The sequence below is a fragment of the Conger conger genome, chromosome 15, assembly GCF_963514075.1.
Source record: "Conger conger chromosome 15, fConCon1.1, whole genome shotgun sequence".
Classification (NCBI taxonomy): domain Eukaryota; kingdom Metazoa; phylum Chordata; class Actinopteri; order Anguilliformes; family Congridae; genus Conger; species Conger conger.
In genome coordinates, this window is record NC_083774.1 from 18,517,860 (window position 1) to 18,589,948 (window position 72,089).

Below are 72,089 nucleotides of genomic sequence, written 5' to 3' on the forward strand. Positions count from 1 at the left end.
GCCCATTATGTAAACAGAATAAGTGTTTAAAAGTGTAAAATTGTTAAAAGATTAGAAGTATATTTAAAGCAGGCCTAAAGTACAGTTATTTTGAATAGCTACTTTGGGCCAAATAGCATGCAATGAATGCCATAATCCCTCATTCAAGTGAAACGTAATAGATATTGTAAAGGTATATACTACTTCCAGTTTCTGGCTCTGTTGTTTACAAATACGTTGCCTAGTTTTGGATGAAGGCTTTTCTATTTTTCTGACCTATCCAGAGTCTGTGGAGTACCACACATGTGGCCCTAAAGCTGTCCGTCTCATGAGTGCTGTGGCCTTTGATTCACCATTTTGAGGTCCTCCAACCACATTAAGCAATCTAAAGTTCAGTGAGTCAGAGGCTCAGCTGCAAAGAAAATGACCTCCATCGCAGTGTCAGATGTTATATCTGGTCTCATTAAGAAAAGGTTCAAGACCCTCACCCATGTCATACCAAAATAAGTGATCCGGTGCCATCTCAACGAGTGGGCCCTACTCCCTCCCTGTCTTTCAGTGCTGTAGCCGGGAATGTTCTGAATCAGTGGTTAGCACTAACGCCTCACAGCAAGGAGGTCCTGGGTTCGAATCCCTGTCGGCCGGGGCCTCTCTGTGTGGAGTTTGCATGTTCTCCCCGTGTTCGCATGGGTTTCCTCCGGGTATTCCGGTTACCTCCCACAGTCCAAAGACATGCAGGTTAGGCTGATTGGAGAGTCTAAATTGCCCATGGGTATGAGTGTGTGAGTGACTGGTGTGTGTGCCCTGCGATGGACTGGCGACCTGTCCAGGGTGTATTCCGGCCTTTCACCCAATGTATGATGGGATAGGCTCCAGCCCCCCTGCGACCCTGTTCAGGATAAGCGGGTTAAGATAATGAATGGATGGATGGAATAAAAAAATATAGGTCTATGATTGAATGAAATTCCATTACAACCAGGGCTTGAATTGTTGTTGAATGCAAGGAGTACCATTCTCTATGTTAACAGAAATTGGAAAAGCCGTCCACCATGGTATGATAAGCAGTTCTAAAATTAAACGCATTGATTCACTATGCATGTGAACTGTGCTGAAGCAAATGAGTGTATCGTTGTGATGTCACAACTTTAAGGAAGTCCAAACATTTCCTTCATACAGATTGTGTGGATTTATTTGGGGACTGTGCATTTTTATACATTCATAGTGTTTTTATAGCACCTTCAACTCCTTTATAATCCACATAAGGGAAATGTAATTTTCCACAATATTGGACCTTCAAGGTGTTTTATGCAACTAGCCACTGGTACCTAGAGCAGAACCAATGGATGGTGCTGTTGCAGAACAGATTGCTTTTTATTTGTTACACAGTTGGATGTTTGCTGATAAGATGCCATTGCATATTGGATATTGATCCACTGTGGTAAGAAAACAATGTTGCCCAAGTTATATTCTACTCTGCGATATCTCAGGATAATCATTTTAAATAATGATAATTATGCATTATGCGGTTTGTTTCTCATTCCTTTAATCATCCTCCATATATTGCAAGACTCTTTGAAATGCCCTGTGTACAGTATTTGCATCTCTGGCTGTGCATTACAAAATTAAGATGAAAGAACATTGGAGGGCAAGGGCCTGCAAAACAAGCTATGTCTGTGAGGCCTAGTCGCTGTGGGGAGTTTGGCCCATGTCCGAGCAGGAAGGCGAGACGGAGTTGGAGAGGGAGTCCAAAGAGAACGGCAAAAGAGATTGGTGAAGAGACAAAGATCCAAGAGGCCAAGGGAGTGGACAATGGGAGATTGCAAGGTTTATTGCTTCCAGCGTTACAGTCTTGGTTTAACTGTAACTAGCCGTCACGCCGGGGCAGTGCTGTAAGCGTCACGGAAGTTCCCTGTGGAATCCTGGGAAATGTGGTCCCTGCTCAGGATGTTACTGTTGACGTATTGCTCATTAGAGTCATTTCATTTAACTACCCTTTCTTTGGAAGAGTACTTGGAATACATGTTAAAATCCCAGCTGCACAGGAGCTGGGTTTTTATCTGAATCATCCAAATATTCCTATAGCACCGCCTACAATACTGAGACCAGGAGCCCCTCTGTGCTGCTCTTTGTTTCCATCATAACTCTTAACTTGTAATGAGCTGCTAATTGTTGTTAATTAGACACTTTTAATGTCTACTCCCGGATGATTTAACCTCTTAAGACCACATTATGTTTGAAACAGTGGTGTCTCATGAAACAGCACTGTCCCTTACGGCAACTAATTTAAAACTTCTGCACAATTTACAACGAAACCATTATATGTTCACCGCAATGGCAGTTTTCAGGCCAAGTAATGTAATGACAGCCAAATGTATCTGATCAACTTCCAGTATTTGAACTAAAGGTCCCCAAGTACTATCGCTTCACAGAACTGCCCCAGCCCAATCTGATGGAATATGATGAACTGTACTTTAAGTTTTTCCTTCCAATACATCTAGAATAAAAATGTCAAATGCATTGGTTTGCTTTCGCAGAAAAAGAAAAAAAGAAAAGTAAAATGAAAGCTACAAGAACTGAGCATAATCTCAATTATGCTTGTCATTACAGTTCTTCTGTTCGGCTAACAGTTGGCAAATGTGAATTGTTTATATGTAACAGTGACATGACCACTGATGTTAGACATTTTTTTCCCCATCATAGACCACTTGCCATACTGGAAATGATGGTGCTTTTTTTCTGACACATGTAATTGTGTTATAAATGACTGCATATGTCTGATATATGTTGTATGATTCATTATTATCAAAGATGAAAAACTCAGAGCGTGCACACACTAATACTAACTAATACTGCACTAACACTAATACCCCACTTTTGGATCTACTCCGGCATAAACAATAGGATCTGCCATCTGCAGATGGGCTGGTGTGCTGAAACCATAGCCAGGGATCCCGTACACCTCAAAGACCTCAGCTCAGTCATTTCCATCTGCTATCTGCATAGCAACAGCTCGGGGGCAGCCAAGAACCCGCAGAATAAAATTCACCTACAGCCATTGCCATCTCCAACTCTATGGATCCCCACTTTCACAATTCACCCATTCTCAGGATTTCACCTCAAGTATGCCACATCTGAGGACAATGAGGCCCTCGTGTAAAATATACAGTACACAAACCATTACCAGTAGTACTGGTGCATTTCCCTTTGGTGACCTCAGTCCACGGTTAACCAATCTTTTCCATGTCTATTGGTATTTTATTAATTTTACTCTTAATGATAATTTTCTTGGAATGAGCAGGTTAGGTAAACTGATAAAAAAAATAAAAATAGTTCAGCTATGGAAACAAAAAGGTAAATTCCACATACATTTACAAGCCATGCTCTGGGAGTAATTAAAATGGTAATGTGGATCAATAGCAAAGTCATGAGAGAACTCTGAATTTACAGTATCAGTTCTCACTCTGGTCTGATAAGACCTATATACAAGAGTAGCACTCAGTCATTCATTATCTGGAAGTACAAGTTGGACCTTTTGATCTTGAATTTTGATGTGGTTTCATGGAATTAAATAATGGTCTGTGTAATATAAAGCATAGTGGTATCTGCATAAAACAATTAAATGTACTAAGGGAACATACAAGGTATTTAAATGATAATTTCTGTGAGCAGATGATGGTGAATTTAATTTAGCCCCCCCATTTTTTAACGATAACCCTACAGCAAAGCAACAAAGAAGATCTGAGGTAATGCCTTTATTCAGGTGGTCTAAATGGGTTGTTCAGATTTGCTCTTGGCTGTGGAACAATTTGACTTGGCATTCATTAGCATATCCATCTGTACAACATTAAAATGATGACAAAGGAAGCATTTTGTGAAATTAAAACCTTTGCAGTGATATGGTAATGAAATGTAAAATGTATCATTAGTAATCATTTGATAAAATACTTCATTTTCCCAATACAGTAAGCATTTTGAGATCAAGAGAACACACAAAACCCTGCAGCTTAAAGAATTCCATAAAAACCTCCCACTCAGTGGCAGTGTAGTTTAGCAGCAAGCATCAAAACAAAATCTGTGTGAAAGCACTTGATGACTCATGCTGCATTCGCTAGATCTCCATCTCATACCTTTCAACCACAAAGTCAGGAGCGGGTTGATTCCAATAAGGAGAAATACTGCATTGCTAAATTAAATCAATTTCACTGATACATTGTGCCGTACAAACTTTCTGCATTCTGAATTCAAACAAAAAAAAGTATGCTAGGATTTGATGACCAATGGTACAAACATGAATTTAAAATGTAAAAATCTGTTATTAGATGTCCCGCAATAGGAGACAATTAAGTTAATCTATTCTCATCTCAGCAACCAAAGTGCTTATTCTAGGAATTAAATCATTTCCAATGCTATTCCTTAATGTTATGTTGCAAATGGTTCCATGATAAGACTGACACAGAAAGACTGCATGCTTGACAAAACCAAAAGGAACATCATTATCGGTTTTGATATCCAATAATATATATATATATATCTATATCCCCCAAAATAAAGCTATTGCTCTCCAAGGCTGTCAGTTGATCCAGGTTGTCAGTTACTAATGATGAGCTGCATACACATTTGTGCATCTGCAAAATTTTTCAGTTAGGCCAGCTGGAGAATATATTTATCTACCAAAAAGCAGAGAAAGTTCTGAGCAAGAGAGATATCTATTGGGAATAGATTCAGGGGAAAATGAGGATCCAATTAATTGGAAACATATTTTGCAAAAGTTCTCGTAAATAAGTCAAACCAATGGGGACTGTGCTTCCAATTACATGTGCATATAATTCCATTAAAAACCATTGTTTGCACAATTTGGAATATCTACTGCAAGATTGTGCATATATTTTCTTTGAAGTACTCGCCAGGGTAGATGCAGTTTCGGTTGAAGCAGTCTTGCCATTTTAAAATCTTTGAAGCACATTCCACATGCCCCTCTGCAGTGTTCTGACAGACACCTGAGGAAGCTGCATCAGTACATTACAGTCCATGGGAATAGCCTTTGAAGAGATTACATCTGATAGAAGTTTTCAATGAGGCTCAGAGTGACAGCCATGAATCTGTTTGCAGACAAACTGGAAACAAAATGCTGCCACTCAGCTTCTGATTTTAGATTCCCCATCTTAAACATTTTAAAGGAAGCAGTTTCATGAAAAGCCAAGGGAACCACAGTATCTGCCATACCTCAATTGTTGGGATGCAATTGGGAATCATCTTTAAATGCTGACTGAATGAATATAAAAAATTAAAAGAAAACTGACATTGACTTCCTGCTTAATGCTGTCTTGGTGATTAAACTAAAGTTTGTTTTTTCTTGCGGCAAATGAGAAGCCCCTTTAGATGGGATGGAATGCTTATAGCTAATCTTAGCATTATTATTCCAATGAATGAAAAAAAAAGTTATACTTACATTAGTATAAATTCAGTTTTAAATTACATGCAATAAACAATGTCTCTGTCTTTGTCACATTGTAGATGGTAACATGGGTATCAAATAAAACTAATAGGGTACTAATGAAGATGCATTATTTATCAAAAGGAAATGCTGCAATATACACAACATCCCAGTAATGTTTGCAACACAAACCCCATTCAAGAAGTTTTTAACATTCATTTAATCATCACAAATATAAGCCAGCAAAGATATTTGGTAGGTCAGCACTTTTCTATTTTTATTAATGTATTTATTCTGAAACTAAAATACAACTAAAAGTACAAAAGTCAAGTCAAGAATCCTTCATTGCCAAATATGGTCTAAGCAAATGACATTTCAGATGCAATCCCCCAGAGATGCACTAGCCAAAGGCAGGTAAATTAAGTGGGCACTGACTGAGACTTCAGTGGACCTGGGACACAAGGCCACTGGCTTCTTTGGCAATTGTGGTCTGAACTGTCCTGATCAGGGGCCAAGTGAGTCTCCCAAGACCAGCCAGTGCTTCAAACATCACTTTGTGGATGAAAGAAGGAAAATAAGTGTGAGGACAGAATGGGCACAACACAATCACCATGCAACAGAACAGCCAGGCAGTGTTTTCCCCAGGCAGAACAGGAGGGGGAACATGCTGTTTCTGATCTGCTTGCACTGGTTTTCGTCAAAGCCTCAGGGGGAACCACCAGCTCTTAGTAACCATAGTTTCAGAAGTCATTCACACAGCATTGGATCGAATTGTAACGCATACACACTGTTAGTAGAGGTTAATATACTACTATCAAATGATTTTGAATACCAAATCCCACTTTTTTTGTGAATTGCCTGCAGTAAACCTTTAGGTTGTTGCAATTCTTCTTTTCAATTTTCAGAAATGAGAACATTGCCAACTAATAATGAACCAAATTATAATTTTGCCATGAGCCAGCATATACAATACCGCCATGACTGGTTGAATTTGTTGATGGATGGGAGATCTGGGAAAGAAAATCACATCTAGAAGTGGTTCTGGTACTGGTAGCAGTTGTAGATCTACATTTATTATGAGATGTTGCAGAGGTCCTGACTTCCCATAGTCATTAAAGTCCCCGCAGCATTTATAGTAATATGTAGATTGTTCCCATGTGTCCTTGAAAAAAATAAAAATAAAAATAAAGAACATTCATCAATAATTTGGCTGAATCATTGACCAGCCCTGGGGTCAACACAATGTTACCATTTTCTTCCCAATGTATAACGTTCACATGCATCACCCTTGAATTTGATGGTGACATATTAAATAATTAAAACTGGAGAACGGTGAAATTAAACTGGTGAAATCAGATGCTATCCAGAAGAAGGAACATCAGTCAAATGTATTGATCCAATTTTGCAAAGCATTTTGTTTATCATTTCTCAAAGATCTTGCTGGATTCCGCTCATCACTCTACATCTCCATTTTCAATGTTCCTGAAATAACTTTAGTTTTCAAGGGACTGTGGTCGTTTCCATGAACTTGATATTTACACGCTTGACATTTTGGCAGTATGGCACAATTCATCATGCCGCGAATAGCAGTAAGCTTACAGTTTGCAGTATTGATTTGGACACATCCCAGTTGAGAGGGTCTAGATCATGGTCTAATTTCACTTGGAAAATAATTTCACAAAATGATCAGAATTGCCCTTGATGTAGGATTCAATATGCTATAGTATGTATACTGATAGTAGTCTATGACAGATGACCAATGGACCTTCAGCAAAATCTGATGATTTAGCTCAACTCATTGATCAGACGATTAGCCTCCTAGAACTACTCAACTAAATAAACAGTTACCCACCAATTTTTTATGATATATTATGATAAACATATTGAAATATCTTTGGAGGCTTCGTGGATTCCATCATGTGAACCTTATATTAAAAGTACCATAGACATTTAATTTTAGTGAGGAAGAAAATGTATCAGGTAAACATTAAACAATTGTGACCTTTTTATGTTCATCCCCCACATTTACAACTGCTTCATCAGCAAGATCAGTCGCCATTGGCATGCAGCTATTTTTAATGTTTAACATGAGAAGGGATAAGAGGCTACAGTTTCAAGGAGAAACTTCACAATCCATCTGTCATTCTATTTCCTTAGATCACTTCTCACTTAGGCCCTTGTGACATGCAAAAACCCATGCATATTGGATAACAAAGACCCATTAGATGGCCATTTAAAGCTCTCAGCTACCAATGCCCCTTGTAAAGAAGAGCAGACTCTTAATTAACCTCCATCTTTCTGACATAAAATCTCCAAACATGTGTGTGTGTGTGTGTGTGTGTGTGCGCGCAAATCTTCAAGCACAACTACTTCCCTGTCTGCAATCTGGGTAAATACCTAGACCCAAATGATTTTCAAAAATGACTAAAACTGATTTCACTGAAATGTAACAATTTCTTGCATTTCATTCCAATACTGTTGTGTAATGGATATAATTAGTCAAATTGAATAATTTAAATTAGTTTAATTACAACTGAGAAAACGATCAAATTTTAGTATTCAAACCTAAAGAGAATAGATGTTTTTTCTTAGACTTGTTTATGGTACAGCATGTATTTTTCAAATCTTGTACACGCTACAGGGTGCAATGCGATGGTAACCCAAGTGCAAGTGTCATCACAAGTTTCTGAGAGATGCAATGACCCTTTTCCCTCTAGCACTTTGACTGTTGAAATAGCAAACGGCTACATATTTGGGTGGGTTGGTCTTTAACTGAGGTGTGGTGAATGCATGAGCAAATGGTTATAATCTTCCGGATAAAGAAATGGAGAATTGAGAGATTGAGATGAGACTGTGCACCATGGTATGATTACATATGATACCACAATATCCCAAAACAAATATCTTCAGAATGAAGGAATTAAGTCATCAGAATGAAGGGTGAAATAGGGAAAAATCACTATGCTCATCAAATTGATTGAGCCATGAGTACAAAGCATTAAGATTCCCACATTGAGAACTGAACATGCCTTTGCAAAGTGGGTTCATTTTTCCTCTCTCGGGGTTCTGGGGATTGGACAATGAATCCTGCGGGCCGATTGATTGGAGCCGTATTGAATGATCCGAGTTGTGCTTGCAGCCATGATGGCTGCCTTTCACCCATCCCTATCACAGACTGTAGACTGCTCTACACAGCTCCCCCAAATCCCGATGACACTGTCTCCCTATGCTGAAGGTCAACTACAAATGCATTAGGAGTGTCTGAAGCAAAGCTGCTTTCACAAAGCAAGCCACCCCTTGTACTCGGTGGTACCTGTCAGTGTCCGTTTACTGTAAGAATGACCCCCTTTCTGGCTTGTCGAAACCTCTTTGTAGCAGGTAGCAGGGTAGGGAACATGGGAAAAAAGCCCCGGAGCAGGATTCAGAACAGTTTGAGAATTGTGGTTGGCATTCTGTACATCCTAGCACAAAATACATAAAATACTTTCCAAGTGCCCTCTTGCAGATTCTTTTTTTTACCCCCTCACCATAATGATGAAACCAATTTATGATGAAATGTGCATACCCTTAAGAATCATGTGTTACCTCAGTCAGGGAATGGATTTTCTACTGTAGGTAGCTTGGAATCTGTATATATTATACATGGTACTGTATTATTATAAAATGATAAATTCAATGATTTCCATATGATTAATTTACTGAAATAAATAATGAATACTTCTTCAAAATCACTATTTTACCAAGTATTTTACCACACCAATGCTCAAGTTTAATCCAATAAATAATCAGCAAGCACTCATCTGATTTTATTGATCTGTGGCTTTGGATGGAAAAAGCCATACAAACTGATGTCATGGGAATGCAGTAACCTTAGCTATTAATTTAAGATTATAGGTATTTTTAAATCAGTCAGCTCCAATTTAATCTATTCAATCTGTTTTACAGCTAAGCTAAGCATCTGATTTCGCTAGCTAATTTGGTAGAAAGTTCTCCAGGTTAGCATGATACACATTTAAAACAGAACACTGTTTAACAACCTAGGAGAAAAAAGTATTAAAGTATTAAAGTATTATAACCCTTATTCAAGTATTAAACCCAATATGTAGCCAGGTACCTTTTGAGGCAAGTAATAATGGATGTAAAATAACATTTTAGCTTACAATAAGCATTGGTCTATGTTGAATCAAGAAACACCTTTCAGCAGTTTCAGTGTAGGCCAACCAACAGAGTACACAAACATAAACCCATGGTTAATGGCCAGCGAAAAGGCTTAGAATAGTCTCATCTCAAAAATATCTGGATGGTAAGGCAAAGCACACTGGGGCAAGGGACAGCAGGTAGAAGACATAATGGCAAAGAGAAAAGCGTGCAGGCTGGGGGATGTAGTGAGGCAGGTTTGTGCAGAAAAGGTGGATGTTGATGTATGTGGAGAGATTGTCAAATATTTTAAATAAAGCCACATATGGCAGATACTGCCATAGCTCTCTCCCTTCAGAAGCTTCTCAAAATGATGCACAGATAATATACTACTTGCATCCCAGATTTTTACCTGTTTGGATTTATTCACCTTTTGTATACAAATGTCATTGTTTGTAGTTGTAAACTCATTAAGGCCTGCTTGTATGTCTTCCCTTTTTCTGAGGGATTTTTTTTTTTTTTTCAATTTCAAGGCTTGCAGTTTAGAAAATAGTTACACGGTTATACTTCATTATATACTTAGTTATACTGTATTACAGTATAAAATAATTATCCATCTCACATGGCCCCCATCACACTCAATTTACCCATAACCACATCGTGAAAGTCTACTGGTGCTTGACTGCCATTGTAGCTTTATAGTGATGCATACGTGTTCCCCATCACAGAACTCCCTGGAGGGTATAACATTGTACGGTCTTATAAGCTAAATGTTTTAAAATGTTTAACAAACGCCATCTGAAAATGAAATCACCAAGTTTTCTTGATATAGCGATTCTCAGAAGATATTGCTTTTATTAGGTTTCACAACTGACCCGCCGTGTACATTGTTGGCACCCTTTCAGTTTTGGGGAGGTGAAATTAATTTAAAGTAGTTTTATTTGAAACAGTGCTGGCCAGCATTGTGCAACATTCATATGAAAGGACATGTTTTCAGAAACTGCAGTTTAAAGTGACTGCCCTCCCACGGCTAGTGATCTATGCACACGTGCATGCAGCACACCTCAATGCAAGACAATGCTGAGGGAATTCTGTAATGAAGTAAACATTCACAAGAAATTAAGACTTTTGATCAGAGCAGTCAGACTCTTGCCTGAAGATGGAGCGATGCATTTTGCTGACGATAGGTTCTCCCGTTCTTGTCACTGACAGGTGCACCACTCAGGAGAATCCTAAGAGCTGAGAGAAGGACTGGGCATGGTCCCCATGGGGCACTGAAGCTCTTAAGCATCCGCGCAGAGGCATTGGGTCACTAATGCATGACCGGAAAATCCAGTCCGGGAGGGAGGGGCAAGGCTTAAGAGCGGAGAGTTTCATCAAGATTTGGGAGGGGACAGTTGTTTTAAGGAACCTCCTGATGATATACGCCTGTATGCATGTTTGGAAAAAAGTTGTTTGATTTGTTTCCAAAGTCACAATCCTGAGGTTTAATAATTAAAATATAATGACAGTTTTAAAAATAAATAGTCTGGTGAAGAGAGGCATCACTTGATGGAATCTCACTTTATTCATGGAACATATGGTACAGCATGTATAAATAACCTACACCAAACATTAAGTCACAAGTTCAGAGTGCAAGCTGTCAATGGAAATGTTATTGGGTTACATTATCCCAAACAATAGATATTTGGTGGTATCCCGTGGTAAACCTTTTACCAGACATATGGTGCATATAAATGGTTGGCATTTATATAGCACCTTTATCTAGAGCGCTGTACAATTGATGCTTCTCATTCACTGGATGCTTTTTAGCGCAGAGGGTAGCACAGTTGCCTCACAGCAAGACCGGCCAGACCGTGGCTCAAACCCAGGTTTGCATGTTCGCCTCGTGTCCGGGTTTCCTCCGGGTACTGCAGTTTCCTCCCACAGTCCAAAGACATGCAGGTTAGGGACTAAAGATGAAAATTAGCCAACTCTGGTGCACAGTCCACAGTCAAAGTCACTTAGATCATATTTCTTCCCTATTCTGACATTTGGTCTGAAGAACAGCTGAACCTCTTGACCACATGTGCATGCTTTTATGCATTTAGTTCCTGCCACATGATTGGCTGAATAAATAGTTGAATTAACAAGCTGGTGTACAGGTCAACCTAATAAAGTGATCAGTGTATACTGTGGCATGCACCAGGTTAAAAATTGATACTTCATTTAAAATGTGCACTGAAGTTTCTTTCATCCGGTTAAACCTTTCTTTCATGCTGCATGGCGCTGCATAACCATTAGTGAATACAAGTCGCTTGCCTCATTTTTAAATAGCATTAAAACAGTAAGCCTCAAGTCAATGAAGTTGATGCAATTTAACATTAGTTTCTGTATAATGCTGCAATGATAGGACATGGATAGTGTAATAAAACTATTTATAGCGCTGCACAAAGTACTTTACAGAACATAAAGTAATGAGACATACATGCTCTTAAATGGCAGTGATGAAATGCTCAAATTAAGAAAAGCCAGATAGTAAAATTGTATCAATCATTAACATTGCAGAACTCAGTAGCAAATGCTTAGACAGACAAAAGCAATTTTGTAAAATGCAATTCTGCATTATGTGCTCCTCTGATGCAATCCTTAAGCAGCTCAGCTGGAGGACTACATCGTGAAGTGGGAACAGTGGCAGACAGAATATACTTAGCCTTGGCAAGCACTTTTCCTGCTTTTAAAGTTTTCCTTTAAGTCAAGACAAATGCAATGCATGCTTTTACTTGATTATGGATAGAAATAGAATTCCATCTTAATGTAAAATGTCATTAATAAGTACCAGTGCTAGAGGTGTGACATGGGTTTTAGGTCTGCATTGACATTCACTTCAAGTCATCTTTTCATTGGCAGCCCACCAAACAGTCCCACTGCCTGCTAATTTGGCAATAATTACAGTCTCCACATGACCAATGTGGAGAAAAGTCCAATCCTCCAATAATGGGTAATTTAAATGATTTTGATCACATTGTCTTTAAGACAATTGTAAAAGCTGACAGCAGAGATTGCCAAGATGACTGCCTGCAATAGGGCATTCCAACTCGGCAAAAACGAGACAAATTTGTTAAAAGGCCATCTTGATAATGCTTATCATGGAGTATTAACCTTGAATGACCGTTCCCATCTGATCGTTTTTCTCTGCTCTACATATCTGAATTTTTCTCGCTTTTCATGACGAGCTGTTTCTCATCCCCTAAGGTTGCACTCCGGTATTGAAGACAAACATTTATCACCCGCAATGCTTTGACAGTCCCCTGAGCATTTTGCAAGTGCAGGATCAACCATCCAATGCTGTATCCACATCTAATGAATACATAAAACTGTGCTCTTCCCCGCGGTGCAGTAGTCAGGTGTGACTCCAATCACAAAAGTTAGTGTGATCATGCTTCAGTTTTACTGTTTAAACATTTCATTTGACAACACGTGAAAGATGAAAGTTGTGTATTCAAACATCTTAAGTGATTTGATTAATAAAAGCATGCAGAGTTCAGGAGAAGGTCAGAGTCAAGCAAATTAATGGTACTGGCACTTGGCTTACCTGTAATATGACATTTGTGCCAAATACCCCGCCAATTTAAAAATAAAATTGTTGGGTACTTGCCAAATATTAAATTTTACCAATGTGGGTGCTCAGTGATTATGGAGCAAACAAGTCCTGGCTACAACAGGTTCTGTTCCCATTGTGGCGACCCGCTGGTAGAGAGAGAGGGAGAGAGAGTAAAATGGGTGAAAATACGTCTTTATTTTCCCCACGTGCCTTCAGGGCACTTCACAAGTCCAGCACCGACACGTGCTTTCTTTTCATGCACAAAACCATAAAAGAAAAGAAACTAAAAAAATATAAGTGTCCAAAAAATTAGGACCTCCACTGTTGGGAAAACTTCTAAAGAAACCGGTATTCAATTAGCCGTGTTCGTCCGCCTTGAATCCGCCGGTGGTTCGCTCTGTCCCGGCGGTGCCCTGGCCGCTGAAGCCGTCCTTCCTCGCCTAGTCGCCCGCCTTTGATGCCGTCTAGGCTCCGAGAGAGAGAGAGAGAGAGAGAGAGAGGTTAGCGAGCGCGTTGTTTTAATTGTCGGCTCACGTGAATCCGCGACTTTTGAGGGTTCGTCCGTGGGGGTTTCCTCCGCGTGCATGGGCTCTCTCGCCGTAAGTTAGCTCCGTCCAGGTTTCGTCAACCTATGCGTGTGCTCTGGCTCCGGATCTCTCCTCCTCCGTCATGAGCCCCGGGTTGCGTTTTTCGGCCCCTTTTGTAGACGCCGCCTCTCCTTTCCGCACTCGTGTCAGCTGTTCCTGCTTAATGCAAATTGTTCATTCACGTGCGGAATGCGGCCGCACCCGTCTCGCCCCGGGGGTTGCTGGCCATGGTGCTGATTCTCCTCCCGGTCTCTCTCCAAGGTGCCGTTCCCTTAGATAGGACAGGGGAAAATATTCAGAGTGAATCAGCATCCCCAACTCTTGGCGCCGGCGCACGGGCCGTTCCACCCCAGTGGTGTACCGATCCCTGGTCGGGCCACCACACCATGTCAACTCAATTCTTAGGCAAACCCTCACTTCATCTGCAGTCCCCAGAATTAGCCCACAATTACTTTAGGGGTGCTGATGTTTGCACTTGCCCTTGGAGACTAAAGCTCTCAAAACACTTGTGACACTATCCATGCCTACACAGCAAGCTGGTGGAATTTGGCTCAGTACAGATGGGGAGCTCACATATGGCACGACATTACATATCCACAGGCAGACAAGCATACAGGGCAAATCAACAAGTAGAAAAAAAACTAACTAAAAAAACTAAAAAAAGTAACTGGGGTACAGCCATCATGGGCTTCAGAAGAGGAGAGGGAGAGGGAGAGGACGCTGGCGTTGACTGTTCGCCGCTTCTCCGCCTGAGCTAGATCTAACTTTCTATAGTTGATTTTACGGACCTTTTTTTTTACAGATTATTAGTTGTTTTTAAGCGTGGTTTATTGAGCATTTTGTGCACTGAGCTTTTTGTGCGGATTTTCCTACCTGCTGCCGCCCGTCTAAACCCGCCGTTTCAGTCATCCATATTCGGATCACCTGCACTCCTGGTTTACTTCAACGTCCACCACGCTCCAGCTCATGTCTCGACCAGCGCTGTTGTGAGGTATTTCCCTGGGCAGTTTTTCAGCTGTCCCCGGTGCGGGTTGGCCTCGTTGCCTGGGACCGCTACCTCCACAGTAGCCAGCCCTCCGCCAGCCGCCCTCCGCACTGGATTGCCTGGCTGGCTAACGGGTAACCCAACCATGCTGAAATATTTCCCCTCTCAGCTGCTGGAATTTAACAACTGCACGACCCCCTCGTGCATTTCAGTTATCAAACAACTTGGACTTCTACGCCGACTTCTTTACATGCATAGAAGCTCCCGGCAAAAGTTTGTCATTCAATTCCTTCCATCTGCTCTGCTGCACGCTCTGTCGCACCTCGGAAACGTCATCAGAACTTCGTCGCACCTGGATTTAGTAGCAGCACTGGAAACATAGTGAGGCTGCCTCACTCCAGGCTGCATAGAAAACGTGGAGAGGATTTCACACTGCACAGGCTGCACAGAAAAAGAGGAGTGGATTTCACAGTTCTTCGCCCCATACAGAGATTAATTTCTCCTCCTACCGTCAAAATGGAATTATTGAACATTCAATCCCTCAACCTCAAATCCACTTTCATTCATGACCACATACTGGACAAAGGGTTGGACCTCATGTGCCTCACGGAGACGTGGCAACAGCCAGGGGTCTATACCACTTTAAACAAAGCTTGTCCCCCTGGTTACAAGTACATAGAAAAATCCCGTAGCACTGGCCGCGGTGGTGGCCTGGCCGTATTCCACCGTTTCGATCTGGATTTGTCCCCCCTCTCTCTGCCTAACCACTCGTCATTCGAATGCCTTGCATTTAAATGTAAACCCCCCTCCCCCACGACAATTCTACTCATCTACCGCCCACCCAAACAAAACTCTGCCTTTATCCCAGAAATGCATGACCTTCTCACAACCCTCTGTACAACATCTGCCAATATCATCATTCTCGGAGATATAAACATTCATGTCGACACCCCCTCCTGCCACTCTGCATCTGCCTTTCTACAATTACTGGACTGCCTAAACCTCATTCAACATGTCAACGTCCCAACACACAACAGGGGGCACACATTGGATCTGGTCATCACTGACTCTGCCCCCATCAGCAATCTCCTTGTGTACGACCTGGGTGTGTCTGATCACAGGGTCATTGCACTGGAGCTGCCATTTCCACCCCCTCACACCAAGCCCAAGCGCCAAATCTCTTTCAGGAACATCAAAAACATTAACACAGACGCCTTAATTTTGGACCTCCAGCACCTCTCCTCTACAAATTCTTCATCAGCCAGCGATTCAGTGGCTTTTTACAATAATACCCTGACCAGTCTCTTGGACCTCCATGCCCCAGTTAAAACAAGAATGGTTTCTTTCTCACGCTCAGCTCCTTGGTTCACCCGCGAGCTGCGAAAAATGAAGGCAACTGGGCGTGTCCTCAAGGCCACAGGCCTCACCGTCCACAAAATGGCCTACAAAGACCATCAAAAGGCCTCGAAATCCCTCAGAGACGCACAGTCACAGTTTTATTCCAACTTAATTAACAATAGCCCTGGCAACTCCAAGCAGCTTTTTTCCACTATAAACCAACTACTCAAACCGCAACTTTCCACACACACAGACATCACAGAGGAACAGTGCAATAACTTCATTACCTTTTTCAGAAACAAAGTCGACACCATCAGGTCCCATCTCATCAGCCCCTCCACTCCACCTGCCCCCGCTGCCATCCCACAGCCAGGGATCTCCCAGCCTCTCTGCTGTTTCTCCAACATCACACAGCGAGAGGTTGAGGACATCATCAATACGATGAAATCCTCCACCTGTGCCCTGGACCCCGTTCCCACCGCTCTGGTTAAATCAAGCATTTGTGCCATAAGTCCCCTGATCACCAAAACCATAAACCTTTCCCTCCAGTCTGGCCACGTTCCCTCTGTTCTAAAAACTGCCATCATTACACCCCTCCTCAAAAAACCCACCTTGGACCCATCGGTCCCATCCTGTCACCTGTGGTGTCCCCCAAGGATCCGTCCTCTTCACCCTCTACTTGCTCCCCCTCGGCCGTGTCATCAGCCAGTATGGAATTTCCTTCCATTGCTATGCTGATGACACACAACTGTACCTTAAGACTGACTCACCCCCCTCTGCAGCTCCGCCGTCACCATCTCCATCATCCACGCTCACTACCTGCCTGGAGGAGATAAAGGCGTGGATGAAATCAAACTTCCAGCTCAACAGCTCCAAAACCGAGGCCATCCTAATTGGCACCCCCCATCAGATTCATTCATCCTCCATTACCAGCATCTCTTTCTCCGGTCAAGTCCTTCCCCTCTCATCCATAGTCACCAACCTGGGTGTGAAAATTGACCCCCACCTAAACTTTGAGGCCCACATTAAACACCTGTGCAAAACCTCCTTTTTCCACCTCTGGAACATTGCTAAACTCCGTCCCACACTCACCCTCCCAGATGCAGAAAAACTTGTCCACGCCTTTGTCTCCTCCAGGCTGGATTACTGTAACGCACTTCTCATCGGGATCCCTAGCAAGAGCCTCCTGAGGCTCCAATATATCCAGAACAGCTCTGCTAGGATCCTGATGAGAGTGCGTAAGTACGACCACATCACGCCGATCCTCCACTCACTTCACTGGCTCCCCATCACCTCCCGGACTGAATACAAAATATCCCTTCTGACCCATCAGTGCATCTATGGAAATGCCCCCCCCTATCTCAAAGAACTACTCACCCCAGAACCCTCCACTCGAAACCTTCGCTCTGCCAACACCAACCGCCTCCGTCCTCACAAGACCAAGCTCTGCACCATGGGCGACCGAGCCTTCTGCTCGGCTGCTCCCCGCCTGTGGAATGCCCTCCCTGACTACCTGAGAGCACCGCAGACCACTGATGCTTTTAAAAGAGGGCTAAAAACCTACCTCTTTACTAAAGCCTTTTCTTAGTTTTTATATTTTATACATGCCATTGGGTGTTTTATTCCCTGTTTTTACCCTGTAGCACTTTGAGATTTGGTCTCCAAATGTAAAGTGCACTATAAATAAAATGCATTATTATTATTATTATTATTAAGTGCAGTGCAGTAGAGCATAGTGCATGGATGTGGTGTAGTGATTGGGAGAGAGTCCAGCAGATAGATAGTGGAAATGTCTGTTGTACTGTACAGGTGCGTATAGTGCAGTGTTGGATTATGGTGTATTAGAGTCCAGAGTTCAGGGTGAGTATGGCTTGGGGGGGTAAGAAGCTGCAGTTTAATCCATCTGTTCTCCCCGCTACTGACCTCTGTGAGCTGGGTCAGGTTGATGGTGTTGAATTGAACTGAAATCTATTAAAATAATCTGTTAAAGGTGTACGTGTTTTTTCCAGGTGTTGCAGGGTGTAGTGAAATGCGAGGCTGACTGCGTCATCAGTGGATCTGTTCGGTCTGTAAGCGAACTGGAGTGGGCCTAGTATGGATGAAGTGCAGGGTTTGAAGTGATGCTTCGTTCAAAGGATTTCACTCTATCCTGTGAGAAATGTACATTTCTATTTGAATCCTGGAATTGCAAATACTTGGTATCCAAACACTTGAATTGATAAGTGCACAGCATTTTTGGTACGCAAAACCCAGATAATATTTTGATGTTGCCAGACATGAAGCAACCAATGACACTGCACAATTTTGAGAAGCAGGCAGGAGTGCTGGGGTGTCCCCCCTCCTCCCACCCCCCACATTCCCCACGTCAATGTCAATACCAAATCCTATACAGCAGTGCTCATGGTGCAGTCACCACAGCCAATGCAGGGGAGACAAGTACGCACTCTCCTCCGAAGCATGCAGTGCTGCCAACTGCTTCTTTTCACACCACAGCCCAAAGGCCAAGCTTTCCATAGATTTCAGTTTGAGGAAGATGCTTCATGTGCGTTTTTAGCAAGCGGACCACAGCTGCCCAATCGATCAGTGAGTATGGATTCCAGTCAGCTGAACCCTACCTAACTGTGGGTGACGCGATTGCCGATTATGCATCGCACTGCCAGGCTATTATTCACAGTTAGCAGAGTCATGGTTGATATTTAATCCTGGACCATTGGGCCCCTCCATGCACTAGAAGACTGTTGTCTTGACAGGATGAACCACCCAGCTCCCCCCTTGATTTTCAGCATTGTGAACTATAGCTGGAAGTGTTTAGAATATCTTCATTCCTCAGAAAATAGGAGGTGGAGACTGTCTAAAATCACTTCCATAAAAGTACAGAAATGTAAACAAAGCTGCTTCAAGTTGTAAACACAAATAATTGAATGTCTCCTATCTGACATTGATGAGATTCAATAGCTTTGTATTGTATTCCTCTTCACATTACAACACAACACCTCTGGAGTCTGATTTTCAATTTCCAATGATGGAAGAAATGCAGATTCGTCTTACAATTTTGCACAATTATCTAACAACTCTGCCTTCTCGATTAAAAAGCTCTATTCATTCAGCCAGACTGCTGACTTGTTTGCAATCTGATTTATGTGCATGCCTAGTGCAATTAGTTGCCCTCCGATAACTAGGGCATGCTGCCAGTCTTCAAAATAACATTTTCTGAATGCTGAGAATTTATGTAGCAACATTGGAAGCATAGACCTTAAATAATTAAGTTTATTTGTGTCAAAAGCTAGGTGTGTCACTTTATACAAGAATATGAAGTTGAAGGCCTTTTTCTTTTTTTGTGTTAGTCTGCTTGGCTTCAGACCTATTTATTGTACTAAAGTAATTACTACTGGGAAGAACCTCATCAACTGCAGAATTTTAAATGGTTTCCCAATATTCAGGGAGAGTGAACCATGGAATATAGAAAATTAAGACCATATTGACTTGAAAACTGGTGAGGAAGGTAAAAATGATTAGTCTCAATTGTAGCCTTGGTCAGAGTAATCCATGGATTCTCATGTGTTAGCATCTCTGCATTAAATGTATAAAATTACATCACCCAACCTCATCATTTTCTACATCTCAAATGTCCTTACGTCACACTTCAGAATTATTGTATTTCTCATCCAAGAACCTTTATCACCATGCGCTCAAATATGAGAAAGACATTCACTTTGGAAAAAAACAAGCACAGTCGGGCATTAGGCAGTAACTGTGTCTACAGGTAGCTCATGTTGTTCCGTGCCATTCCACAGGGAGTATTCAAAAGGCTCTGTTCAGCGAGTAGCCTATTGCTGAATATCTTGGGATTGATGTTTAGAGTTACCATTTTCAAGAAATCAACCCTTATCAGGGTCATGTCTTTGGCATATTTGGAGTCTGGTGATAGTATACTCTGTAGTACATATATAGTCTTTTGTGCAACCATAAAGTCATGAAAGAATTTTTTTTGCCCAAGTTATTCTTGAAATGACACCCCTGTTGTGCAGTAACATATCTAATTGTACTTATGCTTATACAGAAATGTACAAACCATTTATGATCACATTTGTTCGGCTCATGTTTGATAAATGTGTGCCAATTGATCCCAAGCCCAACACAACAATGCTGTTTATTCCCAGTTTGTGTTGTAAAAATTAAACAAGATCATATTTCCTGCGGTTGTAGAACTTCATTTTTCACACAAGCATTCCTCACAAATTATGAAACTCAAAACTGTTTTCTGATAACAGAAACAATAATGTTTGCTCAGGAGTGCAATGGCAATGGTGTGCATCAAACAGGGATATGGGCAGATTTTTGGTGGTGTCAGACAATGGTGACTAGGCTAACATCATCCAGGTTGCAGTCCTGATTCCCAAGCGGGGCACTGCTGTACAATAGAGCAATGTCTGCAACCAAAATGTATTCAGTAAACATTCAGCTGTATAAATGGACTATAGAATGTGAGCATAGCGAGCATCTGGATTGGCTAAATTCTGAAGATATAAACATCAATATTTGCAATTCTATACTGCCTTATCCAAAGTGTTTCCAGATGTGTGGCAAGGGATCTAACACATTGTACATCCATTAGCCATATGCCTATTCTAAAAGGTCTCAGTTCCTTTTCATTATTTTATTTGTATGCCTTGGTTGTTAAATGCTATAAACTCACTATTGCCTCTATAGCAGATAGATGATTTCAATTGATTCAAAAGCTTGTTTGGTTTCAATAAATTAGCCTGAATAGGATTTGAAAGACTAAGGCTAAAGTTAAACCCATTGACCCATTGACCACTGTGCATGCAAATCTGAAATGTTTCTTTGAAGAAACTTCTTAGGATTTTTGGAGCTAGATAGCAATCAGATGTCTGTATTAAACTGCAGCACGTTTGCTTCATGGAACCTTACAGGAGTAGCAAACCATACTGCTGCTCCTGCACTGAATGTTATGTACGGCACTGAGGACCCAGACGCAGACCAGCGGATAATCCAAAAACGTAGTTTATTTAGTCCGTATTCGTAGCCAGGAGATCCAATACAAAGAGCTTGGAAAGCTTGGAAAGCTTGGAAATCAAAGGCGAAGGGGTGTCTTTTGGAATCTCAAGAAATAGGCTTACAGGTAATTTGGCACTATGACTGATCAACGTTCTGATACTGGTTGAAACAGAGACTGCGGTTTAAATACACAAGGGAAGGTAACAATCTAGGCGGGGCTGGGGAAAAAGGTGGGCTAAACAAATAGACAACAGGTGGGGAAACATCAAAGGGTAATAACATAATAACGGTAGGGAGACGAAAATGCAGACTGGATGCACCTAACCAAACATGTAAAACATACGGCTCCGGATTAGGGAGTAGACATTTGCATAGATTGAAGACTTGGTGATAGTCAGAGACAGGTGCGAACACTTCGCTGAGTTATAGAACAGTGCAGAAACACTAAGAGATTGTGTTAGTGAATTAGTTACGTGAATATTTCTAAACTACCCAATAAAAGTGACTGTTAGTTAGTTAGTTAGACAGACAGTAAGTGTATTAATCGGATTAGTACTGTACAATATCTAGATTAGTAGTAGTTAGTAAGAATAGTGCTTTACAACATTTAACTACCAAGAGAAGCAGGAAGTAAGAATCGCGAGTTTGGAAGGAATGTTTGAAAACCCGAAACTACCGTAAACACCCGAATAGTGGGACACGCAGACAGGGGAGTGACTAGGCTGGTAAACATTCAGACGCAGACATAACAGGGGATGACAAATGAGAACTGTAATGGAAAACAATAACTAAGGATGTATGAAAAATGAATAAATAACAATAAACATAAATACACACAGGACAGATACAGAAACATTACACTGAAATCATTGCACAGGTCAGAGAGTTTCTCAAGCACTGGTTACGAGCCCCCAATGTGAAGGTCATGGTTACTAGTTTGACTATGCAGGGTGGATTATAGTGTACACTGCAAGATGAGTACTTTACATCTGCTTCCATGAATAATTGCATGTGGAACAAACAATACGTTAATCTGTCCACCAAACTGCTTCATTCAGTTCAAAACTTTTGCAGTAGGCACACAAGCATATTTGCAGCAGTAATCTTATAAGCTCCTTCTCACTCCTTCTCAGATGCTTCTCACTGGCACGCTATCGGCATGAGCCACCAAAGTAACAATGAGAAACGAATGGAGAGGCCAGGCCAGGCAAAGGGCTGAACTGCTACGGCATAATCTTGTGGAGACCTTACACAGGAAATTCTCATCAGCAGGGAGGAATGCTGTCGATCGCACGTCCACCCCAGGAACAATAAATCCGGACATCACAGTCCTGGAAATCTTAATCAATGCCTGCCCCGAGCACACTCTCTCACTTATACAACAGCTTACCAACAAAAAAAACCATACAATTGTATTTTCAAAATATACAATTATATTGCAATAGAAACATCAGAAAAATTTGTTTTTTATTATCACTGATAGTTAGGTAGCCATGCATTGAACTGAATTTAATTCAAAACGGAGGCTAAACTATAAAGTCAAGCTACAACTAGACTAAGCTACTCTCTTTGCTGTCATTCTTGGAAATCCATCGGACTATGCTTGAGTTAGCAGGAGCTAGAACACCCCCCCCACCCCACATTTGTTTGATCAAGTCAGTGTTGTATTAGCATTAGTTCAGAACAGTGATCAGTGATTAAACATCTGCCAGTCCTTTTTCATAGTCAGGAATACGTTGAAAAAGAATGCACACCTCCCAATGTGTGTGTGCGTGATTCATATTTTCTGAGACTGCAACTGCAATCTGGGATTGTGATTACTTGTGATAAAAGGTTTCAAAAACTTTGTCCCCTGTGTTTTATTCAATCACAACAGTGAGTACTAAATTGGAATACATTTAGGCTGAGTCAACATTACATACCTTAATGCTCAATTCTGATTTTTTGCTCGGAGCTGATATTTTTGCCTTGAATGCTCAAATCGGTGTTTGCAAGCGGCCTATATCTGAAGTGTGAACAGACCTCTGCCCTGAAATAACCCACATGAGGGCAAAAGAAAGATTTTGGCCACTTCAGCCTGTAATCCGAACATACCCTGAGGAGAAACTGAGAAACTGCAAGTTTCTAATTAACAAGGATGATTTACCCCCCTTAAGGCCACATTGTCTATGTAGTAATGTGCAACCAATTAATTTAGAAAGTTACGTCTGATTAAATTACATAAATCAGTGAAAGCATAATTGCTGAAAATGTGGACACCTGGTGACAAACTAAACAGTGTAGATAAATTAAGGGGTGAAAGAAAACAAGTATTTAAGTGTTAGTATTTAAGATGACGCAAAAATGTGGTGTCAATCTCAATTACTCAAGCGATTGGTCAAATATAGTTGCAGGAAATTAATAACCATGGGTGGTATAGGAGAATGATCCACATGGGACATTGCTTTGATGTTCTCCGATTCCTGATTTAATTAAAAAATGAGAAATTAAACCTTTATTTATGCAGTGTAGGTTGACACTCATTTACAACACTGTCGGTCTTTTGATTGTGGGAGGAAACCAGAGAGCCTGGAGGAAACCCATTGCTTTTTTCAGAGATGCAAGATGCTAACCACTGCACTACCCACCATTTAACTCAAGCAGTTGGAAGATTTGAAGGGTTATATTTAAACCGTTTATATGGGATGAGTTGAAAGGGTAAATGGGAATTAACGTGAAGACGTACTGCCACATAAAAACAACAAAGGGAATGAAAGAGATCAAAACAGCAGAAAGGCAATTAGATGAGGAAAGTGGCTGCCTTAAACACCCTGTTATGAATATACTATGGTTTAATCATCATTGAGAAAATGATTCAACAGTAAATAAAATTGTATAGAACTCACCACATCTGCTGCAAAGCAAGCATCGCTTAGTGTAAAAGACTAAATTGATATACAGTAAGTGCATTTTATAGGATGGCACTTCAGAAGCAATTTCGGGAACATTCAAACTTTAGCGGAGAGTGGAAGCCACTACATTTAATTAATTATTACCAATAATAATCAAATTAATACTTGGAGGTGGAACAAATACTCAATATAGGAAACTAGTTTTGCATCCTATAACTTTAATCAAAGAACAGATAACTAAGACCAAATGATTATCAATCTGTACTACCCTTTTCTATGAAGGAAAAAATGCACCCTTATTGGCCACAGCATTTGCTGTGGAAAACCCAGAAAAAGCAATTTGCCACTTTACCTATGAAGACATCATGAATTCAAATACCATATAATTGAAACTGCATTCGTGAAAAGCATGATGCTTCAAAAATTAGCAGCATCTATGAGGAAAGAACAATTGGAATGTAAAGTCAAAAGTGTCACTGTACAAAAATAAAATGTATACCTTTAAAACCACAATTCCTAGTCTGTCGCCCTGCCATGCTGTTAAAGGAAATGCTTTCATCAGCATGTTTCACAGAAATTTAGTTTTAGCCAGAGAGGCTTACTTGCCAGTTCAAAAGCATTGGGCTCATTCCAATCGACTATATTTCTCCACTTCTTTCACTTTCCTTGCTGCTGACCCAAAATCCCAGAAATTGATTGAGCTCCGCCATCTTTAAGGACATTCAACCCCTTAAATGTTCTTTCTAGGAGAGAGAAGGTAGGAACACCTTCTTTCCTTTGAGCAAGAAAATATCAGTGCATCCTTTGCAGAAGTATTGTTTTTGGCCACGCATTGTTCTGCCACGCATCTGACACATTCGTACGTGATGCAGCTTCAAATTGACATTTAAAGGAGCAAGGACATTCCATTTGCCTAATTCACGTTCTCGACTTCCGGGTCATCTTTTCCCATCCTCTCCTAACGGGTGGAGCTCAGGGCAAGAAAATGAGGAAAAAAAAAAGGAGAAAAATAAGGGATTGGAATGAGATCATTGTGTCTGGATCATGTAGTACAAACCACTGAGCTACCACATAGGTTTTGAATCTAAAGAAGCTTAAAATGCTTTTGAAGAAATTACATACAGCACATCTTGGGAATAATGTTGAGCTATTCACCAAATGTAATTGAAAACGGTGTGTGACACTGTGTATACATCCTTTATGCAAAATGCTCTCATTTTTCCAGTGTCCTACAACTGGGTACTAGGAAGAGTTCAAGTGGATAAACGATGAAGGAATTTGTCTGAGTCTGAGGAAGGTTTTATTTCCAAAAATAAATTTGCCCTGTGACAAGCTTTGGTCCAGTTCATGAACTTAAAACTGGAGCATGCATCACAGACTAACTAACCAGGTCAACAAATGCTAAACAGGGCAATCACTGATCACAATGCCGGCTATAAACTCATTCTGCCAGCCAAGGGTTTCCCCAGTTAAGACATCTGTGCATTTACCTAATGGGGCAGTATTTGTAACAATCACAGAGAGCAGCAGAGTTTGTCCATCAGCAGCAACATTTATGTGCCTGATTGGTGAGGGGCTGAGCAGATTAGTGCTGCAGCATTCGTCACCATGGTGATTTGGTAAATTAAAAGACAACGATTCTTGTGATACCAAAAACTCAGGACTAATGCTGCGTTCACATCACATGGGAGAGAGTGGAACAATGCAAAGAGTCCCCATTGCCCTGACTTGATAGTATTCACAGTTGTGGTTTTAATGGTTGGGTCCCAACAGCTGCCTGTCAGCATATATGGACACTGACACTATGGGGAAATAAGCATAATATAATTTAAAAAAATTTTTAAAGTTATGCTTTATCCAATACCTAGCCTAAATGAACACTGATTAAATATGTAGCCCATCTCTTGCAGTTTGCCAGCTACTTGAGGGTAGCTCCCTCGATCTCACAAATATCACCTTAACCAAACAAATTGTAATGGGTATTAGCCCTACAATTAATAATAAACACTGTGTGGAGGTGCATTGGTGCTAATATAAAATGATTGTAAACATGAACTAAAGAGAAAAGCTGGCCTGAAAGAACAAACAAATCAAATAAAAAGGATGGCAAACCAACCTCACTTCCCAAATGGATCAGGGTTGCTGCGTGTTCAGCTCCTTTACCCCTCACCATAAGGGATACATGAGTACTGCCAGTTGGCACACCAAAACTGCCACAGAAACACACAAAACCCATTACACAAGCTAGAAACATAATGGCACAAAATAAAAAAATAAAAAAATAAAAAAATAAAAAAATAAAAAAATAAAAAAATCACCAATAACATCCCCCGTGAGCAATTGTCAGAAGAACAAGAGCCAAAAAAAGACTCTATACAGATTGCTATCCAGGTGTATCAATTCATCCAGGTTCAATTCAGGTGCATTCAGTTAGTGCTGACTAATTGATGATTAGGAGTGGAGGGTGGGGGAAATGCCACTCCCCACAGTCACACTATTAAGCTGGGGTTTGCAGCTTAATAGTGTGACTGTGTGAAGCTGCACTGTTGTATGAAGTATGTGCGTTTGCCTGCAGTCAGAAAGAAATGGTTGATTTTTGTAAGCAGCAAGAGTCTGATCTTTGCTGTGCCAGGCTCTTGGAGTTTTGCTCTGACAACCTGCAACTTCATAGCCAAATGTGAAATTACAGCATTGCACATCGCTATATGAGAAATGCATGAAGGCTCTTGATCTGGCCCTTGAATCCAGTCCTGATTTTCTTTTCTCCTGGGTAGTTAACTGAACAATTAGTGCTACTGATTGGTCTTCACACCTGACTCCCAGGTAAAGGGAGGGTGGAAAACAACAGTTCTCAGCCCTTGAGGATGATCCCTGGTCTATTTACTGTTCATAAACAGGAGGATATGTTAGGAGTTCACTGGTCATCATGAGGGTAGTGCAGATCAGAGTCCAATTCCACTTAAAAAACCAGATGCGTGCCTACGTGTGCATTTGGCACAGAATAACAAATTAAATTCAATTACATTTTATTTTGAATAGCATTTTCTCCAGATGACTGTGACAAAGATGTTTTGCTGAGTAACAGAAAGACAAACACCGAGCCTGAACCCACAAATAAAAACACATGAAGTGAAAAAATAAAATAAAATAGACCTCAAACAGTGGTAAGAAATCTCAGGAGGAACCCGGCTCTATGAGAGGGATGGCCCATCCTCCACTGGCCAGCAAGGTGTAATGGTAGAATAACAGAAATGTAATAAGAAATCTATTATAGCAATTCAAATTGGTTGAACAGGGTACAGTTACAGTAAGGACATAAACTAGCTGGTAAAGTCGTTTAAATCAGGGGAAATATTGTGAGCAGTTTGTTGCATCTATAACCCCAGAATGTGCTGGGATTTGAACAAGGACCAGGGGAGGAATAGGGCTGCAGTGGTTCGCAACTTCAGTTGGAGGGACAGTTTCCTGGGTGTATAATGGAGAGCTTTTTTTCTTGTTCCTTTAACTTGATGTGAAATTTGACGAAGTAGGTTGAATCCGCGAAATATAAGTCAAAAGTACTTGTGTACTATTATTTTGTTATTTAATAATTGTATTTCTTTGAAAATCATGTGTTATAAACCTCCAGAAAATTTGGTATTTTCCAATTTCAACCAAAAAAAAAAGAGCATTCCTTTTGGTTAATTCATCAGTCCTTTATCAACTAGAAATGTAATTTCCCAATCTGCATTTAGAAAGAGATACTCCATCTCATAAACATATCTACATCACCATAATTATACATTTGACGCATGCATAGTCAGCTACTCATCTGAAAAGATGAGAAATGTCAGAACTGATCTTGTTGATGGTTTGCTTTGATAATATTTGGGAGATCAGTCCAGACAAGGAGGATCAACTTCTGTGCTAATCAAACATTCACAACTGGTGCTACTGCTCTCTATGGAACACATTCTGATGATAAATGGAAATATAAACTATTTTAAAGTTCAGGTTTTGTTTTCCTTTTGAAGAAAAGGCGGAGTGAGCTCCATGGCATAATGGTTTTTTGCTAATTGTAATTATTGAATGTTTCAGGCGAGCTCCTCACAATTCCCAAATCACAATTCATTTGATAAATGAGCCTGGTTAACTCTGGCAAGATGCGAAGAGTATTCAGCCATCATTTGGAAGGATGCGCTATGGAGATGGGTACAGACTGTGTTCTGGAGCAGCCCGGACGTGTCGGATAGCACAGATTGTGTGGTCTGAGCACCTATTAAAGCTGACAGTGAAGAGCCCTTTGAGCGGCCGATCAGTGTGATTACGCTGCTCTCTCCCCGTCCCCCTATTGACTGTGGTTAGGTTGCCGCTTCCCATTTCCTGCACAAATAAATTAAAAGTCAGAAGTCATTTGCCTGATGACAGATGCAGGTGGATGGTATGTATTTATTTAATTATTTATCTAGGGGGGGTTGTTGTCTTGGTGCGGGTGCTTATTTTCTGGCAGTGACAGTTTTGCAGCAGCCGAAACTGGAGTCTGATTAAAACGGAGACAGTGAGAGATTGAGTTCTTGTTCCAACCATGGGAAGATCAAGGCGTCATCTTATCTTCAACAGTGTTGAGATGAACAGAGATTGTCAGCTCTGAGCTGAACTGCTGCAGTCCTGGTGGGAAATAGAGGAGTGATGGCGATCAACAGTAACAAGCTAAGAGCAATGGTATTTTTTAACATCAGAGTGTATAAGTAATCTTGATTTTGCACCCACATTTTGTTTTCTCTGACTTCATGAAAATGGGAAACGCAGCACATTTTATTGATTGGCTGAGAAAATGTCCTCATTCTTGACAGCGGTTGTCACTCATTGTGTCAATGGGACTGGAGTTTCCTGCAGAAGTTATTAAGTACTATTTCAGTCAATAATTTTCAATACTAGTAAAGGATATGTGTGTTTATATTGTGTGGGTCAAGATTTTGGCGAACATCCTCATTTTTTTAGGTTGCCAAAACATTCTGCTTTGTTTGGTGGTGTAACTCCAAATGGGTATGACCACCATTCACCACAGATTCACACAATTCAACAAAACTTACATCATTAGGAACTGCCCTTTAAAATGACTTGTTAACATGTATATCTGCTTGCTAACCCTTCCTCTATATATACCATAAATCTAAAGCACAGTGCAGTGATTCTATTGGACATTACCTGAGTTGTGATTCATGTGAAGACTGTAGTTACCACAGTTTACCACAATTTATTGCTTCTCTGTGTCCAAAATACACAACAGATAAATACATCAATAACTAATTGCAGCAACTAATGTGTGATTGGTTAATACAAGTGAAAAGCATATGTTATTAAACATGATTACATTTTATCATTCTCTCTGCTCGGACCCTGTACATGTTCAGCATGCTGTTGAGAAATGTATTGTGAGAAACACCCATGCCATGTGACATTTTACAAAACATGAAAATAATGGCATGCTGATTACAGGAATGAGTTGCCATCACAAAACAGTGGCAATCAATGGAGTAAATCAATGAAATGCGAGTCAATCAATGATACAGTATAACGAATAAGCTGCATTGTAAAGGTCATTTGCCTCATCAGTAAACTATTATAGGGGAATTAGAAAACTCATACATTACAATATTTTCACTGAAATTCAATGGCAGAGTTACTGGATCACCATTGCAAGTAACCTGCAATAAATAGTGTAAAGCCATCTCCATTGTAAATAAATAACATTTGATCATTGTTATTGATTCCAAAGTTCTACATTGTAACGCCTTAATTCTGAATTTCACTTACACATATATTATTGAGGCGGCACGGATGGTGCAGTGGGTAGCACTGCCGCCTCACAGCAAGGAGGTCCTGGGTTCGAATCCCCGTCGGCCGGGGCCTCTCTGTGCGGAGTTTGCATGTTCTCCCCGTGTCTGTGTGGGTTTCCTCCGGGTACTGTGTGTGTGAGTGAATGGTGTGTGTGCCCTGAGATAGACTGGCGACCTGTCCAGGGTGTATTCCTGCCTTTCGCCCAATGTATGCTGGGATAGGCTCCAGCCCCCCTGCGACCCTGATCAGGATAAGCGGATTCAGATAATGGATGGATGGATGGATATATTATTGATGAATATCAACTGTCTGAGAGGCTTATGCTATAGCTTTTGAAATACCAATTGTACACTGTGAAATTTTTATGTAAATGTTTGAGAAAAATGTACACAACATTCTTGATCAAGGGTGACAAGAGACAAGAAACCAAGTTGATTAAACTAAACAGTTTACTCTCGATCCCGTTCTACATTAAAGCAAAAAAGCACATTTTATATTAAGCTCATGGTATTCTCTGAGCACTGGTAGGGTACACCACAACCCATCCAATATTTTAAGATACCTGCATGAATAAGGATGAGGTTTCCTACAGCGCTGTCATCGCCATCCCACAAATAAGTTTATAATTAGTCTGTGTTCATGGCTTCACCTTCCCAGCGCTGCATTCATCAATCCCTATTGAGACGGATCACTTTTTCCGAGGAAGAGACAAAGAACACTGTCTGAAAGTGTGAGATGTTCCCCCTTGATAGCATGTCAGCTTGAGCGGGCAGAAAGACAGTAAACAACAGCGTTTCACTGTAACAAGCACGACCGCCTCTTCAGTGGGGATATGACACAGAAACACAATTCCCCCCAGTGACGTGCCGTGTCTTACCCATGAAGTCTCAACGCTTGTGTTTTTCATGTAATGGATAATGGGATATAATGGGTGTAAATAGACTTGGAACGTTATATATAACATTTGCACAATGTAGTTGTTCGATTTCAAAACAAGGAAAGGTCTCAGAAAATTAAAGAGATCTCCCTTATGCATAGAAATTTATGCCTGATGTGTATTTATGTTGTGTTGTTAGTCATGTGTCCACAACTATCCTCCTTGAAGCATTATTTTGAGAATATGGTCTGCCATTACAAAAGAAATTAAGAAATACTGTATCATACTATAGATCAGGGGCCTATATCATGAAGCAGACTAAGCAGTAAGTAGAGTAGCCCTCAAAATACCACAGGTTCCTGTGAAATATCACTGCCAAACCCTCTTCCTAGAGGTTAGAAGTTTTTGCTTCAACTCCTTGGGGCACCAGATTCCACAAATTATTACTTCAACAAGATCACTAGCTGTTGAATACGATGGACTTTGTCCAGGATGAAATGGAAACTTACAGGAAAATCTCCAGGAACACAAAACAAGGATCAAGGATGTATTTCACAAGTTGGAGAACCAAGTAAAACCCAGAACAGCTCTTTTTACTTCAGTCCACGTTTCAGGCTTGGGAGGGTTCCGGGTTTTACTCAGTGCTGTCACCCAGCTAACTCAATAATCCTGAGTAAAACTAGGGCCCTGAATACTTCATGTGCTTTACAGTAAAAAGTACGAAGTACAAGCAGATGGCTCCCACAGCTGTTGTAAGGTTGAAACACAGTGTGGCTTTGTCTCCCTCAGTTATGACCCTGCACCACTGGGGAATGTAATGTATTCTCCTCATACTCGTGCACAGACAGTCCACGCTGGCTCAGGAACTAAACTTCACACCTTTATTCTGTCCCTTTCTATTTATTAAGATGGATGCTCTACCCTGCATTATCAGACTTAATTAATAATCTATCATTTTTTTATTATCTATTCCCATTCCTTTTTAGCGCTGTCATGAATTCATGATCATTGATCATTGCCTTTTCAACTTTGAACAGTGTTAGTTTTCACCATACGCTTAAATAATTCAAACTCATTTTCCTTTGTAAAAAGGATTATTACTGGCTGTATAGAATGGCTCCACATTTTTATATTTTCTGTTCATTTTTGTACTTATCCTTCTTGTATTACTTGTATATGCATGCCCTGTGGTATTTGCTTAATAAGTTATTGTACTATTATTCATGGATTATTTTGTGAAACTGAAATTGTCATTAATTGCAACCCCCTGCTGTTAATGCCTTAAATTGTATTTTGCATAATTGCTTTTGCTATTAACTGTGATCGTCATTCATTACTGCCATTGCCTTTAATTACTTATCCCGTGACATACTATCATTCCATTGACAGCAGTTTGGTACAATTGTTCTTCAATGATCACAGTTACATAAAGTGTCTATGCATGCCAATTAGGCTGTGCTTCTCTTTTCTTAAGAAATAAAAGGCTCTTTTGAATTTTATATAATGGTAACAAGCCATGGATGTACTGTATGCATACAGTGGCTTTACTATGTACCGATTTACTAGGTGCACCTGCTGACTCAGTTGCATCATACAGCTCCTGTAGTTCCTTCAGTGACAAATTCATGCTATGAATCTTGTTTCACATCATCCCAGAGGGGCTGTATTGGATTGAGATCTGGGGACTGTGCAGGCCATCGGTGTAAACTGAAGTCACTGTCATGTTCGTGGAACCAGCTCGAGATGATACAGTATGTCCTTTGTCATGTTGCCCATTGTCCTGCTGTTAGTGTGCGTTTGAAAAGGGGTAGACTGGTCATAAGGGATGCACATAGTCAGCAACAATGCTAAGGTTCTGTCCCATAATATACGATGAATAAGACAGATATATAGATAGATTTAATAAGAGTCTCATCTCAGAAAGAGGACAGGACATCGATGTACAGGAAAACGCAGGGAAATACAATACACTGAAAAACGGAAGTGCACAATGTTAAGGTGTGAGTGGGGTTCTGTTACACATCTTAGGCAGAAGTGCATTACAATTCGCATTTTAATTAAACTTATTGTGCCTGAGGGAGCAAACATACTGTCGCTCCACAGTATCATAGATGGATAACAATAAGCGTCCATATTGCATATTCGATATCACTGGCTGTCTGCCCCTGATGCATCTCTCTGCAGAACCTGTTTAGATTGCCTCATCTATCATTTGTACAGAAATAAAAATGTTGCTTTTGATGAGGGGGAGCAGAGCCATTGTTATGAGTACAATCCAGGTGATCATGGGGGAGGCCCATCTTGGGAAGAGGAAGCTGAAATACACACTCAGCCTCATGTTGTGCTGTTTAGTCCAGTCTCCACCAAATGGCCCAGACGAGACAAGACTAGAGAAATCTCGGGGTATGGACTAGGCAAGTTCACACCAAACCGCAGAGTGAACAAATAAACAATTGTTTCCATGACGACCCAAGTTAACTGTAGGCAAATCACCAATTGTTCTAAAACTCCGGGCTTAAGACTTGACATGCTCAGTTTTTGGACAGTTCACATCACATGGCTGTTTCGTGGAGACTGGGCTTTAGAGAACAATTGCTCTACATTGCACTGTGAAACTGTGAAAGAGCCCATAGCTGAAATTTACCCAAGCCAATTCTGCAACTGGTGCTATAATTCCAATCAGTAGCAATATCATGAAACTCAAGATAATTTCATACATAAAATGTCCTTCCCCATTTGATCAGACATGGTGTTGTACATTAGAGCCTATTGCAATTGAAACAGCCATGGCTATGAACATTATGTGGATTAGAAGGAGACTATGGGGAAAAGCAGAACATAAATGAAAAAGGTAATGTCAATTACAAAATGAAAATAGGAAAATAAAATTAAACTGGAAAATATATTTAGTATTTTTCACCAAATCATTTTTCATCCTTATTTTTCATTGTTCTTTTTTTCCCCCCAACACCAATATTATTTTGCTTCATTTAACATTCTTAATCCTTGACAACACAAATTGATGTCTAATCCATCATTCATTCATTTGGGACTGGGTATTTCAGTGGACATGTTACATGCACGTATGATTCTTAATTAGATAGTTATTATTGGTGGTATTATAAGGAAAATGAATGGGAAATCCAATTGAAGAAAAAACCATGCTAGAAAAAAATAAGTCATTTATGTGTTATATTAATGGAAATGATATTCTTAATTACAACTTAAGTCATACTTATGGGATGTTGCCCTGCACAGCAATTTAGTAGCACTGACAGCGTGTGAACTGATTAAATTAACCACAATGTCCTCATTTAACACATCTAATTATCATTCCTTTTATCTTAACACATTTCTAATCACTTTGTATTAATATTTTCCACAAATACACTCCAAAATAGCGTATGTGCCATCTCCTGCAGTGATGTTTGTGAGTGCAGAAATAGGTGCTCGGCTACTGCGATAATTAGATAATCAGAGAGCAGAACGGTTGTGCTATAAACTTCAGATACAAGCTCAGTGGCTATGCTAAACATACTGATCAACATTGATATACAACACCTAGAGGATGCTTAGGGAAGCAAAATACAATATGGGTGTCAATCATATGAATCATATTTCATATATGAAATATGAATTTCCTACCACTAATGTAGCGATCATTGCTGGACTGAATGGCCTGTTATAAAACTTGTAAAGTGTAACAATTAAAAAACCCCCCCCAAAAAAATGTTACTACCCTATTATGAAAGCTGAGAGTGGCCAAATCTGTTCTTTTTTTATACCATTATCTTGAGATCACAGCTTAATCATCTCCAGATATCAAACTTCTTAAATTACTATTTCTTGATATATCACACTGTTTTCTCGTAATCACAATTTTATTATCAATGGCTAATGAAATTATTAATAAACATGATTTGGCAAGATTCTAATTTGATCTGATGTTGGCATATAGACATTTTTTATTGATTTTAATGCTTTATTTGAGACATTAAAAGATGCTTTCTTCATTAACACTGCAGAAGCTGTTCATGCTGAGCCGGTTTGACAAAAGCCACCTGCTTATCACCCAGAGAAGTTCACATAATTCAAGCAAGAGCACCAGCATTCTCCAGACACTTGACACATTGTTGTAGATCTCCAGGCTGATGTACCCTGTGGAATCTTATCACAGTGGAGATCACACACTGCAGCTCTTCTGTTATGTCACGGGCTGTAGTGTGCACTGTTCATTGGGATGCCAGGTGTATGAAAGACCACTGTGTTGGCTGTCCCATGGGCAGGCCGGCTGAGCTGAATGACAACCTTAAGATTTTGCCCTCATTCATATCCTTTGTTTCTCCGATGCACTTAACGCAGTGAGGGATATCCCTGAGTGATGGATTTTCTTCTTGATATGCTGACTGTCTGTAGACTAGATTCCTTCTGAATTTCCTGTAGGAAGAAGTCAAGCAACCCGACTACAGTGGTGGAAATTAAAGATGCTTGTCTGTTGTGCAAATATTAATTTGTACATTTGCAATTGCACTGTATATGTGTTTATTTCTTTATATGATATCACCTTGTGGTGGTGGTATTGTTATTTTTGTTTTCAAGTTCATTTCAGGTATTTTCATGTACTTTTGCTCATCAGATAAAAAAAGATAAAAAAAGAAGCATTTATCAGGGTGATTCTGTGGTGCAGCTTGCAGAGTGGCTGATTCGCCCCCTACAAAGACCCCCCTGTGCTGCCATGGGTTTGATTCCAGGCCATGACACTTCCAGCGCTGTGATCCCATAGATATGTGCTCTCTGTCTATCTGTCTGTCTGAATGAATGAATGAACAAATGAATGAATGTGACTGTGAAGCAACATACTACTGTTTTCTGAAAATTGTATTTATTATTATTCCACCAGATTTTTGTCTACCTACTCCTCCCACAGATAGACACCTTAGCAACTGCCAGTCACTGAGACGGGTGCGTGGGGGTTGGACCCAAAATGCACGACTCAGAAACAATAGTAAAATAAAGTCCCGTTAGGGCTTTATTCGGGACGATTCCCAGGAGCGTAGTCAACACAAGCAAAGTCCATACACGAAGATCCAGCCAAACAAATACAAAACAAACAAAAAGCACGGTGCCGAGGGAAGAGGCAATCTCGTAGTCGGTAGGCGTGCAGGGGGGTCCGGTAGCAGGAGAGCTGTCAGCGGGGCAGATCAACAGGTGGACGGCAGGCAGAGGCGTAGTCGTGGGCGAAGCGGGAGTCGAAACCATGAAACAATCAGCGGGGCAAAAGTACAAAAACGGTAGGCGGGGACGTAGTCAAGAAACAAAACGAAGGTCACAAAACAGAAATCAATAATCGATGGTCGGTAAACAGGCGTGGATCGTAACGTGTAATCAAACAGTAAATAATGCTCAAGAGTTGCGTGGTAAACAGAGGCAGACAATTTCGCAGTGAACAGTTGCGCGACTGGGCTATAAATGCAGGTGTAGACAGGTGTAGACAATTAGTTAGAGCGTAGCAAGGAAATGGAAAACAGGTGCGATGGATGTAATGAATGAGATTAGTAATCGTTAGTAATAAACCTATCCTGCCCTAGCATTAGTAAATTAGTAAATGACATGCACGAGAAACGTAAGGTAACATGAACACATGATTAGTCTTGTTAGTTTCTACCCAATCCTGACCTAGCGTTAGTAGTTTTAGTAAATAGACAAATAGAAACATTAGGGGAGTGAAGGACAGAACGAGAGAGAGAGAGAGAAAAGGCGGAACGCAAGGTTTGCGGAAAAACATGTAAAAGTGTATGCATAACAACGACCAGTTAACGTAACAATAAACATACATCGAAACATAACACAAAGCGAAACTAAGACGATAATCACTCAACATAACCAGGTAATATAATCGTAACGAAACTAAACAACATGACGAACCTAGACTAACATAATACATGATAAGACACTACGTGACTAAGACAACATGAAAAAACATAAATCAACATAAAACATGGTGAGACAGACCTGAAACGTGACAGGACCCCCCCCTTAACGACCGACTCCTGGCGGTCCTTGGAATTTATCAGGGTGGTCACGATGGAAGTCTCTGATGAGCGATTTGTCCAGAATGAGACTGGGAGCGACCCAGGAACGCTCCTCAGGGCCATAGCCCTCCCAGTCAACCAAGTATTGCACCCCACGGCCCCTCTTACGAATGTTCAAGAGTTTCTTAACAGTGAATGCGGGGTGGTTGTCAATAATGCGGGGGGGAGGTGGTGGGGGATCCGGGGGACATATGGGGTGAGAGGATACAGGCTTAATACATGAGACATGGAATGTGGGGTGAATCTTAAGGGAAGCAGGGAGTGACAGTTTAACAGAGGAAGGATTGATGATTTTGTGGATTTTAAAGGGACCAATAAAGCGGGGTTGCAGTTTGTGGGAAGTGGCTTGGAGGGGAATGTCCTTAGTGGACAGCCAGACGGAGTCACCTGGTTTGTAGGCCGGAGCTGGAGTGCGGTGGCGATCAGCAAAACGCCGATTACGGTCTGCCGTGCTTAGCAGCGCGGCCTTGGCATCGCTCCAAACCTTGGCGCACCGTTTCATGTGGATGGCGAGGGAGGGAACAGCGATCTTGGCTTCTTGGTCAGGGAACAGTGGAGGTTGGTAGCCCAGGGACCCCTCAAAAGGTGATTTCCCGGTGGCAGCGCAGGGTAAAGTGTTGTGAGCGTACTCGACCCAGGTAAGCATCTTGCTCCAGCTGGCTGGGTTCTTGGCCGATACGCAGCGTAGAGCGGCCCCCAGGTCCTGATTGGCCCTCTCAGTTTGGCCATTGGATTGAGGGTGGTAGCCCGAAGAGAGGCTAGCTGTGGCCCCGAGGGCCACGCAGAACGCTTTCCAGACTTGGGAAATGAATTGGGGGCCGCGGTCAGATACGATGTCTGATGGAAGTCCGTGGATGCGGAACACCTCTCTCACCAGAACATCCGCGGTCTCTTGGGCGGTGGGCAATCCAGCCAGGGGGATGAAGTGTACCGCTTTGCTGAATCGGTCCACCACCGTCAGGATGGTGGTGTTACCCTCGGAAAGGGGAAGTCCGGTCACGAAGTCCACTCCGATGTGACTCCAGGGTCGGCTGGGCACCGGCAATGGTTGAAGCAGTCCAGCAGGGGCCTGGTGAGATGCTTTGCTTCTGGCGCATGTGGTGCAAGCCTTGATGAAGCGTCTGGTGTCGGGGATCATGGCACTCCACCAGAATCTCCGCTTCAGCACCGCCAAGGTGCGGGTAAAGCCGGGATGGCAGGAGAGGAGGGATGAATGGGCCCATTGCAGCACCTGTGTCCGAGCGGCTGAGGGGACGTATAGGCGTAATCCGGGGTTGGACCTGGGATCGGGATCCTCCCGTAGAGCCCTCTGGATCACCGCCTCGATCTTCCATGTGACAGATCCGATGGTGCAGGAGGTAGGAAGGATGTTCTCGGGGATCTCACGCTCAGAACAGGTGTTGAATTGACGGGACAGGGCATCGGGCTTAACGTTCTTTGAACCTGGACGGTAGGTCAGAGAGAGGTTGAACCTCCCGAAGAACAGCGCCCATCTCGCCTGTCGAGAATTCAGCCTTTTGGCTGTCTGGAGGTATGCCAGGTTCTTGTGGTCGGTCCAAACGATGAACGGCTTCTCGGCCCCCTCCAGCCAATGTCTCCACTCCTCCAGCGCCAGTTTGACTGCCAGCAGCTCACGGTTTCCAACGTCGTAGTTCCTCTCCGCCGGGGACAGCTTCTTGGAGAAGAAGGCGCAGAGGTGTAGTCGGTTGTCAGCGGCCGCCACCTGAGAGAGCACTGCTCCCACCCCTGTGTCGGAAGCATCCGTCTCGACCACAAACTGGCGGGTGGGGTCGGGGTGTACCAGGATGGGAGCGGAAGCGAACAGTCTCTTGACCTTGGTGAAGGCCGTCTCGGCTTCGGGGCTCCACCGGAATGGCACCGCTGGGGACGTGAGCTTGGTTAGAGGGGAGACCACTTGGCTATAGGAACGGATGAACCTTCGGTAGAAATTGGCGAATCCCAAGAAGCGCTGGAGTTGCTTGCGTGAGGTGGGTGTGGGCCAGTCGGTGACCGCCAGAATCTTCTTGGGATCCGCCCTGATCTGTCCCTTCTCAAGGATAAACCCAAGGAACTCAACTGTGTCGGAGTGGAAGACGCACTTCTCTGCCTTGACAAACAATTTGTTCTCTAGAAGCCTTTGTAGAACTTGCCTGACGTGGTTTTCATGATCCTTGGCATTAGTGGAGTAGATCAAGATGTCATCCAGGTAGACGAACACATGGCGACCCAACAAGTCCCGAAGCACGTCATTCACCAGGGCCTGGAACACAGCAGGAGCATTGGTGAGGCCGAATGGCATGACCAGGTATTCAAAGTGTCCGAGAGAGGTATTGAAGGCGGTCTTCCATTCATCGCCCTCACGGATCCGGACCAGGTGGTACGCGTTGCGAAGATCCAGCTTGGTGAAGATGGTGGCCTCGTGAAGTGGGTGGAACGCGGAGTCCATCAGGGGCAGAGGATACTTGTTCCTCACCGTGATGTTGTTCAGCTCCCTGTAGTTGATGCACGGGCGTAGGGAGCCATCCTTCTTCTGGACGAAGAAGAATCCCGCACCGACGGGAGAGGAAGAAGGACGAATTAGTCCGTTAGCCAGGCAGTCACGGATGTATGTCTCCATAGCCTCCCTTTCAGGTCTGGAGACGTTGTAAAGGCGACTTGAGGGAAGTGACGAACCAGGAAGGAGCTCGATGGCGCAGTCGTAGGGTCGATGAGGCGGCAGAGACTGCGCTTGTATCTTGGAGAACACTGCGCCCAGGTCATGGTAAGGTGTGGGAACCCTTTCCAGGGAGGGCTTGGGAGTCTGTGGTGGAGCTGGTGCTCCCTCTGCTGGTGGTGGAGCGGAACGCAGGCAGGACAGATGACATCTAGAATCCCAGGCTTGAACTTGATTGGAACTCCAGTTGATCGTGGGGTTGTGTTTCTGGAGCCAGGGTAATCCCAAGATGAGTTGGTCATTGGGGGACTGGATGACGCGGAACTGGATCATCTCTCGATGGTTCCCAGAAATGACCAGTTGACAGGGAATAGTAATGTGCGTCATGCGGCAGAAAGTCCTTCCATCCAGCGACCGCGCATTCTCAGGGTGGGGTAGAGGGAGGGTGGGGATGTTCAGTTCGGACACCAACACTTCGTCGATGAGATTGGCGTCCGCTCCAGAATCCACCAACGCGTTAATCCGGGTTGTTCTGTCGGGAAGAATCAACAGCGTGGTGAGCGTGGGACGATGGTTCTCTCTGTCAGCACCCTCATGCCTGTCGACTGCTCTCACCTCTACTGGTCGCCTGGTCCTGAAGGAGCACCGAGCCTGGGTGTGACCCGGGCTCCCACAGTAGAAGCACGAACCGGTGGTTCTGCGGCGTGCTCGTTCCTCGGAAGAGACCCTGGTACCGGCCCGGGACAGGTCCATGGGTTCGGATCCCTCCGACTGCTGCTCCTCTCGTCGAGGACTTGGGCCCTGCCTGGGGTACGGGTTGCCGGGAAGGATCGGTCTCTCCGACCGGCGTTGTCTGGCGCGGTTGTCCAGGCGGATCGTGGTGCGCATGAGTTGGTCGAGCTGGGTGATAGGGTCCAGTCGCGCCAACTCGTCCTGGAGCGTCTCGCTCAGGCTGGCCAGGAAGAGATTCGCCAAAGCTGCATCGTTCCAACTAGTAGCTGCTGCGAGGGTGCGGAAGTCGATGGAGTGGTCTGCCGCGGTCTTCCGTCCCTGGCGCAGAGCAATCAGTCTCTGGGATGGCTCCTGGTCGCTGGATGCGTGTTGGAACACCTTTCGAATCTCGTCGGCGAAGACTGGGTAACGAGGAGGGAAAGAATCCCCGGACCACACCGCCGTAGCCCAATCCAACGCCCTCCCCTTGAGTAGTCCCATCACATATCCAATCCGACGGTCGTCGCTGTTGTAGGTCTGGGGCTGTTGTTTGAATACAAACTCGCATTGGAGTAGGAACGCCTTGCACCTTTCAGGTTCTCCACCGAACCTCTCCGGGGGGGGGGTTGTTGGGGCTCCCGGAATTGCCAGGCTCCCGAGGGGTTGACCGCCGGGGAAGTGGGTGGGTGGGTGGGTGGGTTCCTCCCGTGGTTGTGGCAGGACCGCAACGGCGAGCCTCCTCATCTCTGCACACAGTTCACGAATCTCTATGTGAAGCTCGGAGATTCCTTGTGAATGCTGCCGGACGATGGCTCCTTGTTCCTGGAGGGCGTGGAACATGGCAGTTGAGTCAGCAGGGTCCATAGTGGCAAAATTGTTCTGAGACGGGTGCGTGGGGGTTGGACCCAAAATGCATGACTCAGAAACAATAGTAAAATAAAGTCCCGTTAGGGCTTTATTCGGGACGAGTCCCAGGAGCGTAGTCAACACAAGCAAAGTCCATACACGAAGATCCAGCCAAACAAATACAAAACAAACAAAAAGCACGGTGCCGAGGGAAGAGGCAATCTCGTAGTCGGTAGGCGTGCAGGGGGGTCCGGTAGCAGGAGAGCTGTCAGCGGGGCAGATGAACAGGCGGACGGCAGGCAGAGGCGTAGTCGTGGGCGAAGCGGGAGTCGAAACCATGAAACAATCAGCGGGGCAAAAGTACAAAAACGGTAGGCGGGGACGTAGTCAAGAAACAAAACGAAGGTCACAAAACAGAAATCAATAATCGATGGTCGGTAAACAGGCGTGGATCGTAACGTGTAATCAAACAGTAAATAATGCTCAAGAGTTGCGTGGTAAACAGAGGCAGACAATTTCGCAGTGAACAGTTGCGCGACTGGGCTATAAATGCAGGTGTAGACAGGTGTAGACAATTAGTTAGAGCGTAGCAAGGAAATGGAAAACAGGTGCGATGGATGACAAGTTTAACAAGGAGATTAGTAATCGTTAGTAATAAACCTATCCTGCCCTAGCATTAGTAAATTAGTAAATGACATGCACGAGAAACGTAAGGTAACATGAACACATGATTAGTCTTGTTAGTTTCTACCCAATCCTGACCTAGCGTTAGTAGTTTTAGTAAATAGACAAATAGAAACATTAGGGGAGTGAAGGACAGAACGAGAGAGAGAGAGAGAAAAGGCGGAACGCAAGGTTTGCGGAAAAACATGTAAAAGTGTATGCATAACAACGACCAGTTAACGTAACAATAAACATACATCGAAACATAACACAAAGCGAAACTAAGACGATAATCACTCAACATAACCAGGTAATATAATCGTAACGAAACATAACTAGACATGACGAGAAAATAAATCGTAACAAGAAATAAACTAAACAACATGACGAACCTAGACTAACATAATACATGATAAGACACTACGTGACTAAGACAACATGAAAAAACATAAATCAACATAAAACATGGTGAGACAGACCTGAAACGTGACAGTCACAGCCTAGCAACCACCTATCCCTCCTAGCAACACTAGCAGCCACCTACCTAACACCAAGTACACCATAGTATTAGTAGCAACAGTCCACCAATTTGCCTCACATTCCACATTATATTTAGGAAATGCACATCTCTAGCTAATTATTACATTTTGGTTCTCTTGTTTACAGTCTGAATTCGCAAAAACATTTACGGTATTTGATTCCATTACAATGTAATAGAGCGATGAGCAAACAGGACAACTCTGTAGTTCTGACGAATGGTAGATGCCATAGCCATGGCTGCGGCAATGCATGGCTCCATTATTATTTTATTCTGCGTCCTCTGAATGTTGTGACAATCTGTGATTAATACAGATCTGTATGCTGAAATACCTGTACTCTGTGATTGTTCTTTGCTCTCATTGTCAGGCTTTCAACACAAATTGAAACATTTCCTAGAGTTACCTTTTTATTTTAAAATATGTCCTTTATCAGGTAGTTTTACAAATAATAGCAAACATGACATAATTACTATAACAACTGGCTGATCTCATTGATCTGTATCTGTACAGTAAGTAGTTCATTCTTCATTGGCCATGAAAGGCTAACAATTTAACCATTATAGCTTGAAGGTAATTCTGTTATGTAGTGGATTCTACAATAATCAGGATTATTATTGTAGAATCCACTCAACTACCAGAACTGTGCTCGACAGGATGCCTTGGCAGAGGGATTTCAATAAAAGGCCTGATATGTACTTTGAAATAATTGTAAACCCTTTATATCTGTTAATCATCCTGACTAGGAATGGATTTGGGGTATTCAGCATTGCATGTGAACTGGCTTTTTTTTTCTCCCTTAATTGTTATATTGCTCTCCTTCCCATTCAAAGGATAAAATCATTTAAAGTTGTAAACTGTTTGACTGAACTTGGCTGCCATTCATCTGACTAAACCTCAGCTGAGCAAAAGGCACATGGCGTCCTCAATATCAAGACAAAATGCTTCCAATTCTCCGACATACTGTAACTAGAATCCATATTACAGTTACTCTTTTCAGTTCTTCATACGCATGCACGCACACATCATGCATGCACACAGTCCCTATAGTTGTAGCAGATGCCCTTCATGCGCTGCGGTCCTGAACCGTAGCATACCTAACCACATGCAGTGAGGTGAGCCGAGGTATGGGAGAAGCCCGGGAGCCTTGGGCATACTCAGTACCGGAGTGAAGATAATGAACAAGAAAGTCAGTAATGTCTGGAATCCCTCTGTCATGTCTCCACGGAGAGGTTTTGCATAAAGCGACAGCTGCGCTATGATGTTCTTCAGAGAACTGAAAGAGAAGGTCATATGCCACTGGTTTAATCATCATGTAAATGGAAACACCTTAAAGGGTGTGTGAAAGTTAACGTTTTCTCTAACGACAGCCTATCACGTCTGTGCATCAGTAAAACTATACAGCCCTTTAAAGACCGTTTTGAAGTCTCAATGATACTTCAACCTCTCAATGAAAAGCATGTTAAATGTTAATGGTACGGTTGTTAATGGAACAGTTACGTTGATGGGATGGTATCTTAAAGCCCCTTCATCTTCTACAATAATATATGTGCATGACAGCTGTGGTTACCATTCAGTGATAATGAGTTATTCTATACATGAATGTTATATGTTATAATGAAGTAATATTCCCTCCCAAAGTATTTTTCTTCACAGGTATATAGAAATATGTACACTCAGTGAGCGCTTTGAGGTATCTTAAACTTGTACTGCTGTAGCCTATCCACTGTCACCTTCCTGTCAGCTTTGACCAGTCTGGCCATTCTCCTCTGATATCTCTCATTAACAAGGCATTTCTGTTCTGTCACTGGAACTTTGTTGTTTTTTTGCACCATTCCTTGAAAACTTGTGTGCGTGAAAAGGAGATCAGCATTTTCCGAGATACTCAAACCACCCTGTCTGCCACCATCATTCCACAGTCACATTTTTCCCCCATTCCGTTATTGAACATTAACTGAAGCTCCTGACCCATATCTGCATGATTTTATGCATTGCATTACTGCCACACAATTGGCTGATTTTATAATCGCATGATAAGTAGGTGTAATAAAGTAAAAATGTTCCTAATAAAGTGCTCAGTGAGTGTGTATGTATGAATCCCTGCCTATGGGCTGAATTCAGTTCATTGTTTTATTTTGTGTGTGTTTTTTACCCTACAATTAATTGGCAACAATTGGCGCGTGGTTGTTATTATCTTGTGGAAAGGAAGCAAAATGGCCTCCTCTTTTGCTTAACGGAATTATTTTTAACAGACCGCACTTTGTACAACTCACAATTTTCCAGATATAGGAATGACGGACATTTTCTTATTAGGGAAGCCTTGCCAGAGCAGCATGGCGCTGTGAAATGTTGTTCTTGCCGTCAGAGCTATTCTCTGCAGCTGTTCAATATGCTTACCTTTCAGTGGCTCATACAGGTACCAACCAGGCAGCATACTATACACAGTGTATAAAAATAAAACATTCAAAATGATTGAAATCATGAAAATTAAGTTACATTCAATCTGAATAAAACTAAGCACTACCTTAATATTGTCTAAACAATTGATTTCATCTTATTTGTACCCATCTGATTTCATGTGGTGGATTTCTCATACAAAACAAGAAGCATCGCAGAGATTATCCATGAGATATGCTACTGCATTCATTTGGAGCTCGACTATTGTCACCGTCATGGAACAGCATGGAAATAAACAAATCAATGCTTTGACTTTCTGTAGCTAAACAAACTATTGGAATCAACATAGTGAGTATCATCATCATCATATCTTATCATGAGCATCATCATTATCATGATTGTGATTATTATTATTATTTATTTATACATTTCACATTTATTCTTTTCTAGTTTGTATAGATGAGAATGAAAAAGCAAGTCTCTGGCTCATTCACGCTCACTAAAATAACGCACTGAAAATTATTGAACATACCTGCACCACATTTGCAGTATCCATCCTTCATTGTACAAAGCAGTGAATAATTTTCCCATCAGGGTGACGGACAGCTTGCGGTGAGTTCCCGTGAGCCCTCAACAGGTTGAAAGACTCTGGGGCTTCTGAAGGTCACATCCCCAGGCAATCAGAACATCGTCCTTGTGCCACACCTCTAACACAATCTCCATTCATCAGATTAACCTGTTACCCCTCTGTACTGCGCTGCTGCAGAGATCAATCAACTCACAGTGTAATTTCAGCTGGCTTTGCCCCTATGAGCCGGCCGATTCATCAACATAGTTATTAAGTATGGGTGTTTAAAAACCATTTTTTAAATGCATTGAGTGTTCCTTTTTTAGGGGTTGTCTTACACAATGCCGGTCAATTGTTTTTGTCTGACAGTTCCAACAGCTGGGTCATAAATACCTCCGGTACTAAAATTTTATGTGTTGTTTGCTCTTTCCCGTCACCCTTAGTTTGAATAATATTCACTTAAGATTTACTGTATAGCCATTTACCAAAATGGTAGTTGTCTTGCTGTCAATATGCAAAATGCAGTTTAGCACCGGGTGATGCTGGTCTTTACTTTTGCTCCCTTACTTCCTCTCCCTGAGGTATGGAGCACAGCATGTGGGCATGGTTATAAGTGACAAATGCAAGACTTAGCAGTGGTCTTTGGGGAGATGACTGGGAAGCATGGAGGCTGGAGCAAAACTCTGCCGACAACAAACCCAAGGGCGAGCGGCGGTGGATGGGTGGAGAGGAGTGGGATATTAATGAACACGTCCACCTGGGAGCTGAAGCAGGCCCATTTCAGCCCACATCCGTATCAATGCGCATTCCCCAGTGCCCCTTGCGATAGAATGTGCTGGATATGGAAATCCCACATACAAAAGTGTGGAATCCATCTTCAGCAGAGCTGCTGTTTAAAGTCGGGGATTCAGGTTAAATAAATCAAACTACAGGTCTCAAATACTGTATAATTCAGAAGTTTGCTTCAACCTACAAGCTAAATAAGGCTGATTCTTTGTAAATTGTCAATATTTTTTATTACCAAAGCACAGCAGTAGCCTTTTTACCACCACATTAATACTATTATTGTGGATTATATTTAGCATTAGTTCTGAAAGCACAGATGATTCCGAGCTACTTACTTTTGAATGACTTTGGGAAGTAGTGTAGCATAATGGTGAGAGGACTGGGCTTAGAACTCAAAGGTTATAGATGTGATTCCCAGCTGGGCTGCTGCCATTTTACCCTTGAGCGAGGCACTTAACTTGAACTGCTGCAGTAAAAAGACCCAACTGCATAAATGGACTGGATGTAAAAAAGAGGGAACAATCTGTATAAGTCGCTATGTGCAAGAATTTGCTAAATGACAATGCTGCTTATAACGGACTAAAATACCTTTTGCGTTTTGAAAGAAACATGGATCTCATCAGCAATGCACATTAGCAAATGAGCTGCATGTAAAGATAGTGCCAAGTGTCAAATCATCAAATTGCTCAGGGAGGTGGAAAAAAAATGTGGTCCTCAGATTCCTAGCAGAGGCAACCAGATTTTCTGCCATTTCCTGGTACTTTGTTTAATTAATTGTACCATTGAGCTTAAATGGTGCCCCTGGATGATCCACCGCCAGGTATAAGGTGCTTTTCCTTCTATGCATTCCATTTAGCCACCAAACACTTTTGGTCTCATCTGACCATAGCACTCTCTTCCAGTCATAATTCGAATGGGGTTTTGCAAACTCAAGATGCTCAGTTTTGTTTATTGTGCTCAGTGAGGGCTGAGCACAATAAACAACCAATCTCTGCAGTTCTTAAACTGCGATCCTCCCACACCATCTTCCTTACCTATTATTGCACTTACAGTACTAAGGGGTATGTTTTACCATTTATATGTTTTTGTACCCATTACCCAACTTGTGATGATGACCCCATGCTGATAGTTGACAAAGGGATTTTGCATGTTTGTTACATCATTGTTATATCCTATTGAAACAGGAAGTGATGAAATGATAAGCTCAGTCTAAAGGAACTATCCATCCATCCATCCATTATCTGAACCCGCTTATCCTGAACAGGGTCACAGGGGGGCTGGAGCCTATCCCAGCATACACTGGGCGAAAGGCAGGAATACACCCTGGACAGGTCGCCAGTCCATCGCAGGGCACACACACCATTCACTCACACACTCATACCTACGGGCAATTTAGACTCTCCAATCAGCCTAACCTGCATGTCTTTGGACTGTGGGAGGAAACCGGAGTACCCGGAGGAAACCCACGCAGACACGGGGAGAACATGCAAACTCTGCACAGAGAGGCCCCAGCCGACGGGGATTCGAACCCAGGACCTCCTTGCTGTGAGGCGGCAGTGCTACCCACTGCGCCATCCGTGCCGCCCTAAAGGAACTAGTGGAACTAAATTAAAGTAAACTTGTATTGCCAATTTCACTTTGATTTTATGCAATTGTTTGGGGTGCCAATCATTTTAGCACTTGTGTTTTTCAGAAAAAATAAGATAGGAAAATAAAAAACATGAGTAAATGTATTGAAATAAAAGTATATTAGCTTCCCTTATGTCTGAACGCAAAATATACATTGTTACGTTCTCAGGCGTCCAGGGGTAGGAGGGAGTACACAACAAAATTATAATTAAATGAAATGACCGGGAGGATGTATTTGAGCGTTAGGGGAGTGAAAAATGATCGAACAAACAGGTTTGAGGTGCAATAAGTGTATTTCAAAATTACAGTGGCGGTGCTATTTACAGTTTTCAAACAAAAATTCACAAGACAAGACACATGGGGTACGAGGCCAAGGGACCTGGGTGTTGCCAAATCAATTAAATTAACAAAACCAAAGAGAGCTAAAAACAAAATACATACTAATTATTCCCTGAACAAAATAATATATCTCTACTCTATAATCAAAATTACATAGGCGGCAATCACCCCTTTCCTAAGGTGTCTAAACAATTGTTCACCCTACGTGCAGCAACAGTGTATAGAGGCCTCTGTCTTACCTGCCCCAGGGCCTACACATGGACAACCACATTCACACAAGTAGGAGAACGGAGGAACACACATACACATAACAGGGTTCTCAAGCGAATGAGCAGCCAAGTCTAGCATAGCCCCCTATAGGGCAGCCAACACACAGTTTATATAAGCAGAGGGACGTGATTGGTGGAGGCGGGACCAGGGCAATGATGATTGACAGCAGGGACAGCGAATGGAAATGGTTAATGGCATCATCTGTAGAGTTTAAGGGGGAAACAGACAGACATACGTACGTGGAACGTAACATACATCACTCTCAATGTTGTTTATTATATTTTTTTCCATTTTTATTAGGGGTGCCAATTATTATGGAGCCCACATCTGTGTTCACGTAAAAATGGCAAAGCAATTATTTCTGCATTCATCGACAAAGCTATGGAATGCCACAATTCACTGAACACATTTAATTAAGAACCTAGAACCTCATTGAGAACCTATATTGTGAAATTACATTTACAGCTATGTTTTGCTTAGTCGTTGCCATAATGAAAGTGGACATTTAAGGTAGAAAAACAATCAGCTTCATGTATTGCTGAATCACAAAGCAGCATCAGGAATAAGGGAGAGAGCTGCAGTCATAATAGATGGTGTAGGAGATCAATTCAAGTTAGCAGACCTTTAATTACTTCAATGGGAGCACAGCATACATATGATTCATATGCGGTAATTATACAATTAACAATCAGAACAGTAGAGACTTTGGTTGTGGGTGCTATATTAAAAACAATAATAGTGTCACCCCAAATTCAACACACTTAAATACCCAATAATATATCTGAATGTACCTAGATAAGCAGCACATCAGCAATCAGAATATTTTCTGTCGACATTGTTGTGGGTATATGCTAATCAAAACAACCTGTGTCTGTTCAGCATTCTCAAGATTTAAAGGTGTACTAAAAATATGTGTGCCTCTTCATTGGAAAGGACCATTTGATTTGATTTCTTGTAGCCATTGTATTTTTTCCACATTGACACGATTACAAATTAATTACAGTTTTCTTACAGAAATACCAAGCTAGTCTGTTTTTTGCCCTTGAAGCAGAGTACTATATGTTGTATTTTCCCATTGTCTGCATACATTCAAGGAAGAGGCCATGTGAATGTATTTGTACCATTACAATTAGAATTACACACTTTGCATCAGAGCACATCAGATGGACAGTAGTAGCTTGCAAGTATACAGTGAAAAGTATATTCAATGTTGTTCATCTCGTGATGGATGGCGCTACAAAATGAATGTAACTTCATCCGAGTATTCATGAAAGTACTTTTGAGTTTGTTTAGCAATGTGTATATGGTAATCTGATGTTTTTTCCGAACATTTATTCATTTATTGCTTCTCAGTGTGTCCAGTGTTCGCTTCGACCACTCCCAGGGCTTATGCTGTTTTCCATTAACAGTCCAGGTGCATGATGGCGAACGTAAACAAAGAACATGGCTGACCGTGAAAAACTGGTGGTGTTTATGTGTTTATAACCCATGGCATTACCCAACCTGGTCTGTTGCATAACCACACTGCCAGTATCCTGCAGTGACCCAACAGCAGAATATACCAAATGTGCTCCCATCTAGTTACATTGGTAGCCAATCTGCAAAAGTCAGTAAATTGTATATTTCCAAATGTTTCCCAAAAGAAAAAAGGTTGACTGGACTTTTGGTTTTCTGAGTTTTGAATATCTGAGGCTCTGCTATATATGGTCATTCATTCATTCATTGTCCTAACCCGCTTATCCTGAACAGGGTTGCAGGGGGGCTGGAGCCTATCCCAGCATACATTGGGCGAAAGGCAGGAATACACCCTGGACAGGTCGCCAGTCCATCGCAGGGCACACACACCATTCACTCACCCACTCATACCTACGGGCAATTTAGACTCTCCAATCAGCCTAACCTGCATGTCTTTGGGAGTACCTGGAGGAAACGCACGCAGACACGGGGAGAAAATGCAAACCCCACACAGAGAGGCCCCGGCCGCCCAGGATTCAAACCCAGGACCTCCTCCACCTACCCAATGCACCATCCGTGCCGCCATATATGGTCATGTTCAAGTCCATTTTCTTCTTAGCCAATGCAGTTTGTGTTTGGCACACGCCGTCATAATTATGACATCGTTCCCCTTGCCACATTATATTATTTCACAGTTTTTGTGAGTGATGCACCTGCAATTCTGGCACCAATAATGTGACCCTGTGTTGCTCTGGAAACTCACATATCAAGGTGTTGATTTTTATAGCTTTCAAACATAATTGGCATTCAATTTAATGTGACCCACTTATGTTGCTGCCGTGAAACTTGGCTATCTACTGTAGTTACGTAAAGTCCTTTTCCATGGGCCATTTCTATTATTTTGTCCACCCCCTGTAGATATATGGATGATGGAAGTTGGTTACACTTGGTGTCAAACCACTACACAGACTAATTAAATGCTTTTTATATTCAGAAACATGTTTTTGAAATGAGAATGGGTTGTTCAGGTGCAGTGGGTAGCACTGCCGCTTCACAGCAAGGAGGTCCTGGGTTCGAATCCCCGTCGGCCGGGGCCTCTCTGTGCGGAGTTTGCATGTTCTCCCCGTGTCTGCGTGGGTTTCCTCCGGGTACTCCGGTTTCCTCCCAATGTATGCTGGGATAGGCTCCAGCCCCCCTGCGACCCTGTTCAGGATAAGCGGGTTAAGATAATGGATGGATGGATGGATGGGTTGTTCATGTAATACTTCATGCTGTAGAATATGTTTTTAACAAAGGAAATGAGCTCCATTATATTAAGAATAATGTTTTTAGTTCAGTACACAGGGGCCAAATATGCATAACTGCTTTTTCTCAAATTCAAGCAGTGGTCTTATTATAGATAATATAATTTTAAATGGTCATTTTGAGGCCATTAAAATTAGGAATCACATGGTCTCGTAGGCATTTCATTTTATCAGTGTCTTGAAAAATAAACAGATATGCAACTCTTAATTAAAGCATATTGTTATAACATTTCCATTCATTTCTCAGACCTAATTCAATTATGCAAATTCAATTTGTCTCAAGTCATACAAGTCAACCTTTATTTTTCCCAGGTAAATCTCACTGATAAGACCCTCTGCAAGAGACTCAGGAAAATAAGTCAGCAAACATGTTCTTGTTTCTGTCAAGAGTAGAAAATACCTGCAGACAGACAGAGGAGAAGTACATGGTACACAGCAACACATCCCTTGAGAGCACACTGAATATTGAAAGACCATTACAGATTTACAGAAAGGGGGGTTGAGCATGATCCAAAACATGTCCATTTATCTGACTTTAGTCAGCAGTCCTTTTGAAGTCCTATGTAGAATAAGATAACCCAATTTCAACAGCCATTTCGGATTTATAAAAGCACAAAAGAGTAAGAATGGCAAGCAAACAACATGGTCAGCAAAGGGAGCAAAACCACCCTGTTCTTTGTCCAGCTTGAGAGAAGGCTGCAGAGGTGAATGCTGAGATCCTTTCAGTGGGAGATATATGTATGTACCTATGGATTTTTCATAAGGATGACAAACCCAATCCTCACAGAGGTTACAGTTATGGATATTACTACACAGATATGTGTTGCTAAGCTCCATGATAAATTGTATCTACAGTATGATATTTGATCAAAATAATCTTATTTTCCCTTCCAAAAGAACACATTTGCAGAACTGAAGTGGTACCATTGATCGCCTGCAGGTACACTCTTGCCCACTAGTCAGTCACACTGAATAATATGTTTGAATAACTAACAGATTACAAAATGAATTGCTTACTTCATAGGCATGACCAATAGTAAGTGTTCTCTTTCTTGAGAGCCTACATAATTTAGATCCAACTCGCAATACAAAGAAGGAAATAACAGTCTGCAAAAGCAGTCAGAATTAACAGAATTGTGTCGGAATTGAGCTAAGGATAGCTGGATCACAGCCTTCTTGAGTTAAAATAAAATGAATTAAGCACAAATCTTGCATGTCAAAATCAAATATCTACTTGCCTGGACATGAATTGTATGGTTTAGAGGATGGATTTAATGATAATTGATACTCTTTATGTGTCAGAGTGGGTGTACAGTAATAGTTTTGTTCACATGGAGGTTAATGTGTGCTGGGAAATGGCCATTTGTATCATAGAATGTAAGCTTCCTTTTGATGTTAATTTCACACTAACTAATTATGACTTAGTTAAAACTCAATCTATTCACAATGATTTAATTTGTATTTAATTTGATCTTATGAACTTATGATTGACATTGGTATTTTTTTTATATCAAGCGCAGTGTTGTTTTAATTTAATTGTCATAATAAAATTCCCAATTTATCATTAAATTCACAAAATGTGCAAAGATTGTCTATCCCCCTCTACTGGGGATTGGAAATGTGCAAATAGAGCAATCAGAAAAATATGTATTTAATATTTATACAATAACAACCACAGGAAGAAACTTCTTAAAATGTGTACCATGACAAAGAGCAGTAACATAAGCCTCAGGAGGTCTGAGGGGAAAATATAAAAACAAATAAAAATCACTTTCTACTTGCTTCAGGTGAGAAGCTCCTGATCCATATTTTTGTCAGAAAAATGAAGTTGTCACTTGGATGAAAACAGAATTGTGCTTCTGTGTCCTGGTTTACCATACAAAATCACAAGTAATTTCTAATTGTGTTTTCATGTAAAGATGTGTGGCTTTCCGTTCATTATTTTTTGACTGCAGTTTGGATTTAATGTATTAGCAAGCTTTTGGTTTTAGCAGATATTTGACAGTTAGTGTTGATTAGTGGTTTATTTAGGATTTGCTGCACTAGGAACACATACTGTATTTTCTATTTGCATAAATCATTCAAGTTGTTGTAGACTGCCATCTGAGCAGTTGTTTGTGCTAAATCCTTGCATACGCTCACACTATTTGTATTCTGCACTTGTACCATTTATGTCTATTATTGGCATCTACCAATAAATGATGATAGTAATGTTTTCTCATCAGTATTCCCCAATATCTGGGAAACATGGTGGGTTTTGTTTTTGAAACATAACTTGTAATGTCAAATTTGCCTGAAAAATCTGAAGTATAGTGAGCTGCAGTCTTCACCTGGCTTCAGTGGTCTTATATTCTAATTTAGTTAATTTAGTTAAGTTCTGATGGACAGATAGTCCTCAAGTGCTCCTGCACTGCCTCACCTTTGAACAGTGCATTCAGTGAGCCTTAATGCTAGGAAACTGCAAGAGGTATGATAAGAAGGCACACAATCCAGGGCTAGCCTACATCTTTAGAAGCTATTTTTTTAAAAGCCCAGTGAGAAAACAAGGATTAAAAAGATGCTCCGCACCAGGGGATTTCAGCCTTTTAACTGAGCCTTTAATGATGCTAAATACCCAAACATAACTTGAACTGAGAGATCTCTATTGTCTCAGTTATTAGAAGGGGTTGGGAAGGGTAGCTTCCAGAAGGCTGCAAGATAAGTCACATAAACAGTGTTGTCCCAATTAATCATACATTATATTATTCAAGCTCCCCCTTTGCAAGCTGTGCATGTGGCAAAGTATATTTAAGTTTTAATTAGTATTGTTGTGTTGAGTGTACATCGTTTGCATTCATTCCAATTAAATGCAAACAAAATAAATCTAAATATCTCTATATTCCATGCTTATGTAACGAGTTGCTAAAATAAATGTGAATCAAAAGTAGGCCAATACAATAGTAAGGGTTCAACTGAATCAAATCAAATTCAACTTGAAACAGGCAGCTTTCAGGATGTTTGCCAGATTGTAATTAGCTGGTCTAATGAGGCAGGAATCTCACTGAAATATGATCTCAGAAAAGATTTATCTTCGCTTTCTTGACAGAACATACTGTGAGAAGTGTCATAAACATCATCTGGTAGGGTCTTCCTATTCATAATCTGTTATGTTAGTAAATCCACATAGGGAAGATCAGTGGATCTGATTAAAGGAACCAAAAACCCAAATTGCGTAACAATGTGTGACTTGTCTGAGAAAAACCACTCTATGATGCATTGCCTTAATAAGTAGAATCAGCTTAGTGCTGGGATAAAATATATGATAAAACCTGAACTCATACTGGACCTTTTCAGATAAGACTGGACATCGCTGCCTTATATCATACAGCCTGGGGTCATGGGTAAAATTGTCTGAATTTAGAGTTCCTTTAAAAGCTTGTGCTTAATGAGCCCAAGTTCAGTTCAGTTATTTTAAAAAATGCTTTATTTAGAATAATGATTCAGACCCTGTGCGTGCATGCATGTGTGTGCGTGTGTGTGCGTGTGTGTGCGTGTGTGTGTGCGTGTGTGTGAGTGTGGCGAGGTTTGGGGTCAATATTGTCACGATATTGGTTGTTAAACTTTATGCAGAGATGTTAAGAATATAATTCTCATTGCATCTACTTTATTTTATTTGCTAGCCATTGTCCTTCAGCTAGGGAAATATACGTGCATTGCTTCCTGCTAATTTACAATAGTTTATATGGCTAGTCTGCAGAAAGAATACCTCAATCAGCAGTACCAGCAATGTTCATAAACACTGCCTCTGACACCAACATCAGTGATCATGGTTACAGTGTATGTGGTGTACCACTTCAGTTGCTCTTACAAACCACTTCATATATGCAAGGGACACATGCCTTCAAATATCAAGCTCGTATTAACTTTTGAGAATATCCCAGGCTGTTTTATAAACTGTAATAAATGTAAGCCTTACTGTTGCCTACCGACAGTAGTACCTAAAAATAAATCCGGTTAAACCGTCAAAAACTAGGACACATGCCAACCTGCACCTATGATTCAGAACGGGTGTGACTGCAACTTTATATTTTGTGTTATTTACATTAATTTATTGCTGTTTTAGAGCTTTATTTGATGGTCTCGTTTTGGGGAAATTCACACCATTTATTATGTGTTTATTTATTTATTTTCTCCCAAGGAGGAGAAAGAGAAATTGCCTGTCCAGTGCCAACACCAAAGGGATTAGGTCTCCCATTAATACGTGTGAGAACAAAGCGCTCGGCAGCTCGACTTGTTTTTCAGGCACGATTTCCCTGTGATTCTTCATGTGTTTCATTGTATTTGTTCTCAGTGTGTCTCTGTGGAGACAATTAAAGTGTGACAGCTCCTCATTTAACAAGGGCTGCTTTACCTTGAAGAGATGAACACATGGCATTCTAATTATCGGCGAACAGAGCTCTGTTTCCTCATGGCTTTAGTGCTTCTTCAATGCGGCTTGATTTACCTGACAGTCAAGAAGCACAGACCTGAAATTACTGGGATTAATGTTTCCAAGACTAAACACTTCAGTGGGCTTCTGGTGTGAGACTGATGGAGAGGGGTGGCAATGAAGCAGGCAGCAAATCCACTTACGGTTTTCGTATGCCATTATTCACTTTTTACGTGCCCGCGCGTCTCAGTAAGGCTGCGTGATGCATTTGCTGTAAGCTAAGTAACTTAGATTTGGCATGTTTGCATGTCAACACACTTGTAGGGGTGTGACACGGATCAACGTTTAGTGGAGAAATATCACCTTTTGAGAAAAGAAAAGAACAGGAAATATGTTAATGATGTACTTGGCATAACATGCCATTCGTGGGGGTTTCTAATGCCATAAGTTAAGTAGGTAACTATTTTGAGCTAACCCCACTCAAAAATATATTTGACTATTCTTTGAGACATTTGGAGTAGCAGCTAAATACAACTCAAGCCAACAGAAGCCAATATGGCGGCTTCGCCAAGTGGCTCTGACAGCAGTTTGATAGGCCATTGCTTGCTTTCTTAAACCCGGGAAAGAAAAGGAAAATACATGATAAAGCATGTACAGTTTGATTTTGGATTGTGAAATAAAGTAGGAGTTATTTCAATACCATACATAATATACTATGGTGCTTTTGTGTAAGTAACTGTCTCTCTCATAAGTAACCTTGAAATACATCTGAAATTACTCAAGAGAATTACTCAAGAGAACTTCAGAGTTGTGGTATTTATTTAGGGATGTCTTGGGACAGTGCTGTAGCTGACCTATTTTTTCTTCTTTTTTTTTTACAAACACAGAAAAAATGTGCTTATAATGTATAACTTAAATGTGTATTATCGTCTGTAATAAGTATGCAGAATAGCCTTTTCTAACACATAAACAATACATTTAGTAATTGAGGAAATATTACACTAACGCCCCGTATTCTCAAAAGAACACAAAAACAACATTATTCAACAAAAGAAACCACAATGTCTCATTCTGCTTGAAACCTTGTAATTTGTTTATTGGAGTTGATCTAATCGTCCCCATTTAATTATGCACAGTGGATCAATTTCCAAAAGACATAAACTCTTCTCAGAATGTTTATCAAGTGTAGCCTTAGGGCTCTTCGAAAATCCGTGACAAGAAGGAGAGAAAAAAATCTGCTTAATAAACAAAACCCTTAGAAGGGAAAATGAGCTTGGACATGGATACATTACGTAACCCAAACCACATTCTGGAGATAGAGCTTTTAAAAATCTCTAATGAGATGAAAACTATAAATATGTTAATTTTTTCAGCCAGTTTCCACACATAGTCCTGGCCTGATATGCAGCTTAAATTTGGCAAAAATGGAAATAAATCATTTTGACATTTGACATGAATCTAAACTGAATGCATTTACATGGGGGGGGGCTGCATCTCTTTCCTCCACCAGCTATTGTGTCTTAAACATTAAACCATTTTAAATATTACAATTTATAGATCCCAACAACTGTATCTTAATGCCATTTCTGCCCATGCACCATTTACTGTTCAGTTTACAAAGAGTTTTTACTGTTTTCTTTCCATTTCATAAAAAGCTGGGCATTCCATCAAAATAAATTACCTTCCCTTAAATACATGTGTTTTAATCAGTGTTGGCATATACTGTCTCCCATTTGCCAAAACTTTTATGGTCGGTTTCATACTGACCAACAGATAACCTGATTTAGGGATTGCGAGAAGTAGGCTGCCCTTGATTCCTTGTTAGCTACTGCTTTGTTTTATAAATGCGGCCTGATTTGAATTCCCCATACAACTATCCAAAAAAAGTGCATACTTTAAGTATGTCTTCCATAACATTTTAATTGAATACATTATGTTCAAACTACATTGCTACATTTAGGATAATCTGGCACCCACATTTTAGTTTTATTGCGTCATTCTGATTTTTAAACTAGAAATTAATTTAATCATGAATGACTTGTACTCAGAGATTTGTATTTGTACTCCTGGGACATGACTTGATCCAGGCAACAGAAGTACATTTATTCAATGGTTCAACAGACAAGCTGAAACAAACATTGTTACCCGTTTATTTTATTTCCAAATGATATCACAATCAATGCGGTGAGAAAAAAATCCTACCACTTTATTTCCACTTAGCAATTTCAGCATAGCGACACTTTTGCTTCAGGGCAGAAAATAACATGCCATTCCTGTGTCCTGCAAGTATCACCAGTAGTACATTACAGTGATAATAACACAAAATCCAGCAAGATAAAATATGAAAAAGAGAGCAAAACAGCTTTTGCAACAAAAAGGATACAGTAACTGCATTCTTTCCACAGACAAATGGTCTGAGAATAATGATTGTTACATACACTCAGTGAGCACTTTATTAGGTATTTATTCAATACTTTTTTATTTCTATTTTGAGACTTATTGCTCTTCTGTTGCAGCAGCCTATCTACTTTGAGGCGATCCATGAGTTGTGTATTCAGAGATGCTCTTCTGGATACCACTTTCGTAATGTGTGGTTTGTGTTACTGTCACCTTTGTCAACTTTGTGCAGTCTGGCCCTTCTCCTCTGACCTCTCTTAGTAAAAGGAATTTTTGCCCACAGACCTGTTGCTCACTAGATGTTTTTAGTTTTTTGCACCATTCTTTGCAAACTATAGCGACTACGGAAATCCCAGGAGATCAGCAGTTTCTGAGATACTCAAACCACAGTTAAAGTCACTTGCATCACATTACTTCCCCATTCTGACATTTGGTCTGCTGAACAGCTGAACAGCTGAACCTCTTGACCATGTATGTTTTTTGGGTTTTTTTTTTGCAAGGGTGGTCATGAAGTGTACAGTACATGTGTGTCTCTTCTAATAGCGCTGGCAAAACTCCTTTTCATCTTTCATTATTATACCAGCACTCTTTATTAAAAACGATATTAATTTCTGTATGTACTACAAGCAGGATGGTACAATAATACAGCCATTTTAATGTACTTGTCAACTGATTCATATTCCCCATCTCCATCATTAATAATCCTGATTCTCTGTAAGCCTCTCCTCAATTTCCACCCAAATTAATCTTCATTCTGTGGTGTCAAGGCGAAATATGCCGAGACAAATATGTGCACTGCAAGGACCGGAGAACCTTTTGATGGCAACAGATGAAATAGAAACGTTCCTCTTATATGCCTTTGTGATAAAGGTGAGGGTGAGATTAAGTGTGGTTAGAGGCAATCTTCCCTGAGTACAGGAGAGAATCATGAAAGCAGTGGTACAATGTAATTATGCCCATATGAAAGTGAGGCACTGGAAGAATCACGGACAGAATAAAAGTCCCTTGTCCTGATCATCAATTCAATGGTTTAGAACCCAAATTATACCCTGTTGAATGGTGTGGATGTATCTGCCAGGCTGCTGTAAGACATTGACATTAGCTAGTACCATGCCACCATCTCATACAATACAGTCTTATTCAGTCGTTTGAACAAACTACTGTTCTTTATTACTTACCAAAAAGACGGGCTGATTTTTGCATGGGCTGTGAAACTCAACCAACTGATGTGCTCAGTGGTGCAGACTGAAGAGTGTTATAACAAATCAGCGTATATGAAAATAGACCATTATACAGTAGCATATAAACAGCCATATCAATTATGTGAGGAAAAGCCTCTTTGTACTATCCTCATGACAGTATGATGCAATTGCTCATTTCACGTTTATTAGTATTTTCATCATTGATTTGTCTTGTCTGACTTTCATCATTTTTTTAGTTTGTTTTGTGATGAGAAAAAAAAAATTATTGGAAGCAAAATGTGGAAGAAAGACAATATTATCATACAGTATAGTGAAACGCATGTTTGAGACAAACTCATTGGAAGTTACATTTAAGATGGTAAATGGTGTGTTAAATTAATGTATGGATTGGTGTATGACTATGAGAGTCTTAGATGTGTGCTGCACATATACAGTAAGCAATGGTATTTGTATTACTGGATGGTGAAGGTTTTTCCTTTTTTCTGCAATTGAGGACAACCATCTTTAAACTGAAGAAATACTTTAAAATTCATGAAATAAGGTTGCCTTGCAGTATATATTTCTATTATTTAGTTGCCAATTACCGCAATAACCCCCTAATCCAAATGGTAATGTGATTAACATACTCACCGCAGAAGAAAATCAACTTGTTTTGAACATTCTAGGACTCATTTTAAGTGATTTCTGATATATATTTAAAAAATCATATAGCACTACATATTCTTGATTTTCTTAGTAGATTAAATTCATGGCACTACTTGTCAACAAAAATCAGTTTGTGCATCAGTGATTGTGCATCAGCACTACCATATCTGCTGCACATATTCAACAGCGGTTTTAAACTGAATGACAAAATAAGGGTTTATTATAAGGGTTGGCATGCAGAAATTTGGTTAATTAATCTAAAGCTAGAATTTGAGATGGAAATGTTTGTTACTCTACACAAGCTTCAAAAGTCCACTTTTATTGAATGTCCTCTTAAGTCCTCCCCACTTCATTTCAGCTTGTGTTTTTGTTGAAAATATTCCTCCAAAGTTTTAATGTATTATCAAGTTCAATATAATTTTGAGGCTTCAGATAATTAGCAAGAGGGAAATTTAATTCCCAAATCCAATTTACATTACTATGACAAGCTTCACTGACACTCTGATATGTTTTATTCCCTGGTAAGGGAGGTTTTTTTTTCTTTTCCCTTTTACCTACGCAGTGAGTGCCTGTCTGTGTCTGTCTCACTCACACCTAATTTCATTTTCTATTGCGACATATAGTTTGGCATTTACTTACAGTATGCATTTCATGTTGTAGGCAGCAGTGTAATACAATTTTTTTTCAAAGTTTTGTGAATGGGACTTGCAACTTGAAGGTTGTGCATTTGATTCTAAATTGAGGTGCTGCTGTTGTATTATCGAGCTAAATGGCTAAATTCCCAACCTGACTCTTTCAAGCTGCCACCTAATCATCCCCTGAACAAAAAATTATCTCTCTCTCTCCATAGTGGGCATTCTGATGCACACTTGCAGCTATGGCACTAAGTGTGTGTATATATAGAGTATATATCACTGAGTGTATACGTATATATTACAATATATGGCTAACTAGTACCTTGCAGTGTAGCCTCTGTATTTCTGTTAGTGAAGTAGTCTGTGGAGAGTACCACACTTGCACATCCACACCTGTCTCCTGAAGAGTGTTCCTGATCTGTTGGACAGGTGTTTTGGGACTTTTCATTATGGTGAGAATTATTTGGTCATCAAATGTTCAGGCTTCTTTGGCTTTCCTTGTCTTTTGTGATTATTGAGATCACCAGTGCTCCCTTTCTTCCTAATGTGTTTCAAACAATTGATTTTAGCAAGCCTAAATGGTAAATGTAAAAGTCTGGCTTGTCTAAAGTTTGGCCTCTCTCTCTGACATGTGTTTTCTTTTAATTATTATTCATTATTATTATTAATACGATTGTTATTGTTATTCTTTTATTTTTTTACCCTCATCCTCATAATAGTTTCCTTGATATCCATTAGCAAAACACTGGTCCTCATATTCACAAAGCTGTCATTTCTACATGGTGAAACAAAATGAATAATAATAGCCTTTAATAAAAGTTAATGAGAATGTGCTAATTAACCATGTAAGATTGTTCGATTACGAATCTAAAATTGTGGAGTAGAGACACGTCAAGAAAAAAAAAAAATTGTCCCAAGACATATGGAGCTCACTGTATAGACTGCATACTACATATAAACACTTTTTGAGAGTTCCATCAATCACAGCTTTTCTGAGGAGTTTTTATTTTCTTTTCTGGCAGGGAAATACCCAGTGGATATGAACAAATCAACACATTATGATGTGATTAATGTTGCTGAACATCCTTCCAGCTGTCAATTGCCAAGTCGGCATTTACTTCCATTCGAAGTATGTCTCACAATCCAGGATAATATTATGTAAAAAAATGTTTAAAAAAAAATACTTGAACAACAATGAAAACAATAAGTGTTTGGCCTGCTGTGTTCACTTTCTGTATTGCCATTACAACAAATAATAAGGGCCAGTGTCTTCAATACATAAAGATTGCAATAAGGGACAGCAGCAATGGATTTAGAAGGAAGCACAATAACCTCAGTGCCACACCAGCTTCAAGTTGCAGTCCAGAGATGTGCTCAATCCAACTCATTTTCCATTTAAGAGATCAACTGCAAAAGGCACAGAGATAACTGCTGTGGGAGCAGAGAAGACACACTGAGGAGGGGCACAAAGAAACAGACAGGAAAGGGACACGCTGTCCCCCAATGTTTGCAATTAATAATCCGAGTTTCTTATTCCAGACAGGGGTATTTTTCCATGTTCAGTTTGGAAAGAAAAAAGAACCCAATATTGCACATAATTTAAATGACAGATTTAAATCATAATAATTCATCTCTCTGTAGCAAACCCACCCATTTGGCTGATAAATCTCAGACCATCTTGCAGACATTTGGCTGCGACTTGCGACCAAAGTAAGAACTTGCAGAGATGGATGACTCCAAGAGCCCAAAACTTCCCTTGATGTTTTATTTATGCTTTTAGCAGTGTGGGCCTGAGCTCCGTTCCATTCATTGTATTCATCTCTCTAAGCCTCCATATTCCATACAGAGTATGCCAAATTAATATTTATGGTTCAAATTATTGTTAGACATTCATAAAAATTCTATGAATGTAGAATCACATTCTTTACATTATTATTTAATTGCCTGGTACACTATATATGGGCTGTGGATTCTTCTGAAAATGTCCAATGATTAATTAAGGCTCAGGAAAGCATATACATCACTTTGGTTGTAGAGCTTGATTAATGGATTAAAACTGAGACAAGATAAACATAATTCTTATCAATTGCTATACCCTAAAATCCATTTCCACTGCCCTGTCTGGGTATATGTGGAATGCATTTGTTGCACTTGAATTTTTATATATACAGTTTAAATCCAAACTGACATTAAAAAATAAGCCAGAAAATACAAAGCCTTCAACAGAAATAGACAGCACACCATCTTGAAGTCCCTTAACACTCAACTGTCAGTATAAGCCAGTATGGAGATTATGAACCAATTCTGTACTGTCAATGAGCTCTGGTTTTCCTTTAAAGGATACTATTTCAAAGCCCACTCAATTCAGCTAGATTATAAAAGATTAAACACAGAAAAGGGAAAAATTCTTCTTCAACAACCATGGCTCAGTTTTATGTTACTTGAATACATAAAATACCCCTCCCACCTCACCATCACATCATAGCGAAATAGTCTGGACCCATTGTATGCCTTACCCCAGATTATTCAAATGAAGGTAACGATATTCTTGATTTATTTTTTTTCGGTCCTTAAAAACAACAGTAACAATATGAACAAACGTACTGAGAAAACAAATAAAATAAACGCAATATATCAACACATCAACACAATAATGCAATGACCGAAAAGGTATAGGCTTAACATACACAGTACTTTAGATAGATTATAATCACTGATGACATTATTAATTGTGTAATGTTAATGAATACATTTATATTCACATTTATATTGACATTATGAAGGCATGGAAAAAAACTGAAACATGAGCTCCCAGATATGCAGTGGCCCCAAACGGAACTGTGCTCCATACAGGTAAGGCCTAAAGGGCATGACTGCTACTGCAGAAACATGCCAGTACCTATTCACCCCCATCAGTTACCACATACACTTATACACTCTTACCATCACGTCACTGCTGTTTGTATCCACACTGAAGGGTCTTTGTGGGTTTGGGGTCCTCTGACAGGCTGGGGAAGATAGCCGTGAGGAATATGTCACAAAGTGGTAGTAGTATAAATACACAACCTGTGCATTGGTGATAGTAGTATTGTTACGTTCCATGTTGTTGTGTCTTGTGCTCCCTCTGATTTTCCCTCTGTTTTTACTCTGCAGGTGGCCAATCCCAATTCCATTCACTGTCCCACCTGTCAATCGTCATCACCCTGGTCCCACCTCCACCAATTACATCTCTCCTCCCCAAGATAAAAGCTGTGTTTGCTGCCACTCTTTGATCTCTGATTGGCTAGGTAAGCAGTATTTGGATAGTTAAGTTTGGTCACTTTTGCTTTGTTGTTTGTTTATTTGTTGTTTAAAAAAATAATAATAATAAAACAAAAAAATAGGCCCTGGTCCTTATCTTTGTTGTACGGGTAGCAATTGAACTTCCTTCTAGGGTCTTTCAGCGCACTTAGCCCTGGTTATGGGTATGCACTTTGTTGTACGCCGCTCTGGATAAGAGTGTCTGCCAAATGCCAATAATGTAATGTAATGTAATCTCTTTCATCCCAATTGGCTACAATATGTGTGTCTGTGTTAAAACGCCCCTACTTGTGTATATGTGTGGTTGTCTGTGTGTATAGTCCAGGCCCTGGACAGACAGACAGAGGCCTCTATACACCATTGCTACATGTAGGTGGAATTTGTGTATTAGACACTTTAGGAAAGGGGTGGTTGCCGACTGCGTAATTTATGTTTTGTTAGAATAGTCAGGGTTTTGTTTGTTACTTAAGGCAGTCAGCTTATCTTTGGTTCTAGCTTGGTTTGGTTTGTTTGTTTCATTTATTTGGCAACATCCGTGTCTCTTGGTCTTGTGACCTAAATGTGTTTGTTGTATTGTAAATACTTTCGTAAATAGCATACACTTTTGCACCTTAATTCTTGTGTGGCCCTCATTATTTCCACCAAACGTGCTCAACACCCAGCAAAATATGTTACGCACTCCCTCCTACCCCTAGACTGACTGACTGAGTAACCGTGTGATGCAAATGCCTCATAGGCCAAAAAGTTCAAACTCCGACAAGCCTTGTGCAAGAAGCATTACAAAAAGGGAAGATGAGAAAACGTTCACTTCATCAAATTAGGCGGTTGTGAATGAAACGCACACATTTGCAGTCCCCTCTTAGAGGTTGTTGGTTACCTAGCTTGCATTATTGCCTTTGAGAGGCAGACAACATGTGATTATTGTAAGTAGCCTGCTCTGTTTGAACAAACGTATGTTCTCAGTGTCTCAATCTTCTCTTGAGAATTGTATTTGCTCCTCTGATCATTAAGTGTGTGAGAGCCAGGAGGAGAGTGGGTTTCCCCTTTGTTGAACTGCATGGAGGTGTACCTTCCCTTACTTTTCAGACAAACTGGCACAGAGACTATTTCTGGTTGCTTAACATCAGCCAGTTAACCTCTGTTGCAGTGGACTCGGGGGGTTGATATCGGCTGTTCCCATCTGAGGAATATAGAATTTGTGTCTGGGTTTCTTGGAGTTTGGTGTGTGCAGGGTCTGATGTTTTTGCCTTACAGCTCATCTGCTCATCTTTCATCCCTGGTTTTTGGAAGATTAGGCTGTCTTTTGGTTTTTGAACTTTGATTTACCTTTGGAGAAACAAGGTGTGGTTTAGTATTTTCTTTCAGTCATTTATTCTGTGACTGTCCAGGTCTGTAAGCTTCTTCGTTTGAAGTAGTCTTTTGATTGGATATTGAATATGATGTTGTGACTTCATAAATTGCTTAATTTTAACCTGGCTGTGAGTTGTTTCTCGAAGTTATTAATTATTGATTAAATCACCAAATTGGTCCATAGACATAGCAACCTGGTGTATTAACCTTTATCAAAATATACAACTTTTTAATATATTTACTCAATTTAATTTTGATGTGAGAAGTTTAAGCTGTTGATATACTTGTGTTCAGTATCAGCATCAGGACTCAACACAAGCACATCCTCACTGTCCCAACAGGGTATAAAGGATCGCTGTAAATAATGCTCATTTAGTATGGTGTTGACTGTCAGCAGGTGCACTCTTTCCGCAGTGTGAATAAAGACCCTCGTAATTGCATCTAGTGTGAAGTGTTTTCCTGACTGGGTTGCCTACATTACAAGGCCAGGTGGGTATTACCTTCCCAACCCAACAGTATGTGTTCATGACGTCTGCACATTTCCTTGAATTCTGTTTGACTGAACAAAGACATAAGGCATGTTCACAGTTTAACAATGACGCTGCATTCATATCTTTGAAATTATTTGTTTGACGTAAGTATTCCAAATCCACATGCCAGGTGGGGTCACATTATCAGTGGAGTGGAACTAAGGTAGGGGAATAGTGAGGGAAACCTTGGGAATGTGTGTTTGATAAAATATATAAGTTGCAGTACCCTGAACCTGGAAAAAATAACAGAGCATTTGTGCTGTAAGAATTCTCTATCTGGCCCAATACTGTTTCTGCTTCTTCATAAATCCCACAGTTACAGTAGCTGAGGGAGAGTTGTATATGTTCATTTTTTAATGCATCACTGTTCCTATTCCTGTTTCTGTGTGTGTACGCTTTGGCAATACTTACAGTATATTTCATGCCAATAAAGCATTTTTTAATTTGACTTTGAGAGAAATTAATGTTGTCTTAGCCAGACCCTTCATCTCTGCTGTCCCGGCTTGTCACACATGGCCCATGGTCTCAGAGAGTTGACCTAGCTTCCTGCTCAATGTCAGTTTGCGTGGCGGCCTGTAGCGTAGTGGTTAAGGTAAATGACTGGGACACGCAAGGTCGGTGGTTCTAATCCCGGTGTAGCCACTATAAGATCCGTACAGTCATTGGGCCCTTGAGCAAGGCCCTTAACCCTGCATTGCTCCAGGGGAGGATTGTCTCCTGCTTAGTCTAATCAACTGTACGTCGCTCTGGATAAGAGCGTCTGCCAAATGCCAATAATGTAATGTAGTTTCAGTTGCACACATTGTGAAAATACAGGAGACCAATGGTCACTGATCTCATCAGGTCAAGCTGCGTGCATCTTTTCCTCTAATAATTGTCAGGATTGATGAGAAGGCTAAGTGATTGAGGGCCCATCTTGAGACATCTCCATAATGACAAAGAGACGCTCATCAACAGGCTTAACACTTAATACATCTGTAAATGGAGAGGGGACATGACACAGAGCAGGTGAAGATGTCATTCAAGGACCATCTGATGGTTTATCACAATAAACCCAAATCACACTGTGAAAAGGCTCAGGTGCTGCACCATCAGAATACCACCACTTTTTGAAAACATATTTAAAAGCCAAATATAATGTTAGTTCAACGGTCAGTATTAATTAAAGTCTGAAAGTCAAATGTATGTACCAGTTTTCATGCTATGTTAAAGATGAGGCACATGCGATGTAATGACTGCCCTGTTGTGGTCCATTTTAATGAAGGATATATGTTAAGACTGATACAAGGATGCTAAATATGGGACTAAACCCATCTTAATTATATCCACTGTGAAGTCTTGCATCAAGTTGCATTTCTTTGAAATATTTATGTGCTCTCATCTAGCTCTCTGTGACCATGAAATTAAAAGTTTATAACCTTTAATACAGTCCACAAAAATGTCTTTGAAAAATCTGGCTTCTATTTTCCAGGGTTCAGTTGCTGGTGTCCTTGGGTCCTTGAGCTACACCTAGTGGCAAAGCTCTCAAAGTTATCGAGCAGTTTCCAGGCGGTGATGAAGGTCGTTGAAACCTGGAGCTTGCGGGGAGCTTGTAAGAAAATCTCTGATTTTTTTTTTTTCCCCACCAAGTTAAGCACCAAAGAGCTGAAGTGATAAAACAGTGGGGATTCAAGAGCAGGGTGAATGAAAGTTGTAAAAATAACTTGTAATGTGTACTGTAATGTCTGCAAAATGTATACAACGGTAATTTTCAACTGCACTTTGTTTTCGTATGAAATGCATCCTTCCCCAGTGCTCTTGTAAGACAGCAGGACACAGAGTCTTGTATTTCCGTAAACAGGATCCATGCTTTTGTTCACAAGTGTGAGCAGCAGAATCTGGTGCAGTGTCATTACATGGAATTGAATCCATGTTGAGCCTTATACATGTGGATAAAGCATAAACAGGTCAGTTAAATTATGTTATTCACTGGCATAGAACCAGAGGCATTTTATTCAGTAAAAATGGTAGAAAGCAACTTGGGACAAATATATGTCTTACCCCATGCCTGCATGCGCATGTGTATGTATGAGTGCATGCGTGTGTGCTTTCATGCATGCATGTGTGTGAGAGTGTGTAGGGGGGTGGGGGGTGGTGGTTGAGAAGACAGTGGACATGAAATGGAAAGAGTGTGGAGAAGAGGGATCAAATTGATTTTTTTGTTTCTCTCATGCTTCAGGCTGTACTCACAAACCCATTGCAAAATTTGTGAAATTAACTAAGCAGGTGAATAGAGTAGCCAAAAAGAGTCCTTATTTTCACAGCCCTTTTTTTCAGCCCTGCTTTAACACTATAGAAACTCAATTTGTTTCTCCACAAAAGTATTGGGTTTGCAATTTTGCACCCGATCATCAAAAACATGCAAATAAAACGCTATTTATCTAATCGCAAGATCTATCTTAGATACGGCTAGTAGATCCGTTTCTATAGCAAGTGCAGTATGGCTTGAAGATAGCTAGCTATGCGCTAACATAATAATATACAATAATTATACGTAAGTATAATAATAAGTGCAACTAAAAGATAATGTGCCAATGTCAACTTACATCTGCATCAGTCTTTATGTTCTCCTCTTCTTTAAAACTCATCCAATTTAATTTAAATTATATTTCTATTCTGACAAAGATCACTTTCATGAAGCTGAGTAACAGAACTGGGAAAAACCCAGAAGCAGACTGTAGCCAACACAATGAAAGTAGCCACTTGTTAACCAGGTGCCATATTATTCTCTTTTTTTTTTTTTTTTTTTTACAACCTTTTATTTTCATCAACCTGGTTGCTATTCAAACAATGTCTTAATAAGACAGAGAGTAGGGGAGACATTAACATGGGCCCGGCATGTGAGCTGCGTGAAATTTACATGACATGTCCGGTCCCTGCTTCCATGCAAACCAGGAAAGCTATGAGAAGAGACAGTGGGAGAAGAGTGTTAAAGTGCACTCCAAATACTGGAGCCTTGTTTCTCAATTCATTCACCATTAGCTAAACAAAACGGCAATACTTCGGAAATAGGAAAAGATGTTTCTTCCAGCATTTCCCCCAAATAGAGACTGCAGCTGTGTGGCGGCACTGATAGAATGTTCTATGCTGCTCTGTGAGGCAAATGGGTCAATTGGTTCAGAATAAATGTTTCAACAAAGTAACACTGTTACCTATATTCTCCTGCATAACATTTCTACCTAACAGGTAGAAAAACAGGTCTACTTAATAAAGTGCTCAGTGAGTGTATATATACATGTAAATCAGTGGTGGCTGGTGGCTGAAAACATTGAGGAGGTAGGAGGCTAACCAACGCACTGCATCGTTATTTTATACACGTTGCCTATCTCTACTTTATTATGGCCAAAGTAAAATTAAGCAGTGAAATAATGGCTTACAGGGTTTTAGGAACATGCATTTTGATTCATGCTCTCCAATTTAAAGGCAAAAAAAATCTAAAACTCTGAAATGAATACAAAACACCAGAAAATTAAGTCTGGTATATTTATTCTGCCTGTGGGAGGGTTATAAGTTTGCATTTTTGAAGAAAAAAAAAACACTACAATATTTGCTTGCAATTTCATTCATCCTCTTGTTGGAGAAGAGAGGTGCAAGATGTTTTGCTTCTCTCAAGATGCTCCGTGGCATTGTTTGACTGACAGTCATGTTTGTTAAATTTCAACTGGCTTCAACATTATGTAGTTATTGTCCAGTTTTAATTAAAAAAAGGAAAAAAGAAAATGTAATCATAAAAATATAAGATTGCATTTTGTATGTGCTTTGATCTGGCTATATTATTGCCATACAGTCAGGTCCATAAATATTGGGACATCAACACAATTCTTCTCCTTTTGGCTCTATACACCACCACAATGGATTTGAAATGAAACAAACAAGACATGCTTTAACTGCAGACTTTCAGCTTTAATTTGAGGGTATTTACATCCAAATCAGGTGAACGGTGTAGGAATTACAACAGTTTCTATATGTGCCTCCCACTTTTTAAGGGACCAAATGTAATGGGACAATTGGCTGCTCAGCTGTTCCATGGCCAGGTGTGTGTTATTCCCTCATTATCTAATTTACAAGGAGCAGATAAAAGGTCTAGAGTTCATTTCAAGAGTGCTATTTGGAATCTGTTGCTGTCAACTCTCAATATGAGATCCAAAGAGCTGTCACTATCAGGGAGGCAAGCCATCATTAGGCTGAAAAATCAAAACAAACCCATCAGAGAGATAGCAAAAACATTAGGTGTGGCCAAATCAACTGTTTGGAACATTCTTAAAAAGAAAGAATGCACCGGTGAGCTCAGCAACACCAAACAAAACAACTGTGGTGGATGACAGAAGAATTCTTTCCCTGGTGAAGAAAAACCCCTTCACAACAGTTGGCCAGATCAAGAACACTCTCCAGGAGGTAGGTGTATGTGTGTCAAAGTCAACAATCAAGAGAAGACTTCACCAGAGTGAATACAGAGGGTTCACCACAAGATGTAAACCATTGGTGAGCCTCCAAAACAGGAAGACCAGATTAGAGTTTGCCAAACAACATCTAAAAAAGCCTTTACAGTTCTGGAACAACATCCTATGGACTGATGAGACAAAGATCAACTTGAATGATGGGAAGAGAAGAGTATGGAGAAGGAAAGGAACTGCTCATGATCCAAAACATACCACCTCATCAGTGAAGCATGGTGTTGGTAGTGTCATGGCGTAGGCATGTATGGCTGCCAATGGAACTGGTTCCCTTGTATTTATTGATGATGTGACTGCTGACAAAAGCAGCAGGATGAATTCTGAAGTGTTTCGGGCAATATTATCTGCTCATATTCAGCCAAATGCTTCGGAACTCATTGGACGACGCTTCACAGTGCAGATGGACAATGACCCGAAGCATACTGCGAAAGCAACCAAAGAGTTTTTTAAGGCAAAGAAGTGGAATGTTATGCAATGGCCAAGTCAATCACCTGACCTGAATCCGATTGAACATGCATTTCACTTGCTGAAGACAAAACTGAAGGGAAAATGCCCCGAGAACAAGCAGGAACTGAAGACAGTTGCAGTAGAGGCCTGGCAGAGCAAGGGATGAAATCCAGCGTCTGGCGATGTCTATGCGTTCCAGACTTCAGGCTGTAATTAACTGCAAAGGATTTGCAACCAAGTATTAAAAAGTGAAAGTTTGATTTATGATTGTTAGTTTGTCCCATTACTTTTGGTCCCTTAAAAAGTGGGAGGCACATATAGAAACTGTTGTAATTCCTACACCGTTCACCTGATTTGGTTGTAAATTAAAGCTGAAAGTCTGCAGTTAAAGCATATCTTGTTCGTTTCATTTCAAATCCATTGTGGTGGTGTATAGAGCCAAAAAGAGGAGAATTGTGTCGATGTCCCAATATTTATGGACCTGACTGTATTTGTTATGCACCTGTGGAAAGCGGTACTTTATTCATTTTCATATCAACTACATTCCATTCTCACTTTGTTTTCGATCATTTTAGGAACATCACATAATATTGTTTTTATTATTGTCTGCATTGATTCCTTTAATGAGCTTTAAGAAGCTTGTGGGGACTGGTGCAGTGTTGACATAATTGTATGTGTCCATGAGTTCAGGATGGTTTGAATGTTTGAATGTTGAATGTTCTAATGAATGTTGTCTTTTGAAAAGCAAACCTGAAAATTGTGAAAATCTTCATGGGCATACTTTTACTTAATCGCTTAATTTACGCATTATAGTAGTACTCATACAATTTCGTCCACAAAAGTCCATAAAATGCATCTTTCTGGGGTTTCCAAGTTGGCTTCAACACAGTGCAACCACAAGTTCACACAACTTAAGATTGATATATTTGGCTCCAAACAAAAATTCACATGTGACCAACATGTTATTGGATGAAATGTGTTTTTAAAACACTTCTTTTTTTATTTCAATGTGTCAAGTCTATGTGAAGATGTGAAGACATCTGGAAAACTGGGAGGCATAGTAATTTGATGCATTAAGCCCCTTTCCTTCTCACACTCTTGACATAAAGGATTGGCAAGTCACTCTGTAATCACAATTTACGTATCTTTCCAACCACATACTTTTCCGTTTGCCATTGTTACTGCAAGACTAAATCAAGGCATTTAGTCTTTAATGCCATATGTTTACATTATCTCAAGTGCTGTATGCAGCCGATGAATGCAAGTGGATCATCTGGGAAATTTTAAGTCGATGGCAAAAAAAAGTATTTAGCAAGGCCTGAAAGCAGTCATATAACAGATGTCACTGATACTACATTTAGGATATCTGCAGAAATGGCTTGCCCTGTTTCAGCTGAGTGCATCGCTTTTGTTCAAAATTCAATGTGTAAAATACGGTCTCCAAACTCGCCAAAGGAAAAGCTCCTGGCAGAGCGGAGCAGACAAGCAGACACTGGGTCTGTGTTTGCCTGATTAGCAGGTCTCATCAGACTTTGATTGTTTACTGAGAGACTGCAAACTTGCAAGTGAGTAGCACACACCAGCCTGTCAATTATCTGAGCTCCTTCCTTTCAACACAGAAGCAGCACTGACATCCAGAACCGCGGTATATCCGGAAAAAAGCAACATATCAAGGTGTCTTCATTTTCACTCAAATATGAAAGTGTCTGCAGTCTCACTCTTTCCATATCATGGCAAGATGGTGTCTATTTTTCCTCCTTTAAAACGCATCTGTGAATTTCCA